A 71,854-nucleotide genomic window follows, 5' to 3' on the forward strand; every position below is an offset into this window, starting at 1 on the left:
CGTCGTCGAGGAAGGCGACGGCCGTTCCCTTGGCGAGGTGCTGAATTTCGTTCGTGAAATTCGTCAGAAAAACTGTCGCACAGCCGTCATTCAGTTCAACAAGACCGCGCGCGATAGCCACACCCTTCTCGAGCAATAGCGAAGGGTGACTGTCCGCAATACCATCGTAGTCGTGAAACGAGTCGTTCCTCAATAACACCAGCACACTGGACCGTGGTGGCAGCATTACGTCTTCGACTATACGCAGAGCGTTGACTCCTGGGCCTTCTGTGTTACTGTGCGCCACGGCTTGCTTCGTCGAAAATGTGACTCGCGCCTCGTGTAGATCGATCACAGCACCGTTTGCCTGTAGAAAGTCGAGGCCCAGGATCAAATCTCTCGAACACTCGCTCAACACGTCGAATTCACCCACGTAGACGAAACCGCGGATGCCGACTCTGGCTGTGCACCTTCCGGCCGGGCTAATGAGGTGACCTCCAGCCGTGCGAATTCTAGGGCCCAACCATGGTGTCAAAACGTTGCTCAATTCCTGGGCGAGGGTGTGGCTCATCACGGAATAGTCAGCCCCAGTATCAAATAAAGCGATGGTGTCACTTCCGTCAATCGTCACACGCAAATCAGAAGTTGCGCGTCGGATGCAGTCGCTACCCTGCCCCGGTGAGGAATCAGCGTATCGGTATATCGGCGGCGGAGGATCTTCAGTTTTCCCGACAGCAGCGGCCTTGCCTCCGGAGACCGCTGGAATTAGTTTTCCCGGTGTGGACTGGGAGAACGCCGCTCAGGGTAGACGGCGTCTCGGCGAGGGCTTGGGGAACGGTAACGCAGCGGAGATGACGACCTAGGATCGTAGCGACCGTATGTCCCAGGCCTCTGACGGGCCGACAGATGAGCTTCAATTTCGAATGGTCGTTCGTCATTCCGGGGGCAAGGGTCGTCGGGCGCGAAACCACGCAGACCCACTCGGCGGTACGGGCATGCCCTGTAAAGATGTCCCGCCTCACCACAGTGGTAGCAAAGGGGCCGCCGGTCCGGTGCACGCCACACTTCACACTTCCGTGGCCGCTGATAAGCTGGTCGAGCAGGCACACGGGAAAGACCAGACTGCTGCGCTGCGTGAGTCGCGGTATTCACGTCGTAGCCTGGCGTTGGGGCCCGGCGGAGGACCGATGCATAGGTTGGTCTGACCTCAGTCTGTCTTGGGATCTCAGGCAGTTGTTGCTGCTGTGCTGCTAGGCGCACATCGTCCCGGACGACTTCAGACAGCGATGTAACAGACGGCGCGCTGGGAGGCAGCTGGAGGGCTTGTAATTCCTCCCTGACGATCGACATGATTAGGTCCCGCAAAACTGCCGCATCACTCCCTAGCGGCATCGAAGAAACAGCGGGCCCAAGCGTGCTTACATCCCGATTGTATTTCCGGGCTCGTTGCAGGAGCGTCGTCTCCATGGTAGTCGCTTCCGTGAGGAATTCGGCAAGAGTACGCGGTGGACTGCGCACAAGACCGGCGAAAAGTTCCTGCTTGACCCCGCGCATGAGGTGGCGAAGCTTCGTCTCCTCCGCCATGGATTGGTCAGCACGCTTGAAGAAGCGCGTCATGTCCTCTACATACATGCGGACGCTTTCGTTAGTCCGCTGGTTACGGGAGCGAAGCGCAGCTTCAGCTTTCTCCCGGCGGTCTGCGTTGGGGAATGTAGCTATGAGATTTTGGCGAAATGTCTTTCTCGTGGTTCTCGTACCATGTCCTAGCGGAGTCCTCGAGCGCAAAATACACATTATGGAGCTTACGGTCGTCGCTCCAACCGTTGTAGCGGGCGACCCGCTCGAAGGTGTCCAGACAGTCTTCCGCATCTTCGTACACGTCGCCGTGAAAAGATGGCGGTGTTCGCGGCGTGTGGTAGAGGATGGGCGCCGGGAACCTACTGTCTGTGGCCATTTCCGGTGGGACCGTCGGTCGAGGCTGCGTCTTCCTCGTCGGGTTGTCAAGAGGCCCGAACTCAGGTGTCTCACCGCGGAGGAGGCGGCTTGGGCGCTCATGGACCGGTGTGAGTGCCGTCTTTATCTCGTAGGCGTACGCAGGTCGGGAAGCGCACCCAGCACTTCTCCATGTGTAACAGTTGTTACACTGAAAAGGAACTGCAGCATCTGAACGAGGGCACCAGAGAAACGGACCTACACTTCAGCGTCGTCTACTTCTAGAAGCTGCGATCTCTTTCTTCTTCTACTTCCAATCCTCGTGTCAATATTATGAGTGGAAGTACACGCCTTGTCATACATTCATGCATTTGAGGTGATATTTTTGGGTGACAATGCCGAAATAAATCTCCCCCGCCTCCTCGCATTCTGTTGCCTCCTGATTGCGACGTTACGTACGTGTTTCAGACGATCAAAAACGTCAAAGGAACTAAAGCGCGGCAAGAAGCCGCACAAATGCCAAAATTTTGGTTAGACGCCTTGATTAAGAAAGTAGCTCTAGTGATATCAAAATTCTAAATGCATGCAGCAGGAGTTTTAACGTGTGCGTAACTCGAAAATGTAGCTTTAAATGCACGCCACTACGACTGACGTGGAACGTGGCACAGGATGTTGACTTGACGGTCCGGGCTGCTTCAATCCACTTCTCGGTCATGCAGACTACCCGAAAACTTCGATCGATCAAAAAAATTGAGCCTCCGAGTCATGGGGCCAAAGCTAAGTTAATCTAGTATTCTCTGCACGGACACACAACATTAAGACGGCTTTCATGATACATTGGAACTGCAGATTACTTTTAAATGACTGTAATGACATAAAAGACATTTTAAACAAAATTCCTCTTGTTGCTTTTTATGTGCTGCAAGAAATCAATTTTGGTCCTCAGCACACAAAGGACCTAAAGAGGTGCACTGTATTCTGCCGTGAATGAGAGGTGGCGAGAAAACTCTCGGGAGGAGAATCTATCATTGTGCAACCTGGAGTAGCAGCTGAAGCCGTAGCAACCACTGTGTGTGCTTAAAAAACCATTACACTTCGTTATATATATCTGAAAACACACCTCAAAGCAACACAACATGAATTAGAGAACATTTTAGAAGAGCTACCGGAGTCATACTTGGTAGTTGGAGATTTTAATGCGCAATCTTGTTTTTGGGGCAGTGAGAAAACCGATAGCAGAGGTCAGGCCATTGATGATTTTGTACTATCCAGCAATATTTGTTCCTTGAACAGCGGTTAAGGTTATTATTGCTCTCCTAGTTAAGGAAAAATGAGTGCTTTATATTTTTCTTTTAACTCTCCATTGGTTTTTAGAGATTTTAAATGGGATGTTTTAGACAACACTTATGGAAGCAAAAATCTTGCTGAAAACTGCCTCTAATGCCCACCATCAGTCATCCCCACAAAACCACGGCGTTGGAAGCTTTATGTAGCAGACTGGCAACTTTACAGAAAAGAAGCCACTTTAGAAAACTTGTTTTAGAAAATCTTAATGCTAACGATATAAATGAAAAGTTCACAAATTTTATTCTTGCTGCCGCACACTTGGCTATCCCTCAGTCTTCAGGAGTAGTACGACAGAACCATAAAGTGTGGGGGACACGAGATTGCACAGAAGCAAAAAAATAACAATAAAAGCTTGGGGCATCTTTCGCAGATACCCCACGCAGGAGAACCTTATAAACTTTAAAAACGCAGGAGCTAAAGCTCGGTACGTACGTCGCAATGCCGAAAAAGCATCTTGGAAGAGCTTCAGTTCTTCGATAAACAGCCAGGTCTCATAGAAAAAAATGAGCGAGGCACAACACAAACTAGATGGTGACTACTCCCTGTTCACGATTCCTCTTCTGATAGCCCCTTGTGTACAGACAAATATAAAAGACCAAACAGATATATTAGGTGAGCCTTTTTTCACTGTATCTAGTTCCTATCACTACACAGATTCATTTTTAAAATATAAAAGCACAGCCGAAAAACAGTCTGCCGACCACGGGCAGTGCTTACGAAGCACGCTTTTTGAGTAGTACTCCATAATACAGCCACGACGTGCTAACTAGCAGGCTGGTTAACTAATATTGAATAGCTAACTTTTTAACTGTTACTTTTAAGCTCCTTAAATATTCAGAGGCGTGTAGCCAACCGTAAGTATTATCCATATAATTTTTTTAGAATTTCGAAAAGGGGATTACCTTCGGCGCTGTGGCCCGCCAAATTTGGGTTATTTCGATGAGTGGCGTGTACTGGAGAGAAAACGCAAGCATTTTGGTGCGATGTAGGCAAAATATGATGGGTCACATCGAAGAGGCTAACCGCGCTTTCTTAATTCTAAAAACTGATAGTGATATTAACGATGGTGGGCTAGACACCCCTCAATATTTAAGAAGCCCAACAGATCTAGTTAAAAAAGTTAACTATTCAATATTAGTTAACCAGCCTGCTAGCAAGAACGCCTTAACTGTAATATGATGTACTTCACCACTGACAATTCTATTACGAAAAACGCGCTCTTCTAACTCAAGAAGCCTATTTTTAAAAAATTGAGTAAAGTCTTAGGTGGAACACCATGTATATAGCTTTCATAGATTATGTGAAAGCGTTTTTCTCAGTTGAAACTTCCTCAGCCATGCAGTCATTTCGGAATTGGAGTGTAGATGAGCCTTATGTAAAAATACTAAATAACTAAATAAATGAACAAAAGAAGCTGAAGATACGTAAACCAGCAACCAAACTCATTACGGAACAAAAAGACAGAAGCAGAAGTCAAAGATGAAAGTGTAATCATGAATCGGCAACGCGGGGAATTGAATACCAATTTTATGGAAAGGAATAACTTGAGCTCAGGGGGCTGTGATAGTTTTGAAAAAGCTGACGTATTCTACTGTTATGAAGTTCACTGTCCTTGATAATATACAAAGGCTAGCGCGCAATCAAGAATGTATACCTTCGCGCAGTTGATCTCTGAATAAAATCGTGGCACCTCAACAACGAAGGCCATAGTGCGTCAAGACCAGGGTGATCCAGGCAAAAGAACACAGTCAAAAACAACTTCTATAAAAACTAGTCGTTTAATGAGGCTCAAGATATGTATTCTTTTGAAGAAAATTTTAAGAAACCAGTGATTTTCTGTGTTTACGCTGGGTTATACGGTTTAAATTTGTTACCAAACCAAAAATTCCGGCTCGAAAAATAGATGCATTTGCGTTTATTCGTCTGATCGATCGCAAGGTCTCTCCCAAGACAGCGCAGCTAGCATGATCAGTCTTTTTCATGCATCCATAAAGAAACTGTTGTAAGCTTTATATAATGTCGTGATGTCTACGTATTCCCTTTTTGATGACAATCTTCTTTTTATATTTTGTCAAGGTCAGGTTGCACAGTATAGCTACCTTGTACCCTGGAGCAAGCCTTGGCTTGGTTTCATAAAAGGGAAAAGATTGCAAAATCAGTATTAGGAGGTGCTCTTCATGCGAAAAACAGCAGGCGGAGTTACAGACGGCTCATCTTGAAAGGCACCTACATATAGTTTGTGTTTCGGGTACAGACATGTTTCGAATGGCCGAAGAAGGTTCTAAGTCACAGAAAAGCCCGCACACCAAAGGAAAACCTGCCATTCTCAAATGGCCATTCATTTGAGTCGCTTGATGCGTTCGGAAGCCGGATTTCATGATAGTGAACTGGATCTGAAAGTATTAGTGTTCTCCTGTGGTAGTCATCCTTTCCTTTGCTGGAGGAAGAAAAATCTATGTACTAACGGCAGTTTGATACTTTGGGGCTCTTCTAACTTTTAAGCGTGTAGTTCTTTAGTCGATTTGTCCAAAACTACGAAAGAAGACATACGCTGTCCAGTGACGCAATCGTTCATTCCCCGGGGAGAGGGGGGTGAGCTCGAGCTATCCATCCTCAACCTCCCGACATTCGGTACCTGAGACTGTAGCTGTGGCTTGGCTTTTATAATGCGTTCAATTATGCGTGTCATGGTTCAGTTCTCGACGGATCAAGGGATCGCGAAGACGCGAGACGGAGGCCGATGGCCTGCTTCGTTCTGCGTGGTTGAGTTCCGCTTTCGTGCTCTGTTTTTGTTCCTTTTCCTAATTTGTATTTATGAGCTTCTTGCGCTGAGCTGCAGTTCCACTGCCATAACGTGATGGGCGCGCTAGCCATCGCGTTACGTGTAGGGTTCGGGGCGCTGCGGAAGCGTTATGGCGGTTTTGAGAATACCGCCAGCACACGCGCGCGCGGCTGCACTCGCGGCTGCGGGAGCGTAAGGATGTCGAGATGGATGGTGAGGGTGTGGATATTGCTGCCGTGGCGGAACAGCCGTCAATGAGACGGTCAATAGTGGGGGTCAGCCGTTGGAGAGCGTCCTCTACTTTAGAGATAGGAGCGTCAAAGACATCGAATTCATCATCACTGTCGGAGGTGGAGGGTGGGGGAGCTCTGAGCTTAGTCATTTGGGCTGGTCGGTGTCCATGTTGGAGTCATTTTTGTGATCGGTGTTCGGAACGCGAGCCATCTGCTGCGGCTGCAGTTTTTGGTATGCCTGTGCGGGCAACAGGCAGTAAATTTTGGCATTGGCCTGCGCCAACTGGAGCTGTAGTTGTTTGACCATGTCTTCCAGTTCCCTTACCTGCGGGTTTGGCCAGTTGTCTTGTAGTTGGTGGAGGAGTGTTCCATCCCACCTGCTTGGCTGGCAGGCTCTCCGACCTTGTCTGGGAGTTATCCCGGGAATCCCGTGAGCGTGATGAGGAGCGGTTACGGCTGTTGTGGCTGGAGCTGCTGCTTCGCAGTGGCGGGAAAGGGTGATCTCTTTGGCGGTCATTGTTGGTTGCGGCGACCTCGGGAGCGGTACTGGCCGCCATGTGATAAGGCTACGGAGTCACTGTCAGTATCCGTGAAGATTGGGATGATTTGGGCAGTTTGGTGGCCAAGAAACGGTATTTGCAGATCCTGCTGCCGGTGGGATGTGGGCCTTTGCACAAAATGCACGTGGCTTGACAGGAGGGTGGTTTGCCGGCTCGTCGGGGCTCAAGGGCCACGGCCGCAGCGGCGGAAAGTGAGTTGGCATGATTGAAGGCACACGTTCACTCTGCGGCCAGCTGGTAACAGGGGTAACACGCCTACAGGCTCCCCTCGTAAGGGAACACCTCGAAGGTAAAGCCCATGTACAGCATGAATCGGGGAAGCTTGGTGTCAGCGAAAGTGACGACAAAGTGTCGTGTCTGACCAATACGGCGCGCAGAAACGATGGGGAGTTCGGGGTTGCGAGCCCGAAAGGTGAAAGAAGGATAAAGGGATAAAGGAGAGAATTAAAGAAAAAAGTAATGCCGTAGTGGAGGGCTCTGGAATAATTTTGACCAGCTGAGTATCTTTAACGTGCATTGACATCGCACAGCACAGGGGCGCATTTGCGTGTCATATATGAAATTGTTTTTTATGCAAAGGAAATAGCGTGGTATCTGTCTCCAATATCGGCGGGCACCTGAGCCGCGCCGTAAAATAAGGGATAAAGGAGGGACTCAGGGAAGGAAGAAAGAGGTGCCATAGTGGAGCGCTCCGGAATAATTTTGACCACCTGTTGATCTTCAACGTGCACTGATATCGCACATCACACGGGCGCCATAGCGTTTAAGCTTCATCGAAACGCAGCTGCTGCTTCCGGGTTCAATCCCGGGAACTCCGGATCAGTACCCGAGCGCCCAAACCCCTCAGCCACCACCAGGATATGTTTCCCTTCCTTAAATTGTCCGGGCAAGACGTCGCGCAGAATGGACAGCGGCGTTCCTTGGATCCCTTGGCAACGCTGCAACATGCGGCAGCGTCCTTCTCTTAAAGACGAAGCTTAAGCGTCCTCCAATTTTTTGTAGCCGGAGCTGCAATGGGCAACTAGATGAGCATTTCGCGGTACATGGGAGAGGAAAGTTGTGCGCATGCGCCGTTACCATAGCAACCGGAGACGAGCAAAGTGCGGCGCGCGCTTCACCGTCGCCGCGGCAGCGCGCTCGCTCGACCCTCGACGCCGAGCGTAACGTCAGGCGGATGAGCAGTTGTGCGCATGCGCCGATACCATGGTAACCAGACAGACCCCACAGCTGCGCCGCGTTCTCCGTCGCCGCCTCGCCGCACGCCGCTCTATCACCCCAACAGCGCGTCGCATGCGGAGCACTGCGCAGAAAAGGCGGAGGTATAATGGGCGCCTGTATCACATCATTTGATAGGCATGCAGAGAAGGAGATTCCGCCGCTGCTAAACGGCGGTATAGAAGAGAGAAGATTAACTCTTCCGATCCTGAAGTTGTCGCCTGGCAGTTGGCTACTCAACAGAAAGAATGAGTGTCAGAAAGCGAATAGAGCAGCGGAGACGCCCGAACAGAGAGAGGGATGCCTTCCCAAACGGGGATGCCAGACTGCCGAGCGTAATATACGGCGCATAGCCGCCGAGATAGAACCTATGGAAGGCGTCGGTCAACGGGAACCAACAGAAGAGGATGTGAAGTCCCGTCGCGTGACTGATCACGCCATTCGAATTTCCGAAAAACAAGCTCAGCCAGGGAAAGGTACCTCTCGCTACGTATTACTGGCATAGCCGAGCTAAGCCATTGCCATTTTTGTAACTTGTGCTACACTAGGCTAGTAGTCGTGCATTTTGCGGTACAGGAGAGACACCAGTTGTGCGCATGTGCTACTATGGTACGGAGGAATGTTGTGGCCATGCGCCGTTACCATGGCTACTTGGGAGGAGGAGTGGGTGCGCCGCGCGCTTTGTCGCTTCCCTCCCTCCTTTATCCTTCTCTTTACGGCGCGGTTCCGGTGTCCACCGAGACATGTGGGACGGTTACTGTTCTCTCTGCGCTCGCGGCGCCATCTGGCGTGACACCACACCGCCGGCTCACCGCCGCCGCCGTTGGTTATGGCGTCACACCGTGTTCTTCACCCACACCGCGCGTCGTCGCATGCGCAGCATTGCATATAAAAAACGGATATGTAATCGGCAGCTGTTTCGCAACGCTTGATATGGATGCACAGAAGGAGAGTCCAGCCGCTGCTAAACGGAGGTATAGACAAGAGAACATTAACTGTTTCGATCCTGAGGTTGTCGCCTCGCATTTGGCTACTCAACAAAGAAAGAATGAGCGTCAGAAGGCGGAGAGAGCAGCGGAGACGCCCGAACAGAGATAGGAACGTCTTGCCAAACGGAGACGCCAGACTGCCGAGCGTAATAGACGCCGCATAGACGCCGAGATGAGCCTATGGAAGGCATCAGTCAACAGCGGCCAACCGAAGAGGATGTGTAGGCCCATCGGGTGGCTGATCATACCATTCGAATTTCCGAAAGTGCATCTGCAACCCGGACACTTCAATCGGACATGTCTCTCGTTAAATATACAGTGCCAACAACAATCGCAGCTAGGGCAACGTACCTTATGCTACGTATATCCTACCATAGCGGAGCTAGGCCACTGTCAATTATTTTTCACTTTCTTTCCCTAACGGGTGCGGTTCAGGGGGCCACCGAGATATGTGAGACAGGCGTCATTTTTCATGGTTTGACCTCTACCTACATTCAAGGTGACACTCGCGGCCACGTTGACCTCTAGCTAAATTCGAGGTCAAACTTGCGGCCCCGCCGACGGCTCGAAAAGCTGGCGTGGTGAAGTTTTTTGCTTCAAAACCTTCCAAGCCTGTCGCGTTGGCTCTGGTGCTTGTGAAAACCGCACATATACCGTCGCGACAAACTATGCATCCCGGTCGGCATCGGCGGCCATCAACGTTTATCGCACTCTGCAAGCATTAACCCCCCACATGAACAAGAAGCACTGTAGAGGCAGAGTGATTTTTCCATACTCTCCGTTGAGGAAAAAAGAAACAAACCTACATCATCAACAGATCTCAAGCTGTCTGCCGCAATTACGGCATGTGCAGAATATACGCCCGCGCACAACATACCCTCCAAAGCAGAGCACGGGTGCTCTGTGCGACGTCACTGCACGTTAAAGATCCCCAGGTAGTCGAAATTATTCCGGGGTTCTCGACTTTGTTACCTCTTTCTTCCTTTCTTCTTCCACTTCCTCCTTTATTTATTCCCCTACGACGCGGTTCAGGTGCCCGCCGATATGTGAGACAGATACTGCGCCATTTACTTTCCACAAAACCAATTATTATTATTAATTATTGTAACAGTAGAATAGCGCCGTATAGGGAACGTGCAAGGAGGCGGATGTGGTCGCCTAGAGTGGGCCAAAGGGAGTGAGGAAAGGTGAGAAGGCGAAAGTATCGTCTTGGTCAGCTCTCATTTCCTGGGAAGCCGGTCCGCACTGTTATCGACGCCCAGGACCGGCTCTACAACGGCCGTCGTGGTTGGTGCCTGATTGACGCCTGACAGAGGCCCAAATCCACGGGTTTATTTAATCTACTCGTCACGGTCATCGTTGTATCATGGCTATTATGGTGGGCCTTAAGTGAGACGACGGAGACGTGTAGCGTGTAAGCTGCGCACACATGCTTGTTCCACCAAAGGCAGCTAATTACTGACGTTTCTTAGTGCGCTGTAACCTGTGCTCTTCATTAAACAATATATGTGGAGGTGTGCCAGCTATTCTGTATTATTTCATCATCACCATCGTCGTCGGTTCAACCAGCACACTTACTTTAGGTGTGCAGTCCTGCGCCAGTTTTTCTTCCATCGCATCGCTCTAGTTCTCTCTCTCCCTTCCTTTTTAACGCGACAGCGTTAAGGAGCTCGTATCGCATAAAAGCCGGTGTCGTCGGCGGCGTTGGCCGTGAGCGAAAAATTGCACATCTTGGTGGACGCCTGAACCGCGTCGTAAGGGAAGGGATTTGCCTTCCCTTACCGCGCGGTATGGGTGTCCAGCGAGAATTTTGAGACAGGCGTCAATTCCTTTCCTTAAAATCAATTCTCATTTCATTTTCCTTCCCTTACGGCGCGGCTCGGGTGTCCACCGAGATATGTGGGACAGGCGTCATTTCGTTAAATTGTCCAACGGGCCACGCGTCGCACCGAAGGGGCGATGGCGTTGACAACTCGCGGTTATGTGTGTCGTTTTGTTGTTACTTTGGATATGCATTGATAAATAAGATAAATTAATTAAAAGCTATACGCAAATTGAGTAAGTTCATGTTACCTGTGTGTAGTTGAGTCGTTTTAAGCTACTACACAGATGACTTTAGGGAGAGCGTAAGAACCGGAGCAAGCCTCTGAAATGTTCAGAAGGAAGGCCTGATCCGAGGAGCTTAAGCAAGCCGGTTTTAGCAACTGTACAGCGTTTGCAGAGTTTCTAGCTGTGTTCTGTTGGCATTTTAGGTTTGGTTTGGATTATAGGGGTTTAACGTCCCAAAGCAACTCAGGCTATGAGAGACGCCGTAGTGATGGGCCCCGGAGATTTCGACCACCTGGGGTTCTTTAACGTGCACTGACGTCGCACAGTACACGCGCCTGTAGAATTTCGCCTGCATCGAAATTCGACCGCCGCGGCCGGGATCGAACCCGCGTCTTTCGGGCCGGCAGCTGAGCGCCATAACCACTCAGCCACCGCGGCGGCTAGGCATTTTAGGTTTCATTCTCATGTGTTTAGCGCTTTTATACACACCCCTGTTACACGGACGCGGCTAAAGTCCTTTCAACTCCCTTCAACCAAGGACGTCTTCATCTCGAGGGAGATGCGCGCCGTGTCACACAGCGGTCCTTTAGCAAAGGAAGTTTAAGGAAGTTCCTAACGAGAGGAGATGAAAGATCTCTCTTGCAGAATGAATTAATTAAAAGACTAGAGCATAAAACTGGGATGCAGACAGAGAAGACCTGTCGTCCTGTCTCCTCTGTATGCGTCCCAGTTTAATGCGCTAGTCTTTTAATTATTTTGACATACCAACTAGCCCAGCTTTCCGCATTGATAGCATTGCAGACTGAAGGCAGTACTCTTGCTCCGAGCGTGCTTGAATTTCGAGTCAAGAAATCACCCTCATTTTTATTAATTTCATTTTTACCCGCAAATATAACTGTTTTATTGCATATAATATAGTAATTGAGCACTGACAAAGATATTTGAGTTGAGCAGCTACATTCCACTCTCGAACCGTGCGTTCTCGGAATGTCCGCTGCGTTTGCTCCAACTGCGCGTTTTTTTCCTCTCTAAGATAGATGACCTTTTTTAAGATGCAATACATAAATAATTATATTTTTTAAGAAACGACAAGTAACAAAAACTGTTTAGCAATATATAACGCGTGTCTTTCATGACTGCGCACGAGGTGAGCAGCGCATAATGCGCCCCTAGCGGCAGCTTTCAAAAGCTCGCTCATAGGCCGTGTGACATGGAGCTAACTCCTTTGAGTTGAAAGTCCCTTGCGGTCCTTTAAGAGAAAGAAGTTTCAAGGAGATCCGAGTTTCCTGTGTGACACCCCTCTTGTCCTTTTTTTTTCATTCGCGGTTTTTGTGGCGTGCCCTTCCGTCAAGATTTTTCATTTTTCTTCGGCGATATGTTCGTGATGCGTTAAGGTTTTAGCTTGTTTTCTTCCCGTCTTTTACCTCATGTTTTTTCTATGTAGTCATCAGCGACAGGGATGTTCACCGTGCTGCGGTAGAGCTTAGTGCACTCGTCATGTTGTTTGCCTTGTGCGATATCATGATTTGCTGCTTCGCACATCGCGCCCATGAGCGTCACTGTTTTTTTATTGTTCACAGTTTGGGGCATGTTGCTTTGTATAAATTCCGCATAGTGGCAGCCAAACAATAAAATTGTAAGTTAGCGCTTGTGTGTTTGTGTGCGTGCTCTCCTGCTGTCCTAGTCACTTGATGCTGCGCCATTATTCCCTTTAGCATGTCTGACCAACTTGCCCAATCTTGAAATTCCTGTTGTGGAAGCCAGTGTTTTATATTATGGGCAGGAGTGCATACATTTGTCATAAGTGCTTCAACTATGTGGTTTGTTGTATGCGGATGATACATGCCAGAGATCCCTTTTCTAGTAGTGCCTGTTTCGTTTTGTCCTGATTAAGCTGTTTTACTGTTTTGTGCCCACCGGTTGCCACTTTGAAATCGCTCTGTTAACTGCCAAAGGAAATATTCCTGTGTAAAGTAGCAGGCACGGCTTACCACCACCCCTGCTTTCAAAGAGTGCTTTTGGCAGTGAATAAGGAGGATGGAAACTGGCCAACAGAGGCATTCACTGTAAATAAGCTTGCTAGGCCCACACCAAGATGGTATCTTGAACGAGGAGACTGCTGGTTCGTGCCATTGACAAGAAACCTTTTAAGCACACGTTTAAGCACTCAAGACTGGTGTGTGAATATCTGCACATAATGAAAGCAGCCTTTTGCAGCAGGGATTTAAGGAGGTGTGCAATTACTGCAATTATAGGCGCTGTTCCTATGAACGTCCTGTCGACATCCTGCAGTTAAGACTGGTGAAACCATGGGATATCGTGCGGACGTCCGTCGTCTCGGTAGCTCTGCGGGATGTCCCGTGGCTGCTTGAAAAGAAGTACGTCTGATTGTCTGGTTCTGAAGTCCATGGGACCTTCTCAGGACTGCCAATTTCTCTTAGCCAGCTGTCCCTCGGACAACGGACGTACATCCGTGGGACATTTGCGGACCTCTACAGATGTCCGACGGATGTTTGACGAGCTTTTCATGTTCCAAAGGGTATATATGTGTCAGCGCACGACGTGACCATAAGCAAAGCTGCACTGGGTGTATTTATGTAATTGTGTAATGGAACTCCAGTGATTCATGTTCACTAAGGGAAAACCTTTGACAAGTGCAATGAATTTCCTCTCGAATTGGAATTTTTCGCGGTGCGCTGCTCTTGCCAGGCAAAAAAAAAATTACAAGAGAGCCACCTTCGGCAGTACTAAAGGGCGCCACCGCAGGGAGCGCCACGAAACTATCCACCCCGTCGCTCATCGCGCCCGCTGCCTAACAAAACGGGCAAAAAATAGATGCCATGCGCGCCCAGCAGAAAAGTCCCTGTGTGCCAAATGGGCGTACAGCATACCAACTGTAACACTTTCACTGGAATTGAAACAAGGGAATGCACAAAAAGAACATTTAGGTTCAGAGCTTCAGCTGGGTGCTTCTTTGAGTGCGACTTCTTGGCAAAGTACTGATATCCGTCCTGTCTTTAGTTAATGCTGAACGCACAGTTTTTGAGAAGAGGCACGCATAGCTATAAGAATCCATCAGTTTTAGCCGGCACATCTCACCGTGATTGTCTTTGCAGTTCAGTAGTTTTTACGAACAGAGAACTGAAATTGCATGATACACAAACGTTGTGAATGGTTTCGGAAGAGTTGGATTCTCTTTCAATGTTTCTTCAGGAAATTCCCTTTTACAGCCAAAGACAGCAAAATCTCTATTTGGATGTTGCGGAAACGTCCATCGGCTCTTAAGAAAAGGTTCGATCTCTTGCTAATCATGCTCGCCATGCTCCCCTCTCGTAATACTTTCGGCTGCAACTACTGAGGGCAGTCATCGAAAAAGGAGAGTACAAAACAAGGGACTCCGGAACATTTTTCAGTGGGGGCAAGACTTCGAGCTTACTTTATTATATTTATTAAATGCTCAATTACATAATAAATTTCACATTATTTTTAAATTAATTTTCAATGTTCAAAGATTGATGCAAATGGTCCCTTTTTGGTGACGACACTCCAGATGTCAAGAAGACAACTTAAAGCTTTCTAAATTAAGAGTTTAATGGGCTTACCCGCGCACACTAAGAACTGAATGACTCGGCGGCGGCGACAGCCACAAGCGTGTTCGGTGGCCATCGAACTGATTGCTTGCAGTACTTGGCCGCGCTCAATTTAAAGCTGGCAAGGAAACTTCGAGATAAAGAACCAAGGCAACTATGCAACAATTTCGAAAATTGTGGAAGCGTTTGGATGTTGCCACGATCAATAGAGACAAGTCTGATCACATCTCGCATTACAAAACAAAATGAGAAAGCAGCCTGCCGGCGGATTTGAGTGCAAACGAACATACGGTGCAAAGACTCACGGCAATATAAAACGAATTGAAATGGGAAGCTTTATAGGCGGAAAGCTTTACGCATAAGGAGTGATTAATTGCATTAAAATAGTTTGTGCCTAATTTGAATTCTGCTAATCATGATCATGTACAGGGGTCTGACACTCGACTTCTGTTGGAACATGAATGGTTTAGGCTACTCATATACGAAATGCTTTATATCTGGCTACGAAGCCAAGTAGCTCTGCCCTACTGGGATTTACAATAAAAGAGTCCTAGAATTGAAATGTTTGAATTGTCAGAAATCTAGTCCCAGTGCAAGCAGTTCGAGAAGGGGGGTGCTGCCCCCTCTGGAAAAATATTGGGATAGTGACCGCCCTCCTTGCCCCCCCCCTCCCCCTGTTCCGGGGTCCCTGGAGATGTGCAAATCCTTGTGTGCAACTATTATTCACTGCTGCAGCCAAGTCGGTTTGCTGTTTTCGCTGAACTAGCTGTGGTTGATGAAGCTTCCCTTCAGACTTTTCTCAACCGCTTGATTAGTGAGTCATTGAATTTATGTGCAGCCGGCTAAGGTTGCCTCATTAGAGCAGCATAAAGTGATGGCATGAGAAAGGGCGATTATGCTGCGCTTGCTGTAAACACTGTAATTGTGCAGTTCCGTAAGACGCGCACTGACGCTGAGGCCTTTGTTGTTTCTTGTTTTTGTAAATGATTTGCCGAGTGAACTGTGCTCCCGTGTTAGGCTGTACGCTGATGACTGTGTTCTTTACCGTTCTATCACGTGCGCAAATGATACCATTCTGTTGCAGTCTGACCTTGACAAGGTATGTGCGTGGTGTGACAAATGGAAGATGACTCTCAACACCAGTAAATGTTACCTCATGCAGTTCACAAACAAAAAAAAGAAGATATGGGGCAACTATAATCTAAATCAATCTGTTCTACAGACAAAGGACAGAGTAAAGTATCTCGGTATCACATTTACAGCGAAGTTGGATTGGACCGCACACGTCGACGCGATAACTGCCAGGGCTTCCTGCGTTCTCAACCTTTTTAAAAGAAACTTTAAACATACGACTCCACGCCTAAAAGAAACATTGTACTTTACGAATGTCAGGCCAATTCTCGAATATGGATGCGTATGTTGGGACCCGTTCACAAATATTTTAAAGGACAAGCTAGAACGAGTTCAGAAGCGGGCAGCAAGGTTCGTAACTGGGAATTACAACTTTAAGGTAAGAGGTTCTGAACTTCGGGAAGCTCTTGGTTGGAAGTTATTATCCCACCGAAGAAAAGTTTTTAGAATAAAGTTTTTGTACGACATTTACAATAATAAAACAGGAATTAATAAAAGCCTCTATTTAAGGCAACCTCACTACGTTTCGAGTAGAAAGGAGAATACCATGAAAATTAGAGGGTATAACTGCCGGATCAATACATTTAAATATTCATTTTTTCCCAACACAATAAGTGACTGGAATCTGCTGCCTAATGAAGTGTTTCAGAGCGAGAATTTCCAGGCAGCAATTGACCTTGCAATATTCTGATTATGCTGCTGTCAGTGTTGGTTCTGTGTCTCGGGTGCAATCAGAATGCTTTTATCTTTTTGGAAGTTCTTATTATTTTTCTGTAACTTTTATTTCTGTTTTGTTCTCTTGTGCTGTATTGAATTTTACTGTTAATGTACTTACCCCCCCCCCCCCTACAATAATGCCTCTCAAGGCGCTGTAGGTAACTTGAATAAATAAATAAATAAGATAATGCAATTTGGACTTGACTACGATTCTCTGGAATAATAAGCTGAAAGTATGACTGGCAGCCCACAGCAGAATTACGTGTGTATAGTACATGCAGTATGAATGTATCGAGGCAAACAGGCATCATTACGCCATGTTTGCATTAAGTGCATAAAGTGTCAGGTTGAACGGTAGCTGAGTGTTTATTCAGTTACACCCTCTTTGCCTGGCGGCCAGCGTCAGTTCACTGGTTTGGGTGTTGCTGCAATTCATTGGTTTGGGTGTCACGAGGTGCAGCAGCACCCCGCACCCTCTTGCCTTGGCGGGCTGCCTCCATAAGAAGCTGCGCAGGTGCTTCCGCACAGCAGCCACTCGGTGGTCCTTCGGCAGTTCCGGCACAGGATGTTGATCGACGAAATAAGCCAGGCAATCTGAAAAATTAAGAAAATATCCGTTTTACTCAATGCAGTGGAGGGAATGGCCAAAAGGATTTTGGAGCTGGGTTTTTAGCGGGGGAAAATTCAATTTGGAGCATCTACATCATGCTTTGTACAAGAAGCACAAAAGTTTAATACAGGACATTTCAATCAACTTGTAGCATTGCAGCATGGTTTTACAAAAATGACATGCTGCAGAGATTTGAACAGTGCAGCGTAGCCGTCGTATTGCCCACATGCGCATGCACTTTTTAAATTTGCCCAAATTAACAGTGTTAAAAAATGCACAAAATTCGGTACAGGTAAAGCACAAATTTTTTGTGCGAAAGTTGCAGGAAATGTCTTCACTTCAGCCTCTACAATATCAATTTAGCCCGCATGGTTTTCTTTTAAGACGTAAAAGACAGATTGAAAAATTAGTGCGCAACTGCACTCAATAATCGCTGTGTTTTCGGGTGCATGCCGATTGAAGGGTCGGTATGGGAAAGAAAGCAAGGATGAATAAACAGGCCACAGGTTATAGGGTAGTTCAGGATGAGAGCGATCTACTTCATTGAGCCAGAGATTGAACCACACTTGAGGTGACCAGATACTAAATTTTAGTTTGTTTTCTTATGTCAAATGATACATTAGACAGAATACAGAGTTCACCATGTGCAATTTTTCTAGGACCACTAAATAATTTATAATTTTATTTCCTCTTGATGAACTTATAGTTTCATGAGCCGTATAATGGCTGTGATGCATTGGGAGTGTTTGGTTCACGTGAGGGAAGAAAAACTACAATATAACTGCTGATAAGTTCTTTGTTGTGATTCCAGTTCTTCAATAAGATTGGCCTGTGTTGCACTTATTTAAAAATATGCAACAGCAATTATGTTGCAGTTCTTTTTTGCCTCACATGATCTAAACACTGGACGTGTCACAGTCATTGTTTAGATGATGAAACTGCAACAGCATCAAGAAAAATCAATTGTAAATTATTTAGCAGTCGTAGGTGAAATTATGCGAACGAAGTACTGTAATGTGTAAAAATCATTTCAACGAATACACATGCAACTGAAATTAGGCGTCCATGGTCTTTTAAGAAGACGATGATGCACAAGGAGTTTGTCTGCACTGTCCCCATATCAAGGCACAGCATAGGTTCCTTGCAGCCATGCTTGTAGCACACCATGGCCACAACTGTCGTGATAAAGCGTTCGGTTGCGCCTGTTGGTCATCATGTCGCTAGGAACACCACGATTCTCCGCTGAGGAATCCGGCATTGCCGTGTGCTTGTAACATACTTCTACGATTCCTCAAGTGCCTGAGACAAAGAAACTGCTTGAGCTTGCTCACACCATAACATTAATTCAAGCTCGCATGGCAGAAGACAAACTAGCGATCAAGGATGCACATGTGCATGTGAGATCACAGGGATCTGGTCACCATACGCTGACCCAAGGAAAATGCCACCCTGCCATCATTAGAAGTAGCTCAATTTAGAATCCTATTTATATGAACCAACAGTACAAACAAACCAGAAGCTCGGATGCTGAGGGCATTGTTACACCGTGCATAAATGAGGTGTGTGGGGTCAAGCAATCAGCTGGAGCGTGTCCTGAACGTTTCATATGGTCCACATTGAACATGCGCACAATGACGCTGCACAGAAGCTTGAGAAATCTAGCAGGATCCAACTTTAGCACTGCTCGAGCCTGCTCAAAGCAATTCTTCTTTGCATGCGCATTCGCCATTTTCACTTAATACAGTGTTGGCAAGGCCAGAAGCAGACGTGCAGCACACCAAGTACTATCGGGGACAAAAGTGGTATACTCCACGCAGTGTGAGCCGCAGCAATGGAAAACTTCAGCGTAACGCCATCTACAGGCGGCATCTGGTATCCAGACAGCCAGTGGGAGCTCTTTATTATCTGCAGGCATGTCGCTTGACTCATTTCAATGTTTCGTGCTTCAGTTCACCAAAATGCTGAGCTGCGCCGCAGCAGTAGCAATAAAGACACAAAATCAAGAGGGCCATCAGATTGCTACTGCTGTGGCGCCGCTCGGCATTTTGGCGAGCTGAAGCACGAAACATTGAAACGAATCAAACAACATGCCTGCAGATAATAAAGGGCTCCTGCTGGCTGTCTGGATCCCAGATGCTGCCTGTAGATGGCGTTACGATGCAGTTTTTCATTGCTCCGGCTCCCACTGCATGGAGTATACCACTTTTGTCCCCGATAGTACATATAAATAGAAGGCAGTAAAATGCTAAAAGCAAAACGGGCCAGCACTGGATTCTGCCGGTCACTTTTCTCATCGCATGTGGGTAAGAAAGAACCAGGGCCATGTCTCTCTATACAAGTGGTAGTCTCTGCCTCTTCGCATTCTTCACAGCTCTTAATTGCTGGAAAAGCACTTTGGCGCAGCCTAACAACAATTTCATCAAGAACCACAAATGTGTAGCAGCATGTAGCAGGTTTAAGACAATGGTGCAGCATCCCACAACTACTTGTTGAAAAGTTAGTCCAATCTGTAAGTGAATAGAAAAGTAGGGAGTAGCCTCTATTTACTTACTCTTCATCACTTCCACCTTCTCTGGTGTGGCAGGTAGCTTTCTGGCTGCAGTCGCGATGGAGCGGCACTGTTGCCCAGTAAGGCTGCGCTCAGAAGCCTCACTTAATGTCCACAAATGCCGTGCCACCTCAAGGCAACACTTTGCGTCGCTTGTGTTCTTCATTACATATATCCACTTTGCAGCAGGCATCCATAGCTGTGGTCCTATTAGCACCTGCACCATTCCATTACACAAAAGTAGCAATAAGCACTGCGAGCACAGTTCAAGACCAAGGTTTGGTTCATGGGGTTCAACGTCCCAAAGCGACTCGGGCTGAGGGACACCATAGTGGAGAGCTCCAAAAATTTCTACCACCCAGGGTTCTTTAACGTGCACTCACATCGCATAGTACAGCGGCATCTAGCATTTTGCCTCGATCAAAATGCGACCGCCGCTGCTAGGATCGAACCCACTTCATTCACGTCAGCAGCCCAGCACCATAACCACCGAGTCACCATAGCAATTTCAGACCTAACACAACAGGAAAGATGGACTTGGGCAGAACTTAAAATGCAGGAAACAAGAAATGGTCAATGGTCATAGGTGGTATAAAGCAAACTCGAAGAAAGCAAGGAAAATGTGATGAAAAGCATTAGAAAAAGCCTTTGTTCTCCAGTGGACGTAATCTGGCTGATGATGAGATCGCATCTGTCAAGAGCACACGTCCCCATTTCGAGCACAGTAGGAAAAGCTTAACAGTCATCAATGCACTTCAATTACATGTGACAAGGTGCAGGAATGGCACCCAGATATTTACAGTATAATGGCTTGGAGGGGGAATGTGGTTTATATTTTTGGTATATCTACGTCTCTATGGCACTGCCGGTCAGATAAATGAAAAGAAAATGGGGTGACAGGAGCTTCACATATTTTTTTAACAAGCAGAGTTTATTGCACGAGTTAAATTGTTTCAGGTCATCATCATCATAAACATCAGTCTGACTACACCCACTGCAGGGCAAAGGCCTCTCCCATGTCTTTCCAATTACCCCGTCCTTTGTCAGCTGCACCCACCCTATGCCTTCAAACTTCCTATCATCCGCCCACCTCACCTTCTGCCGCCCCCTCCTACGCTTGCCTTATCTTGGCGTCCACTCCGTTGCCCTTAAGGACCAGCGGTTATCTTGCCTTCACGTTACATGCCCTGCCCAAGCCCATTTCTTCCTCTTGATTTCGCCTAGGATGTCATTAACATGCGTTCCCTGACCCTCTCTTCCCGCTTCCGGTCTCTTAACATTACACCTAACATTTCCCTTTCCATGGCTCGCTGTGCTGTTGTTGACTTAAGCTGAACACTTTTTGTTAGCCTCCACGTTTCTGCCCCGTAGGTGAGTACCAGTAATATACAGCTGTTGTACACTTTTCTCTTGAGGGATATTGGTACCCTGGTATTCATGATCTGAAAGAACCTGCCATATACGCTCCACCCCATTCTTATCCTAGTTATTTCCCTCATGATCCGGATCAGCTGCCACTACCTGCCCTAAGTATTCCTTTACCACTTCCAGCACCTCGTGGCCAATTTTCAACTGCTGTTCCCTCGCTACTGTTGAACAATACTTTGGATTTCTGCATGTTAATTTTTAGACCCACCGTGCTGCTCTGTCTATCTAACTCATTGATCATGATTTGCAGTTCATCTCCTGAGTGACTCAACAAGGCATTGTCATCAGCGAATCGCAGATTATTTAGGTATTCTCCATTAACTCTTATCCCCAACTGTGCCCAATTCAGGCCTCGGAATACCTCCTGTAACCATGCGGTGAATACCATCATCGAGATTGCGTCTCCTTGCCTGATGCTCTTACTTATTGGAATTTTATGGACTATGGTAGCTGTACAGTTCTTATATATATATCTTCCAGTATTTTGACATACGGCTCATCTACACCCTGATTCTGCAATGCCTGTATGACTGCTGAGGTTTCCACTGAGTCGAATGCTTTCTCATAATCAATGAAGGCTATATACAGGGGTTGGTTATATTCTGCGCATTTCTCTATCATCTGAATGATAGTGTGAATATGATCTATTGTGGAATATCCTTTACGAAAGCCTGCCTGATCATTTGGTTGATTGAAGTCTAAGGTTGCCCTGACTCTATCAGCGATTACCTTAGTAAATACCTTGTAGGCAAAGGACAGTAAGCTGATCGGTCTGTAATTTTTCAAGTCCTTGACATCTCCTTTCTTATGAATTAAGATAATGTTTACGTTCTTCCAAGCTTCTGGTATGGTCGAGGTCATAAGGCATTGCGTATACAAGGTGGCTAGATTTTATAACAGAGTCTCCCCTCAGTCTTTCAGCAGATCTGCTGTTACCTGGTCCTCACCAGCTGCTTTTCCCCTTTGCACTGCTCTTAAGGCTTTCTTTATTTCCTCTTTCATTACTGGCTGGGCGTCCCACTGCTGTGTGCAAGTCTCTATCATTAACTTTCTGATTACATTTGCTACTGTATATATTTGTGTAGAACTCATTAGCTGCTTTAACTATCTTATCCATATTGCTAATGACATTGCCCTCCTTGTCTCTTAACGCATACATCTGGTTTTTACCTAGGCCTTATTTCCTCTTAACAGCTTTTAGGCTACCTCTGTTATTTAGAGCATGCTCGATTCTCTCCATATTAAACTTCCTTATGTCGGCTACCTTGCGCTTATTTATTAACTTCGATAGCTCTGCTAGTCCTATTTTGTCCGTAGGGTTAGACGCCCTCATGCATTGACATTTCTTAATCAGATCTTTCATCTCCTGAGATAGCTTGCTGGTATCCTGTTGAACCATCCCACCACATACTTCTACTGTGCACTCTGTAATGATTGCTGTCAGTTTATCGTTCATTGTATCAACAATAAGATCGTCTTCCTCAGTTAAAGCTGATTATCTGTTCAGCAGGGATATCCTGAATTCCTATATTTTCCCTCTTACCGCTAGCTCGTTAATGGACTTCCTCTTCACTAGCTTCTTCCATTCCCCCTTCAAGTCTAAGCTAATTCGGGACCTTACCATTCTGTGGTCGCTACAACGCACCTTTCCGATGACCTCCACATTCAGCACGATACCAGGGTGAGCACATATTATGAAGTCAATTTCATTTTTAACCTCACCTTCAGGTACTTGTCAAAAAATGAAAAAAAATAGGCGGTGGCTTAGCCCTGGTTACACCTGGAGTGAAGCGATAGCTTAGCTGGCCGAGAGGAACTTGGTCACGTGACCAACCATGTGATCAGCCATGGCGCTGCGCCCCCAGCAGCTGCTCCGCACGTGACCAACCACGTGACAGTGTGGCGACGCAGCCACAGAGTGCCACAGGGTGGCAGCACCGCCACACTGAAGCCTTGAAATGCTACCGTAATGCAGCTATTGCTAAAAAAAACTGCAGTGACGAATACAAGGTTTATGAGCCGCTGCAACCTGAAACGGCATTCCTATTATCTTCAGCAATTCTTATTTAAAGTTTTTTCCATCAGGCTACATAAAGCTATGGAGTAAAAAGAATGCGAGCTTATTCTGTGCACTGTCCTGTTGTTTTCTTTCCTTGTCCTCGTCTTTTGTGCTATTTTCGCTTAAGTATGTATCACCAACTCGCCCGTCTTGCCATCGTGTTGCAGCGAAGCTCATTGAGAGAGCCAACATTTTGATGCTGACTCGGCCATTTCTGTAGGGTCAAATGGGTGGGAGCAAGAGACACGTTTAACCTCCTTTTGACCCACTGCCATCCCCACAGTGAGTGACATGAGCTAGGGCAAGAACAATGTGTGTTTATGGGGCAGTGGTGTGCAGACCGTATGACGTCACGAAGGCCATGTACGTACACCGAGGAAAGGAGCCTTGGGACTGGTAAATAGGTATTTCCAGGTGTCTCTTGTGTGTCCCAGGATTCTATAAGTTGTAGCTTGAATAGGATGGGTTGGGTATGCTCAAAGTTTATACGTAACCAAAGTCCTCAGAATGCTCTGCAATTGGAGTGCGCTCTCAAAGTTTCAGGCACCATACTTGAGCTGGTGAACCCTTTGTCCACAATTCTTCCTTTCGCTAATGTGGCTGGTGGTGCAGTAAGCATGAGGGATTTTGTAGGCAACACTGTGGTCATTCCATCAATGTGCGGTTTTTTGGCTGAGGCATGAAGCGCCCAAGGTTTGATGATGGTTTGCGACACACCTATTCCCTGCTTACAAAAGAGCGAGTAAGCATTTCACTTGTGAATTTCACATATGGGATGGCGATGTGGACTGCTTTGGTGGCTTGGGTTGTGTTCCGTCATTTTGGTTTGTTGTTGGAAGACTTGTCAGACAATCTTTTTCGCACAGCAATTGTGGCAGAGATTAGTCATGATGTTTCCCTCCTCCAGCTTCACTCGATGTATGAGAAGCAGATTGTCTTGGCTTTGGAAAGGACAGTGGAGCCCTCAGTTGCTTTGTGGGCTGTACGGTGATTTGAAAAGAAATTTAAGTAGTGCCCATGTGGGTGGGTTTTTTTGTGGACAGAAAAAGGCAGTTGAGGTCTTTTTTGCACCACTAGCATGACAAGAAACAGGAGGCCGTTTTGAACTTGAGGGCTGGTTAATGGGGTTGAAGTACACCAGAAATTCTTCCAACATGGACTTCAGAATGGTAAAACAATTGTCCATTAATGACAGGAATACCTAAGGTCCATTCATGAATGACTGCAGCGCCTGTTGCTTAATCACTTCCAATGCCAGGTTCGCAGCCGTGACCGTGATCGGCGCTCCAATTGCCGTATCGTAAGTTCGCCTTAAGAATTATCCTGTAAACTAGAAGTACGCACCACCCAAGCAGAAATCCAGGAGCTGGCATAACTCAGCTATGCTAAGGCAATTTCGTCAACCACCTATCTGCCAAAAGGACCTGCCTCAGCGCAGTTTAGTTGTGCACACTGCTGGAGTTTGGGGTGGGGTGGCACGTACTTCTCAATTAAAAATTCTTCAGGCAAACCAGCAACACAGCATTGAAAGCACCATTCACGGTGATGGCTGCAAGCCTGGCATTGGAGCTGATTTAGCAATGAACACTGCAGTAATTCACCAATGTATCCAAGGTATCCTTCAGCGCATGGATGACTGTTTTACCATCCTGAAGAAGTCCATAGTGGAAGTTTCTGGCGCACTTCAAGCCTGTGAGCCGGCCGTCAAGTTCGCCCTGGAATGTGTGACAAGCAACGGCATTTCTCACCGTGCTAGTGAACTGATAAGGGCCTCAACTGCCACTTTCTCTAGAAATGCTTACAAACACAAAACAAGCACATACCACAGCCCCCATTGTGTAGTGTTTTCTTGTCCTCGTCTCGTAGTGCTGGGTCAATATTTCTAAGCAATGAACCAATGAGCCCAGACAAGAATCCTCATTTCTGCCACTTTCAGGCTCGAGAAAACCTACCCGCACTGGTTGCCGCTTCAATTTCACTTGAAATCACCCTACAGCCCACAAAGCAACCATGGTCTCTCCTCTTTTCAAGCACCAAGACAATCTGCTTCTCAAACATCAAGCACAAGCTGGAGCGGGAAAGCATTACGACTGCTCTCTGCCACAACGGGTATACATGAACTTTATCAGACAGCATGTCCGACAGTTTAACCTCAAACCAAAAGAACAGAACTTTGAACAAGCTACAAAAACAACCTGCACCACCATCCTGTATGACAAAGGCACAAATAAAGCGGCCTGGCTCCACCTTAACCAGGAAATACTGATGCATCACCAACTTCTGTCAAGCACTGGACACTTCACGCCTTTGCCGAGAGATTGTGCGAACGAACGAGCACCCAGCACCATCTACTAAATCTCTGAACTTAATGTTCCACCAGCTACATCGGAAAAAGGAAGAATTTTGCACAAAGGCTTTGCCAGCAGATGAATGATGGAAACTCATTAATGAAAGTACAGTGTAATCGTAGAGCATCATGAGCAATGTAACCATCGCACCGATTGAGCACGCCAGGGCAAAAGACACCTAGAAATATGAATCTGCCCCAAGGCTCTCTTACACCAGCATATGCACATGGCCCTTGCAACAATACATAATCTGCACCCTGTCACCCTGCAAATATGGCCGGTTCTTACACCAGCTCAAATCACTTGTAGAGTCATGGAAAAAATTTTGCGGGGTGCCTCAGCGGCATTTTGAAGCTGCCTTTGCACGACTAGGCGGCGCAGTGGCCGCGTCCTATATTCGTCCGCTTGCCTGTCTCAGCTCGTTTCTCATGAGCAGCTGCTTTTGCTTAGCTTGGCAGCGGGCGGCCGCTTTCCCTCGTCAATCTCCATATGGCCACTATACTCGCTGTGCGGCCCGGCGACTGCAATGGCGGAACGCATTCGTGGCGGTGTCTTTTTCCTTTCGCTAATCATTTGAACTTCTGGCCTGTGGTGGAGGACGGCTGTGCGCTATAGCCCGCTGCCTGTAAAAACCACTTTTTGACACCCCGCAACGGCGAGCGTTAGCATGCGTCGTAACCACTTCATAAATAATGTACTGCCATAAAGTGTAAGGAAACGATTCTTAGGCAAGAAATTTATTGCAGCAAAATATAAAACCGAGGACAAAAAGAGAAGAAAGTCCAGGCGGCGCTGAAAAAGACCACTTTCTAATACTAGCAAAATCCTCCGTTTGCAGCAACCACGCTTAAGCCAATAGAGAATGTGCGGGCCATTATGAACACCAACCTAATGAGGCCCTATATTGGGAATGCCAACGCGGACGTTTTGTGGGCAGCCATCAAGACTGTGTGGGACAGGCTTCGCGATGATACAGTTGTCATCCATTCCCTCTATGAGTGCGCCGTGCCTTTAGGCAAGCGCGACTGCTGCACACTCAGGATTCTCCAGGTATTAGAAAGTGGTAGTTTCCAGTGATACCTGGACTGTTTTTGTCTTTTCGTCCTCGGTTCTATATTTCGCTGCAATAAATTTCTTGCCTAAGAATTGTTTTCTTACACTTTATGGCAGTACATTATTTAGTAAGTGGTTACGACGCATGCTAACGCTCGCCGTTGAGGGTACTCAAGAAGTGGTTTTGACAGGCAGCAGGCAGTAGCACACAGCCATCCTCCACCTTAGGCCAGACGTTACAAACAAATAGCGAAAGGAAAAAAGACAGCACTTGATTTCTCTTAAAAAACGTGGAATAAATGCGACGGCCGCCGTGAATGTACGCTGCCCTCGCAGTCGCTGGGCCGCGCGTGTACAGTGACCACATGGCGCCGAAAAGCGGCCGCCCGCAGCCAAGCTACAAAAAGCAGCTGCTCATATGAAATGAGCTATCAGACAGTCAAGCAGACTAATATAGGATGCGCATGTGCCTAGTCGTCGGTCAGCGCAGCCTCGACGCAGCCAGTGCGCTGCCTAGTTGTGCAAAGGCAGTGTCAAAACGCCGCTCCGGCATCTAGCAAAATTTTGTCCATGACTGTACAGTGGTGATGCCAGTGGGCCAAAATAAGATTAAAAGCGTGCCCTGCGCCGACCTAGTCAACCCTGAAAAATGCCTCGTCAGCTCTCTCCTGAGACTGGTCAGAGCATCTCAGTCTGTTCTAATTTACCCCCAAATCAGGCAGATATCTGCCAAGTTTCGTGTTCCGAAGTTCATCAACAGCTGTTAATTGCCAGAAAAATACCATGTGCTCAACAGAGGCACTCATTAAAAATTTAATTTTATAATTGTTTGCAACACATGTAAGCTTTAAAAACATCAGCAGCCATGGTGGCTATGACATCCGGATGCCGAGCAAAGGACGAGAGGTTGAACCCTGGCCACTGGGGCCACATATCAACAGCGATGAAATGCAAAAGCAACTGTGTTACATCACGTGTGGAGAACCGTCCCAGGCAGTCTAAATTTATCTCGAGTTCTTCACTACGGCATCTCTCATAGCTCGTGTCACCTTGAGACATTAAGCCCCATGTATCATACCACTAAATAAAGTACTGTCCTACATCACCTGTCCATCCACAGCTTCAAACAGGGCTACAGGCTTCTCAATCATCTCCTTGTGGCCTTCTTCAAGAGGCAGGTCAGCAGTCTCATTTCCATGACTGTCCCCTGCAAAATTGTGCACACTAAGACATGATTTTAATTCACGGTGTATTTGCGGGCGCAAACTTTACAAAGACACCGAAGACAGACGCAGGACAAGTGCTATCTTCCTTCCTTCTGCGTCTTTGCACTTTGCACCCACAAATATGTCATGAACAGCCTCCAACTAGCCCAGCTTTCTATTCTGTTGATATATTTATTTACTCATAACTGTTGTCATAGTTCATAGCTCAGGAACACGCTGTTCTAGCAGAGTATGTTCACAAGGACATAGAATGAGAAATAATCCTTATTCCAGAAGGTTAACAACTAATACACATGCTCCAGGCTGAAGATACTAGACATGCAATGTTCCAAGGTCTGAGACAGATCTACATGTAGATTACTAGGCAATCCATGCAATATCAGTAAGTGAAAACAGAGCAAAGAACCAGTAGTTCTTAATGTTTAAGAGCAAATATACAGAAATACTTCCATGGCAACTTAATGCCTAGCATACCATTTATGATATGGTACATTTTCCTTGTCCTAAGCAATCAAGAAGGGTTAGAATGGAAGTCTTGCTTATTTAGCATCATATTTTCCCTGTCTGAATGTCATACCTACAGCAGCTCAACCTTCGAAAGGATTTCTCTAGTGGTTTTCGCTTTAAATCTATGTGGAGGTAGTGTTGAGTGTTTAGTCATGAAAATTCGATATGCATTGAAAAAGATCTGCTTTATTCTACGTACAGGTAACGTTTCAAAAAATTAGGTCATAAAATATGTTTTGTTCTGTTACAGCACCTGCAGAGCAACCATCCTTAAGACTGCGATGTGACAAGGAAGTATTTGTCTATCACATGGTACAACATGTAGTTATGGGTGATTTTTCCCCTTTACAGCACAGGAAGTACATTCACAGGACATATGCAGTGCTTGAATTTAGACATATGGACACAATATGCATGAAAGGAAGTAATAAATGTAGTTCTGTTCTTCATATTGCTGCAATCAAATCTTTTATTTAACAAAATGATTTTAAAATGAAATGACAAAAAGAAAAAGCCGAAATATTTATTGCGAGGCAGATTCGAAGCTGCGCACCCCAGATTCACTGTTGCCTTCTCCAAAGTTGTGCCCGAGACCCCTCAGCCACAACACAAGCACGGAGTCTACTCGCGACAGGTATTTGAACCAGCGACCTATGTTAGGCGTGTTAACGCTCGATATTCGATCGCTGCCTCAGCGTCGGTTTATTTTTCATATGAAGTAGGAGAAAAGCAATTTTAGCAGCAGGCAACCTCAAAGCATTCAAAAGCATGCTCTATGCGCACTGCTATGTTCAGCAGCAAGCAATCTCAAGCCATCCAGAACATCTTTCATATGTACTGTCATGTTCAGAAGGAAGCAGCCTCAAAGCACCCAAAACCATGCTTCAAACTGCTACGTTTAGCCCCCTCCACATCTCTGTCAAGCGTACCAGGTGCATTACACCACGAGGTGGCGTTACCACCTGCAAGGACAAAAGATATGCGAACATAGCTCCGCCAGCTTCCAGATGTGCAGGAAGCCCCATCCAAGAATACAACTAAGAAACATACCTGCGCTACTGGGTGCATCACACAACATTTCTTTTGGAAGGCCACTGTCTGCAAGAAAGCCATGATAAGCTGTAATATCACTGTATTTCAACATAAAGAAATGAAGAGGCATAAAAGCCTTACCCGCATCCAAAGAGGAAGCCATTACAACCTCCGCAATGACCGTGCCTTCTGGTTGAGTTGTAGCTCGTGCAACCTCTTTAAGAAAGTCAGAAATTAAAACGATTATAATTTTAATGAGACATGATTGCACGCAATAGTAAAATGTCAAGCGCTTTCACCCCTGTGCATAGACACCAAATATGCTTGAGCATCGCAAAGACTTCAACACTACGCCATTGCTGTAACTGTGCAATGTCTGCAGCCTATCACCAACTGGCGATGAGAGCAAGAAGTGCCAGAAAGAGGGTACAGCGGGTGACCAGACAGCAACATAAGTGTGTTGTTTACTTGATCAGAGGTACACGCTAATTATTCTTTAAGAAGTACTTGCAACTGGGCTTGTTGGTGCATATTTGTGAAAGACATAAGAGCGCAAACTGGCAACACGGACGAGGAAGGGAACAGGACGAGCGCTGTACTTTCAACAGGGTTTATTCAGGGAAGAGTGTATATATAGCCTCTGACCTTATTCATGTTCTTAATCTCAATTGACAAACATCTACCTTTCAGAGATATGCCTCAAGAAACATCATTTCACTGTGCCGGATAATAACCGAGGTATCACTGATGCAATTGTCACCTCGTTTCTTGATATAAAAGGCTTCCACGAGCTCACGTTCGGTCTTATCTCGGCTTTTCAGTAGCACTTTGCATTCAGGCAGTCGGGGCTTGCAGACTATACGTTTCTCTTTCGAGCATGCTTGACAGTGGTCTGGAAGATGGGCTCCTTTCTTATTCAATGAATTCTTGTGTTCAAGCAGGCGCTCATTAAGACACCGGCCGGTCTGTCCAACGTACACCTTCCCGCATGTAAGCAGGAACTCGTACACCACTCCTTTCTTGCAGCCAACAAGTGGCGTTCGGTGTTTGATGGCGCACTCTTGCATTTCCTTTCTCCCAATACGTGAGCACATTCCGGCTGGTTTTCGCGGCGCTGAAAATACCACGTTGACGCCGTACTTATTGCCCACCTTCTTCAGATTATGAGAGGTGTGGTGTACGTAGGATACAACTTCCGGCCTTTCCAGCCTTTTTTCTTGAGGTTTGTTGTTCTCATTGCTGCCCTTCAGCTTTTTCAGCAAGGTCTGCGTCACGGAGAGAACCCTGGGAGCCGGGAAGCCTGCATTCTGCAACCTGGACACTTGAGATGCAAAGCTGGCGTGCATGGCATGGTGGCAGGACTTCTTTAGTGCGGACGCCAGGCTCTGGGAAGCGATAGCCCTCTTAACGGTCTTAGAATGGTTTGAATGAAATGGTAACAAAGCTTTCATGGCGCGTGGACAGTATCGCCAGCAAATATGTGAAGGGTGAAAGGTTAGGGTGAGGTCTAAAAACTGTAATTGGTTATTACTGCTAGGCAGTTCGTGAGTGAAGGTGAGGCCCATGCTGTTTCGACCAAACGTACCTAAAACATCAGCTACTGCTTCGTCAAATCTAAAATCGCTATCTGCCAACAAGACCAGGTAATCGTCTACAAATCTAAAAACGTGGACTATACAATCCCTGTCAAGTGCTTCACTCAAGGAGCGGTCAATTTCAGATAAAAATATATTACAAAGTACCGGGTTACACACGAGCCAATGCAAATGCCCTTTTTTGTAGATACATTTGGTCATTGAAGTCAATAAAAGTGGCCTTCACATAAAACTCAAGTAATGACATGAAGATGTCCCCATTCAAACAGGAAGCGTTTTGAAAAGCCGTGGCACCATTCCTATCAATGCAATCACGCACTGCAGCAAAGAGATGTCGATGCGAAACCGAGTAGAAAAGATCTTCTACATCAATGGAAAAACCAGACCTAATTTTCCTATTAGTCTGAAGGAAGGCTATCACATCATGAGAGTTCTTAGTTCCAAACGGGTCTTCTATTTCCAGAGTCTTCAGGTTCTTGAGCAAAAATTGACTGATTTGTCGTTGCCAAGTATCCTTTTCACTTACTATTGTCCGGAAAGGTATTTCCGGCTTGTGAGTTTTCGCCGAGAACAAGACCGAAAGGCACTTCTTTTCACACTTCCGGATGGCACTAGCTAGTTTGTGCAGGTGCAGTTCCTCACAAAACGACACTGCACCTTTCTTCATTTGCTTCGTTTTCACTTCCACGGACCTGAAGTTCTTCTTGACAGCTTCTATTGCCTTTTTGTTGTACAAACCGGACGGTATTATAACAAAACCGCCTTCTTTGACAGCCTGCACAAGCTGCAGATCATTCGCTCTAAAAAACGAAACGACCTTCGCCGTGGGATCAGCTCGATGGCTGTGAGGGTTTGGATCTCTGACTGACCTCGTGAGGGTGTCAACGCCGTCCAAGAGGCACCTTTCCTGGTTTTCTTTCGTTGCTTTGTTGGCCAGTCGTCGGTTAAGGGCTAGCCATTCGTGTGGCTTGAGTTTGGCTTGTACGCTGAATTTTGGGCCTTCCTTCAGGACTGCCGCTATTCCTTCCAGGAGTTCAGCTCCTCCCAGGACTAATACAACATGGCGTCCGGGATCCTTGGTCTCGCCCTTCTTCAGTTGTTCTAAGTGTCTCGATACATGATTCATGGTGCACTTCTACCAAAGCTCTGTTGTCTGGGCTGCGAGCTTCTTGCTTTCTCGATGTCTGATGGCCGCCAGCCACTCTTGGTCTTGGGCGTAGTATGCTGCCCTTAGAAGATCTTGAAGCAGCCTCACTTGGTACCACAGTTCGGACCGGAGTATCTTGAAGACGTGTTTGGCGTGGCCTACGGTGGGTCTAAAAGGACCGAAGAGGCCAGTGACTTCACTAGGCACGAGTCCTTTTCGCAGGAAGAATCCAAGTAGCCTGGCCCGGCACGTTGAGGCAACGATGTTTGCGATGAGCAGGGGAACATGGGAAGGCGAGGGTTGAACACAAAACAGAGAGCCCGATGTAGAAGAAATATGACTAAGAAGTACTTGCAACTGGGCTTGTTGGTGCATATTCGTGAAAGACATAAGAGCGCAAACTGGCAACACGGACGAGGAAGGGAACAGGACGAGCGCTGCACTTTCAACAGGGTTTATTCAGGGAAGAGTGTATATATAGCCTCTGACCTTATTCATGTTCTTAATCTCAATTGACAAACATCTACCTTTCTCAGATATGCCTGAAGAAACATCATTTCACTGTGCCAGATAATAACCGAGGTATCACTGATGCAATTGTCACCTCGTTTGATGTAGATGTTTGTCAATTGAGATTAAGAACATGACTAAGGTCAGAGGCTATATATACACTCTTCCCTGAATAAACCCTGTTGAAAGTGCAGCGCTCGTCCTGTACCCTTCCTCGTCCGTGTTGCCAGTTTGCGCTCTTATGTCTTTCACGAATATGCACCAACAAGCCCAGTTGCAAGTACTTCTTAGTCATATTTCTTCTACATCGGGCTCTCTGTTTTGTGTTCAACCCTCGCCTTCCCATGTTCCTCTGCTCATCGCAAACATCGTTGCCCCAACGTGCCGGGCCAGGCTACTTGGATTCTTCCTGCGAAAAGGACTCGTGCCTAGTGAAGTCACTGGCCTCTTCGGTCCTTTTAGACCCACCGTAGGCCACGCCAAACACGTCTGCAAGATACTCCGGTCCGAACTGTGGTACCAAGTGAGGCTGCTTCAAGATCTTCTAAGGGCAGCATACTACGCCCAAGACCAAGAGTGGCTGGCGGCCATCAGACATCGAGAAAGCAAGAAGCTCGCAGCCCAGACAACAGAGCTTTGGTAGAAGTGCACCATGAATCATGTATCGAGACACTTAGAACAACTGAAGAAGGGGGAGACCAAGGATCCCGGACGCCATGTTGTGTTAGTCCTGGGAGGAGCTGAACTCCTGGAAGGAATAGCGGCAGTCCTTAAGGAAGGCCCAAAATTCAGCGTACAAGCCAAACTCAAGCCACACGAATGGCTAGCCCTTAACCGACGACTGGCCAACAAAGCAACGAAAGAAAACCAGGAAAGGTGCCTCTTGGACGGCGTTGACACCCTCACGAGGTCAGTCAGAGATCCAAACCCTCACAGCCATCGAGCTGATCCCACGGCGAAGGTCGTTTCGTTTTTTAGAGCGAATGATTTGCAGCTTGTGCAGGCTGACAAAGAACGCGGTTTTGTTATAATACCGTCCGGTTTGTACAACAAAAAGGCAATAGAAGCCGTCAAGAACTTCAGGTCCGTGGAAGTGAAAACGAAGCAAATGAAGAAAGGTGCAGTGTCGTTTTGTGAGCAACTGCACCTGATTAAACTAGCTAGTGCCATCAGGAAGTGTGAAAAGAACTGCCTTTCGGTCTTTTTCTCGGCGAAAACTCACAAGCCGGAAATACCTTTCCGGACAATAGTAAGCGCAAAGGATACTTGGCAACGACAAATCAGTCAATTTTTGCTCAAGAACCTGAAGACTCTGGAAATAGAAGACCCGTTTGGAACTAAGAACTCTGATGATGTGATAGCCTTCCTTCAGACTAATAGGAAAATTAGGTCTGGTTTTTCCATTGATGTAGATCTTTTCTACTCGGTTTTGCATCGACATCTCTTTGCTGCAGTGCGTGATTGCATTGATAGGAATGGAGCCACGGCTTTTCAAATCTCTTCTGGTTTGAATGTGGACAACTTCATGTCATTACTTGAGTTTTATCTGAAGGCCAATTTTATTGATTTCAATGACCAAATGTATCTACAAAAAAGGGCATTTGCATTGGTTCGTGTGTCGCCCCGGCACTTTGTAATATATTTTTATCTGAAATTGACCGCTCCTTGAGTGAAGCACTTGACAGGGATTGTATAGTCCACGTTTTTAGATTTGTAGACGATTACCTGGTCTTGTTGGCAGATAGCGATTTTAGTTTTGACGAAGCAGTAGCTGATGTTTTAGGTACGTTTGGTCGAAACAGCATGGGCCTCACCTTCACTCACGAACTGCCTAGCAGTAATAACCAATTACAGTTTTTAGACCTCGCCCTAACCTTTCACCCTTCACATGTTTGCTGGCGATACTGTGCACGCGCCAAGAAAGATTTGTTACAATTTCATTCAAACCATTCTAAGACCGTTAAGAGGGCTATCGCTTCCTAGTGCCTAGCGTCCGCACTAAAGAAGTCCTGCCACCATGCCATGCACGCCAGCTTTGCATCTCAAGTGTCCAGGTTGCAGAATGTAGGCTTCCTGGCTCCCAGGGTTCTCTCCGTGACGCAGACCTTGCTGAAAAAGCTGAAGGGCAGCAATGAGAACAACAAACCTCAAGAAAAAAGGCTGGAAAGGCCGGAAGTTGTACCCTACGTACACCACACCTCTCATAATCTCAAGAAGGTGGGCAATAAGTACGGCGTCAACGTGGTATTTTCAGCGCCGTGAAAACTAGCCGGAATGTGCTCACGTATTGGGAGATAGGAAATGCAAGAGTGCGCCATCAGACACCAAACGCCACTTTTTGGCTGCAAGAAAGGAGTGGTGTACGAGTTCCCGCTTACATGCGGGAAGGTGTACGTTGGACAGACCGGCCGGTGTCCTAATGAGCGCCTGCTTGAACACAAGAATTCATTGAATAAGAAAGGAGCCCATCTTCCAGACCACTGCCAAGCATGCTCGAAAGATAAACGTATAGTCTGCAAGCCACGACGGCCTGAATGCAAAGTGCTACTGAAAAGCCGAGATAAGACCGAACGTGAGCTCGCGGAAGCCTTTTATATCAAGAAACGAGGTGACAATTGCATCAGTGATACCTCGGTTATTATCCGGCACAGTGAAATGATGTTTCTTGAGGCATATCTGTGAAAGGTAGATGTTTGTAAATTGAGATTAAGAACATGATTAAGGTCAGAGGCTATATATACACTCTTCCCTGAATAAACCCTGTTGAAAGTGCAGCGCTCGTCCTGTTCCCTTCCTCGTCCGTGTTGCCAGTTTGCGCTCTTATGTCTTTCATTATTCTTTCTTCCTAAAGACATGGAAATGAATGCACTGGTGGCATAGTGTGGTCATTGAGCTGTCTACAGCTGAAAATTTTCCCATTATTAGTCGACAGATACTCAGCAGAAGTAAAAGCATGTAGTGAAGCTGCAATTTGGTGCATATTCTGTCACCACCAGTGATAATCTGTTGTACGCTAGTACACTTCACTGCTAGGGATTAATTCTCAAGTACCACGGCTAATCAAAACACAGCCTTTGTTGGTCACGGCTATGGTTCTACCCTTCTCATTCAGTTTTCTGTTGCCCAAGTGCTGCTCTCTGCTCTGGGCACAAAGAAAGGAAAGAGGAAGAGAAGAGTAGAAGACAGAAACACGGTGACTTAAGCTGATTGCTCCAAATGATATTATGTGCCGGCAAATTAGTGCGAGGCGAGAGTCTCCGTGCGTGTAGATTGCTTGCTTAGCACCTCCTTAATTTGCAGCCGTGAACAAGGCTGCTGTGTGAAAGTCTAAATGTCTTTGTCATCTTGACTACACCTGTTTTGGTCGGCGCTTCTTTAATTCTTTACTTCTCACATGTATTCGCCCGACCAGATGAGACTTCATCAAACCTTAGATTTCATCAAGTGGCCGAGTCTTCTTTGCCGGCGCTGATCACGTCACCATAAACCAGTAATCTGCACTTGATGCCGAAAAGCTGAGCCAAGCAAATGCCAATATGCTATTTGTACACTAAAAAAAAGCTCACCAATCTTATCCAGAAGGGCACTTGTAAGGCGCTGGTTTAATTCATTGGCTTCGCGTAGTTCCTTCCGGAGCCTTTTCAGTTCTTTTTCTTTGCGATGTAAAGCATCTTGAAGCTCCGCTGTTTTTTGCCGAACTTCCTCATTCTGCTGAAACACCATACATTTAGGACGATAGTTATAGCAAACCAATACAGGCAATCAAAAAAAGATGAACTGAAAGGCTTCTCAACTGTTTATAGAAAGCCAGACATGAAAAAAGTGCATGAATGTACACCAGCACATGCGCAGTTGTACATGGCATTCAGATGCCTAAAAGATAAAACCTATCAAAAAGGATGCGAACAGACCTGCATTTCAGCACCAAAGAGCACAATTTATCATTTATGCAGTTGACCATCACCTTTCTCTTGCAAAAGGTCTCTGAGCTTGAGACCTGCCTAGTCCATTTTTGCGCACAGGATGATACATCACAATAGCAGTTCAGAAGTATACGCCACAGAGAGCACAGCAAAATTTGCACTTCTACTATCTGGTTCTGAGTGCACTTCCCAGTCTGTCGTCCAATCTGGCCTTTTGAGATTAGTTTCAAGTTTAGAAAATTTCATGGATATCATGCACTGCAGAACTCACAAACCATTTTGCGTGTTTCTTTTGGCATCTCAGCTTTTGTCCCTTCAAAACACATAAGGACACAGCTCTGTACGCTTGCTTAAGGCTGGTAGAACTGGTACATTATACTGACTGTCACCTTTTGAGACTGGGTAAAACTGTAAATGTACAACTCCGGCCTGACATTACCCTTCACAGCCCTTACTGCTGTGTTACCCGCGTCCGTCTTTGGCTTAACATGTGCTTCTGCCATTGCCAATTCAAGAAAGCCAGCTGCAGACAGCCAAACCAATTGCCTATCAACACAGATCATCTGTCTCATGGACGACAAACAGGGAAAGATCAGCACAGGCAACAAAGAAGCAAGGCATGGTCAAACATAACTGCACCTTTAGACTGACATGGGAGAACACAGGGACGACACAGACACTGTTGCGCAAATTATCAACTGAGGTTTATTGCGGTGTGCCCACATATAAGTGTGCCCACATATATAAGCAATCGTATCGTCGTCAGAAAGACTTTGCCCCAGCAGATCGGTTTATGTTTGGTATCTCTTGTCTTAGATTTTCTTTTCCTGTTTGGTAAGCAAAACTTATGGGTCACTAAGACACATCCCTTCTTTTCCTCATTCCAAGCAGTAGGCTTCGCACAGCTCCCTGGCTGTCTTATCTTTGGATTTCAGCAGAACTGTAGCCTGTTGGAAGTGGGGTTTGCAGCTAGCGCATCTGGCGCAACCTGCCGCCAGATTTCCAGGCGAGTTAATCTGCCGGCAGTTGAGGTTATCCTCTCTGAGTCTTTCATTTTATCATCTGCCCGTCTGGCGCACTTATGCTCGGCCGCAAGATAGCGGTATCTTGTAAACCACTCCTTCACAGCACTCGATGAACCTGTTTGTGTGCCTGACGCCACAAGACTCCTCTTCTCTAGGACTGCTTTCTTCATTTACCTTTGCGCACATTCCTTTTAGTTTTCTTGGTGCGGAAAAAACTCCTTGCACTTCATTAGACGTCGTAGGCACGATACGCTCTATCGCTGAGAGAGCTGATTCAGGAGAAAAGAGTGCATGCATCAGAGAAGGCTTGGAATGCGTAAAAGCAAGCATGCAATAGGACTGTAGAGTGGTTCCAAAGAAAACGGTTGATTTCTTTCGTAAGAATGGATTGAAGCTGGTGTCTGACAAGACAGGCTTGTTTTCCATAATAGAAGCAGGCAACTATTACACAAAAGCACAAGAAGCGGTCTCTCAAAATTTCACCAGACAAACAAAACTCACCGAAAGAAGGCTTATTAAAGAATGCCAGAACCATGCCGCAAAGCTATGCGAAAAATCTGGGCTAGAAAAACTTGCAAGAGAAGTGAAGAAAGGTAGGAAGCTAACTGTTAGACCATTCTTCACGATAAAAACAAACCAGGCGCCCCGTTCCGAACAAAAAGTAGAAGATAAGGGAACCTGGCAAAGGAAGATAGCTGGATACCTGCAGATCCATCTGAACAAGCTTCCTCTGAAAGATTCGTTCCTAATCAGAAATTCGAATGAGGTCATCGAATACCTCAAGACAGAGCCTAGTGTGACATGCTTCTCCATTGACGTCGTGGACCTATTCTACAGCGTTCCCCGGGACCAAGTGCTAAAATGCATTGAAATGTGCTTAGAAGAATTTGATTCTGTCAAGTTTATGAACGAGTGTGGCATCAGAACTTAAGGTTTCCTCGCCCTTTTGAAGGCATATCTCACGTCATTGTGTGTTGAGCTGAAATGAGAGGTCTTCTCTCAAAATGACGGGATATGTATTGGATCCACAATAGCCCCCGTTCTATGGGCCCTATTCCTTGCCAGAGGGGACAAGAGACTTGAAGAAGCCTTGTTGGCTCTGCTTGGTTCTACAAAGTGCTTTCGCTGCATCGATGCCTTTTGGTCTGCGCTGACAACACTCTGGCCGTATCGAACCTTGTAGGAAAAACTCTGGAACAATTCAAGTTAGCCCACTGAGGGTTAACCTTCACTCATAAAGTCCCCACAAATGGCAACCTGCAGTTCCTTGATCTGGCCTTGTCTCTGGAAACCCACTTTTGTGTGCAGTATGCAACACGCAGCGAAAAAGGCCTACTGCCATATGACTCAGCCCACTCAAAGCTGATCAAGCGAAACATGGCAATGTCTTGCTTCGAGCAGGCCATAAAAAGTCCTGCAGCCACAAGATGCGAAGTAGGCTGAACAACCAGGCAGCAAGACTGGAAAAAGCCGGTTACCCTAAATCACTGCTTGCATCAGTATCAGAAAAAGTGCTTAAAAGACTTGTGAAAGCAACGGACCAAGGCAAAAAGCAAGAAAACAAAAGGCCTGTGGTTCTACCGTACATTCATGCACTTTCTCGCAATTTGAAATAAGTTGCCGAAAGGCATGAAGTGCAAGTAGTTTTTTCCGCACCAAGAAAACTAATAGGAATGTGCGCGAAGGTAAATGAAGAAAGCGGTCCTGGAGAAGAGGAGTCTTGTGGTGTCAGGCACACAAATAGGTTTGCCGAGTGCTGTGAAGGAGTGGTTTACAAGATACCGCTATCTTGCGGCCGAGCATATGTGCGCCAGACGGGCAGATGTTTAAATGAAAGACTCAGAGAGCATAACCGCAACTGCCGGCAGATTAGCTCACCTGGAAATCTGGCGGCACATTGCGCCACATGTGATAGTTGCAAACACTACTTCCAACAGACTACAGTTCTGCTGAAATACAGATAATAGAACCAGGGAGCTGTGGGAAGCCTACTACTTGGAATCAGGAAAAGAAGGAACGTGTGTTAGTGACCCATCAGTTTTGCTTACCAAACAGGAAAAGCAATTCTAAGACAAGAGATAACAAACAAAAACCGATCTGCTGGGCCAAAGTTTCCGACGCTTGCCGATACGATAGCAAAGTTGCTGGTTCAAATGTGTTTTTATGTTTTAACATGTTAAACTTATATATGTGTGCACACCGCAATAAACCTCAGTTGATAATTTGCGCACCAGTGTCTGTGTCGTTCCTCTGTTCTCCCATGTCACTCTAAAAGCGCAATATGTTTGACCATGCTAACTACCAACTAGCCCAATTTGAAACCCTCTTAAAGCAGCAATTACCGTGAAGGGTAGTGTCAGGCTAAAGCTGCACATTCACAGCATTACCGAAAGCCTCAGAAAGGTAAACAAAAATAAGTCATGGGGCTTAATGTCCCAGAGCGACACATGGGCTATGAGGCACACCATAGTGGAGGGCCTCAGATTAATTTAGACCATCTGGGGTTCATTATTGTACACAGATGTCGCAAAATATATAGGCATTTTTGTATTTCACCTCCATCAAAATAGCAAAATTGCAGTCAATGCGGCATCAAACTAGCAATCTTGAGATTACCAGCCAAACACCAGAGCCAAGAGTAGTGGGAAACCTCAAAAAGCTATCAGAATGTACATTTTTTCAACCTCAAGCAAGCTTGCACAGCTCTGTCTTCACATCTCACCTAGATGCCTGAAGAAACAAATAAACCGATTTGGGAATTCTGTAGACATGCAGCAAATTGTACAAAGGGACATTGCCTGAACAACAGACTCAGGAAGCACACTCAAAAGCTGAAGGTAACTGTAAATTTTGCTCTTCACTGCAAGGCTGGAAGCTCATGAAAACCTTTTATACAAGGAAGGTGCGGGTCAATTGCACAACCACTAAGCTCCGCAATGGAGACTTTTTGCACTGTTTTCAGTAAGCCCTCTCTTTCAGACCTCTGGATGAATCAACTGTTCATGCATGCACAAGCATGTATGTATTCAGTGTCTGATTTTCCAATGAAACAGTTTTATTTGCATTCTCTCTGTCCTCGTTAACCATATCTATGAACCTAAGTATAAAATACACGCTATTAAAAGAGTTTATTCGAAAGAACACATTTACTATGCAGGATAGACATAAGCTCAGCAATAATACAGTATTGACAGGGGGGAGAACCCCCACTGGCACAGGAGCGCATTGTATGATAAAAACGACATGTCTTTGGGTGGCAGTGTGGTGACAACAACCTCCCTAGGCAGGACAACGGGCAGCTTTTGCTTGGCTAGCACAAATGCGCATCACTTTGGCAGACAGTCTACATCAGCAGTATTTCCGAGTGTGTTTTGGCTTGGGATAAAGGCATGGAAAGCAACAGGGTGCATGAGCTAATACAACTCAGCCGCAGCGGCGCAAGCCAGGCAGTACAGCAGTCTCAATGCAGTGCACCAAGTCGCTGTTATCTGGTCCGCTCTAGGCTCTGACACCAAATGGTGGGGGGTGGCGGCTGCACATTCCAAATCCCTCCCCAATGAGCTCCCCCGTGTGAATACCACTTAAAGCACGGCAGTACAGTCGTGCCTCGTTAATACGACCCCTGCGACTCAAATTATGGACAAGTTTTCTGGGGACCAAACTTTCCCAATACACTTATGCCTCGTTAATATGAAAATTCGCTGTCCGGACAATTAACTGAGAGAGTATGCACAGGGCCCATGTATTTTTGTCGCATTAACATGAACAGTGATGAAAAAATAATCTCTACTGCTCCAAACGGATGTCTGAATTTCTACATTCTGAATGCTGAATGCATTCTGAATGAATGAGTAATGCAGTGGAAAACTCCAGATTCACTGCCTGAGGTCCTTTTCTTTCCAGGTTTTATTCTTTACAGAGCAACGTTGCGAAGTCGATGCCCCTTACCATTTGCCATATTGCAGGAATGGGTGCAAAGAAAACTCCTGGCAGTTTCTGCTGCATAGCAGCTACCAGCTGGCTGAGTCATGGGGTCGTGGAAAGTTAGCATTTGTATTAGGAGTTAGGTCACCTGGCCACGATATGCCATGAAGCGTATCACACATAGATCACTAGGCGCATAAAACTGCCCCACAATATTTCGTGCATAATGGTGACCAGGATTATGGCCTTCGTGTTCCCAAAATTGTGTCTATTTCAACTTCACTGACCACCACTGTGTACCGAAGCAGACCCTAATTATAGCGCGTTATTTTTCTAAATAAATTTTCTTGGTGATTCGTTATTACTGACTACTCGCTTTGTGGACAGTTTTGCTCAGGAACCAAAGTGTCCATATTAATGAGCCACAACTGTACTCAATCAAAAGGCTCATACCTCCAATTCGGTGCCACACTGCTCTATTATGGCCTCATTTACGAGGTCAACAGCCTCCGTTCTGTACTTCTTTTTGCCTTTGCTACTAGGCATCTCCTGCGAAGGAAAAAGGAAATGAATCAACATGTAATATTTTCCAAGCAATTGTGCTGCTTATCATGCCAAAGGTACTTTTAAAAACCATAATCAAGTTCAATGTGTGCAGTAACACAATGCTGCTTAGTGTACAGATATTAGCTTTACACCACGTGAAACTACTCACCCTTCTCTTGCCGACTGGTTCCTTGCTGCATTGCAAGTCGACATCTATCACTCTCGGAAAGGAGTCCCGAAAGCTTTTAAGCTTCGAATGCATGAGCTCGAGATCATCTGGAGGAAAACCACAAAGCACACCAGTTTGCAATAGCAGAAATAAAAATGATAGAAAACAGCACCACAGTATGTACATTAAAAAGCAGGTCCTATTGTGCAAAGCAACCTCTGTCTACTACCACAGATTAACGAATGAACCTGACCCCACGGTCAGGTTGGTAATTTTTCTGAACTCCATAAACGAAAAGCTGCTTCTATTCTACCAGCAGCTCGCAGAACTTTCAGGGTTCTATAGTGAAATTCCTTTGCCACTCACCTCCAAATGGTTACTTAGGGCAACACAAGTTCAACTTCGCTACTTTTTCCTGGCCCCAACCCTCCTGGTACTGTTCATTTTGTCCCCATCAGAGTCAAGTACTTGCCAATGATACAGCTTGAGCACTGTAAGCTCGATAGCAGTTTGCTATTTTTGTGGCCCCTCTCGGTTAGCAAGAACACTGAGTCTAAAGCAAAAGATCTCGATCCAAGATGCCTGAAACAGTTAACAGCAGAAGCAATGCATGATAGTTTGCACCAAGGACAGCAAAATAGAGCACGCAAATTTCTGTTGAGATGGCACAAAAGGATAAACTAAGCTCCGTAGTAGTGCACAGACCACACTCAGGTGCTCTGAAGTGTCGAGCTCGATCATTGGTGAACTCGCCTACAGTGCTTTTCGCAGGTTCCTTAGATTTCTTACACTTTGTTATTAAAGCTTCCAGTGGAGCACGTACACATTTCTTACACTTTGTTATTAAAGCTCCCAGTGGAGCACGTACACATAGTTCATTTTTGATAGGCCAAATTTTAATACCCCAATGTTATCGCGCTGGAACGCTAGATGATATTTGTCACACATTAATGAAGGTTACCTAAAAAAATATCGCCCAGAATACGTCCATTGCTTCCGGTCGCATGGTATCTAAGCATCATTCAAGTTTAGCGCTAACAATATGGTGCATGCTGCAGTAGTGCTTTAAATCGAAAAATGTACCAGGGCACCTGTTGTTTAAGGTGATACATATGTATGCTATAGAAAAGGAAGTATCTATTCTTCCTGTAGCGTGGTCAACTTACCAACTGAAATTGTCCCCGCACTCACCCCTGATTGGGTACAGGGAACCAGGACCCTTCAGCACGAAAACTGATGTTTCGTGCTTTCGTGGTTGTCGTTCAGAAAAGTAAGCGCTCTAGACGGGCCGTTCCGCACAACAGTTATAATTTTCGGCGAAAGAGACTATAGACTGCTTCTTGGGTCTCGAGCGCCTGCAGACGACAGCCTTTGCTTTTTGAGATAGACCATGTGAGCCGAATAATACCTAGCATTCGAGGAGTGGAATTTTTAGCATTGAACGTCGAAATAAGTGCAGTTTGCTGGGTGCGTACTCACGGAAAAAATAATTATAAAGAGCATAAAGACTAAATGAGGAAGGTCAACAACGTGTGCCATTTTACCCTTGCACACGGGCAGCGTTCACCGTGGTTACGCAAAACCAGTTTCGAGGGTTCAGTTCGCGAGCGTCAGACCTGCATTCTCGCTCGACGTGAGGACCTCTACGAAGCTGTCCTTGTCATCTATGGCGCTACTGTTCATCATTACGTCCGCTTTCGGCTGTTTCGAGCCGCACTGATTTTTAGGCTTAGTACTGTTGGCGCGCGCGGAGACGGGGACAGAGCCGGCGGGTATTCTCGTTCCCCTTCAGTACCACAGCAGATGTGTTCAGTAGTCGAGAACAGACGCAAGATATAACAAAGGGACTACTGTCCAGCTGCAACCGATCATTGGCAAAAGCCGTGCAAGTCCGTACTTCTGCGGGCAGCGGCTAAAATGTACTGTGCTGGGAGGATCGGAACTTTGAAAAGCGAATAAAACATGTACTCACGACGCCCCTCGTAGCCAGTCAGAAGCGAGTGCCGGGAGAACTTCAGCCCAGAAATTCTCCGGACTGCCGGCAGAATGAAAACTGCCAAAAGAAAAGTGTTTATATCGTGCACACTTACCTGCCAATGCGTGAACAAAGGCCGAGTAGTAGCCGAAAATGCTCCGGTCTTCGGAGCACCAAAATGCATTGACTTGTTTTCTACGGTCGAAATCATCGAGGCTTTCAGGCTCAAAGAGCTTGATTAAATTAACCGGCAATATGGCCCGAGCTTTGTCCTCGTACTTAACGTACGCAAGCATCCTAAAACGTCGTTCACGAGCAGGACGCAATGGCATGATCGGACGCTATTTCCCGGCTGGATTGCGATTCGGCTACAGCTTTGTCGCGAAACGACTCTCGTGCGGCATAGCATGGCGCTGGCAGCGCTGGCGTGAAGTTCTCTTCATGAAAATTGCTTTCTTGTTAAGGCACCGAAAAAATATTGCATTATATTGTTTCAAAGTATGAAAATAAATACAAAACAGATTTCATGATTTCAATCCCTACGACTGCTCAGTATTCCCTCTTAGGATGCGCAATCGTCAGAAGCTGGATTTAGTATTGGTTTTTTTGTGGGTAAATTTTAAACGCTACAGTTTGAGTTCATAAGTGTAATTTGTAAGAGGTTTTTTTTTCAATCAAAGGTCTAAAGCTCCTATTCGCTTTCGTACTGTTCTAACAGTGGGACCTAAATTACTGTAAGCATACTTTATCACGTTATCTTGGAGTGACGTGTGTGTAGGGGTAGTTTATGCTAACAATTAATGCACCCGTCGCACTCTCAAGATGACTGCTACCGCCGCTCCAGCGATGAACCGCGTTTAAATTGGCAGCCGCTCCTATAGCTATATAACGCCCGGCGCGACACTGAATTTCATAGCACCATGTGTCCCACCGCCGTACCGAGGCTTTAGCCGCCGCTATCATCTTTCCATCGCAACGCACCGAACGCCTGGCAGTTATGCCTCAGCCTTCGACCTGCGACCGAGATAGCCCTTTTGAGCGGATGTTGTTCGGATCACGAGTTTTGTGTGTCGACAACGCGCTAATGTACACCAAGATAACATATGTGAGCGACGGGGCTCCCGCTCACTTCAAGAATAAATGTTAGTTTCATGAGCTACAACGCAGTGAACGTCAAAAGACGAAATGGATGTTTTCGACCACTGGGCACGGCAAAAATGCTTGCGACGGCGTTGGTGGGCTTGTGAAACATCGAGCATCACACCGCAACTTGCGGAAGACTGCAAGTGAGGCCATACAAACAGCCAGCTGCTTCGTAGACGCAATTCAAGAAACGCGCGCTCAAGAACATCACCATTCTGGAGCTCCCACAGAGGGAGCGTGCCGACTTTCGCGAAACGAAGAAGGTTGAATGGAAAACGGCAAAGAAAGTGCCTGGAGTTCAGACGCTCCATATGTGGAAGCACGTTCAAACAAATGAAGGCAGTGCATCCTACGTGGCTTCCACCGTTGCTTCGGAATGGAAGAGACTCTGATATGGGTTGTGCTTCGTGCTGGATACCGACATCAACTGCTGCCGTTTATTTCTTGTTACGATTTTCTGAATTGCAATCTGCACACAAAGCGGGATCCCATTTGTAAATTCCGTCCCTATTAAAACTCCTCCTGAATAAAAACTTTGCAGATAAATTGTTCCTCTCAGATGACGACGTTCTGTCTCCTGACAGTGCGCTGTAGAACCATTGAACATAGAGGTAAACAGATGCAGGTACAGAAACGTCGGCTTCAGAAACACATTAATGTTAATTTTTATATATAAAAATTGTGCTAAGAACCGAGAAATGATCTAATATTTTTTAAAGAATCAGTTACATACCAATGTTCCTTACGATGATAAATTAGAGAATACAAAAAAAAAACGTTTCACCGCCATAAGCCAGTTCTTGAGACATCAGTTCAAATAGCGAATTTATTCCCATTTTGACGCATTAAGAACGCCGCTATACATGCGAGTAGAAGCTTTACAAACAATCAGGATGGTTCGCATATTGTGGTAAATAAAATGAAACTACGTTCAGTGAGTGCTAAATCAAATTTCTGACAGTTGATTACTATTTCTAAGAGGCAGTAATAAGCAATTCTAGGTAACAAAAACAAGAACTCAGTTTTGTATTTATTTTCATACTTTAAAACAAAATAATGCAACACTTTCTGGTGCCTTAAAATTATGAAGTATTGAGTATATTAAGGGAACTTTAATAAAATTCGATGATGATTTTTTTAAAAATCCAATTAAGTCAAAGTTGTAAGTTTTCTGACGATTTTGAACTGCGGCCAAATTTGAGGCCATATTGAAAAATATAGGTCAATTGTAGAGCTACAAAACTTGCCTGAAGTGAATAAACGTAACTGAAAAATACAGACAAAAAGATTCAGTCGGGAGATCTTTAGGCATCTTGCCCTAAGGCTGCCCTGAAAATTGCCTTTTTGGCACCGCATGGCTCCGGAAGCGAAGTTTGAGATTTTTTACTTAGAAGATTGACGTAGCAAGAAAACGTTATTTTATTTCTTCGTATAGTACAAGTTGTAATGAGGTACTGAAAAAATACTTATGCGCGGAAACAATTTATTGTGCATGCAGTGATGCTCCAAACTTGCATCTTTGCGAAGTGGAAAAAACGACATTCTCCACCTCTTGTGTGACATAAAATTTTTTTCCGAGAAAAATACGAAATTACCTCGATTACCGTTCTTGCCAGAACATGCCCATATATATATATATATAAGCGACGCGGGTCCGGGAAGGCAAAGGCCAGCAGGGTTGTTGAAAGTTTTTACTCCATTAAACATAACTGAAAAGTAATCACTGGAACTATATTTCATTTTTCGACACATTTGTCGTCATTATCCATGCAAACAATTGTTTTGCTTTGAAATGAGCTGTTGGATTCCGTGGTCGTAGAATTAAAGGAGTATAGACAGCTAAATATTGGGTGCGTTTTTTCTTACTTGTAATGATGTGTAAGGCATTATTATACATAGATTACCACATATTATTCTCCTACGAGCGATAAATAATTTATAATCACATTTTTCTCGTGCTGTTTCGGTTTCGTTTTCTCGCCCGGCTCGAGCAGCGCTAACGAGCGCAGCTGCCCAGTCGAAGTGGCCTTCTTTTACGACGTAGTTACGCGCGGCTATCGCATCCAGCGACTACCGGTCTAATCTCCGATGCACGCGGATTCCAAACGGCAGTCTGAATGCCACGCGCGAAGAAAACATGCACCCGGAGCAGGAGTTTGCGGCGGCGCACCGCAGCAACGCGGCGCAGCTGTGCGCCAGTGCGCAAAACCATATATATTATATATCTGCAGCCATCTGTTCCGTTCACAAAGCCACGCCCTACATTTTAACTTTCTCCTGTTCTGTTTAGAAGCGAAATAAATTCGAAACCAACCCATGGAATCCAAAATCGACCTATATAATGATGCGGAGAGAATCCGAAGCCGACCTATTGGCCGGTTTCGGATTCTCTCCGCTTCAGCATCTCTACACTGCGCCTAAGCTGGTTTGCAGCTTACCCGCCTTTTTCCGTGCGTGAGGTTGGTCGCGCTGCATCGTCTGATCTTCGTGTGCCCTGCGTGCTGTGGTTAGACAATGTCGGAAAGTCGCCCCGCAAAGCGTCGCAAGCAGTATTTGGAGCGCGACAACTACTTCGCGGTACCAGCAACAAGCTTTAACAGGCGACGGGAGGCACATGCCGCTTATGCCGCTGCGAGTTCGACTGCGTCAACCACAGAAGCAAATCACTGCGTAAATGCTGACCGTCCAGAAACCGAAGAGAGTGCAACGCAGCTTCCATTTCCAGAGGAAGACGGCTCGAATTACTGCGACAGTGTAAATGAAAAAACTGACGTGGATTCGGATACAGATCTCGAGGACAGTGGCGGCCAACAGCCATCTGTTGCAGGGGATGGCGAAGACAGCTGGGAAGACACCGATCCTGCATCCAGCTGTGCAGATTTCTTGAGAGATGATGCTTCGTCGTACGGCAGCTATAGCAGTGACGACGGCGCGGAAGATGTACGCTCCGAGAACAACGACAGTCATGCTCCTCCTTTATTTGATGAAAAACTGCCTCACTCACAAGTCACGAAAGCTGGCGCAGTTGCAGCCGTCATGGCATATGCCATTGCTCATGGCCTTACATGGACAGCCCTAGGCGACCTCACTAAACTCATTAACTTCCTTTTCGGCTGTAATATCTTGCCACAGAGTGAGTACCTGTTTCGAAAATTGTGGGCAAAAGAAACAGAGCAAGTGCTACAATACCACTATGTCTGTGACACCTGCAGCATAGTAATGGAGTAAAATGACAACGCAGCAAAATGCCCGGTATGTAAGTGCACAGACAGCCTGAAATCTTTGAGAGAGCGAGGTTCATTTTTTGTTATAATGGATATGCACAAGCAACTCAGCTTTTTAATCGTGCAGACAAAAGATGAACTTGAAGCAAATTTGACAAAACTTCGACAGCCTGCACCATCAAACAACATCGCACGAGCCATCATTAGTGACATCACAAATGCTGGTTGTTATGGCAGACTGCAAAAGTCAAGAAACCTGGGAAGAGATGACTTGACATTAACCATAAACACTGACGGGAGCCCAGTCTTTAAATCATCTAAAACTTCTGTGTGGCCGCTTCAGTTTATAGTTGATGAGCTTCCTCCAGGCTTGCGCTTCAAGCATCCGATTCTTGCTGGACTTTGGTTTGGAAAGTCGCATTCAAACATGCAACTTTTCCTTGGCAAGTTTGCTTGCGAAGTCAACAGTGTAAGACCAGTGAACTGGACATACAAATCGAAGCACGCATCCAAGCCTTACGTGCTTTGCTGCTCCGTAGATGCACCGGCAAGGGCATCTGTACTGAACATGACGCTCTTCAATGGCTACTTTGGCTGCCCATGGTGCCTTATTAGAGGTGTGCACGTTGAAGGTAATCAAAATATTTTAGTCCCTGCCAAAAAAAATCATATCTTTCTAATGAAATAGTGCATATGCAGAGAGATGAGATAAAGAGGAAGAGGGAGGGGGCAGGGAGCAAATTTTGGTTTATCGCACAATCTCTCACTCACTTCTAGGGAGCATGCGGTATGTGACCGACGAACCAGTCGAAACAAGAAGATCAGAAATGCTTGCCTCAGATATGAAGCTGGCAGTTCGCTTCAAGGACAATGTCAACGGTGTAAAAGAACCATCTGCATTACTCAGCCTGAAAGGTATGAAAGCTTGTTTTGGTCCAACACTTTGTCGAACAGTGTTAATTGGGTACAGTAAAACTCATTTATTCGATCCCTGTTAATGTGGGCGGAAATGCATATAATTCAGAATGCCGGCTCAGCCCAGGTTTAACATTTACCTACGGGGGATGCTCGCTAATTCGCACTCTATGGGTCTCGCACTCCTATATCATTACCCCTATATTATCATGACAGGCAGCAGCTTTGAAAACATTCTTTTAAGGCAGAAGTCATATTACGACGTTTTGATCTACATGCATTACCATCCTTTCATTTGCCTTTAATTGAGGACGTTATTATCAGCTAGCTATAGCACAGCAGAGGTGACGTTTTGAGTTCTGTCACAAAACGACTGCATATTCCTGGCTGTTTATGGTCCCAGTTTTTATTGTGGGGCAACACAACATTGGTGCGTTAAAAAATGTCTTTACTAATGCTTAGCATGCCATGCTTTTTTGTTTAGGCCTCGACCTCGTCAATGGCCAGAGCGTCGAGTACATGCACTGTGTTCTCCAAGGGGTCACAAAGCAACTGACTGAAAATATCCTGTCATCTTCAAACTGTGATCAGCGCTTCTATATAGGTAATGTATCATTATCACTTAACATAGGTTATTTAGATGCTATTTCTATGAGAGTATATAAGTTCAAATATATCATTACACTGATTTTTGACCAACAATATGCCTTTCAGTACATAATTCGGTGACTATAATATAACTGACAGTCCACAATTATTGCTGCGGTAGTTATTGATAAGGTTTATTTTTATGCTCCAGTTTCCCCAGTAATTGCTTAAAATAAAGTTGTGATTTTTGATCTTAAATTGGCTTAGATTTCAAGCTGACAGAACTGCGCTTTTTGCTTGAAATGTATTTGTTTTCATCTCGCATAATGGATATTGTATGTCTCAATCATTAGTTTGAGTTGATTAAAGATGGTTAATCACCATTGTGAACTTTTTACACAGGTGCACCTTCAACTGTGGCTCTCATAGACACAAGGCTTCTTGCAATAAAGCCTCCACATTGCATCGCAAGACTACCACGACCACTCAGGGAACGAGGCTATTGGAAAGCCTCTGAATGGAGGCAGTGGCTTTTGTTTTATGCCCTTCCATGCCTTGAAGGCATCCTTCGACCGGAGTACTGGAAGCATCTGTCAAAGCTGTCAGAGGCCATCCACATTCTCCTTCGTGAAGAGCTGTCTCCATCTGAAATCGATAGAGCAGGTAATTATCTGCATTCCCCAAGAGTACTAGTTAATTCTGCATGGCAGCTGCTATAGTCTTGTAGCCAAGGCTGGAATTGTTTGGTTTATAATTTTTCCGTAATTTGGCAGACTTTTTCGTTGTTTATTTCTGGTGGAAAAATTAGCACTTTTTTATTATTCATGTGGTACCCTCGTGCACACTCAAAAGTCACAAATAATTTGTCTTCAATATCAGTGTGACATGGTCCTTTCAGTATCTTGTTTACATTGGAACCGTTGAAGATTTTGTGCATTTGGCTGCTCCCAAATAGCAAATTTAAATCAAATCCAGCATTCCACTGTATTTTTCAACCCATTACAGTAAACATGTGTTCATAATCTCCTGACTTTTCAATCAGCAACTCGCATCTCCTTTGAATAGCTTGATTCTCAATGGCGTGAACAATTTCTAACGAATTGTTCTGAAGTGGTTAAATTAAATGATAATATTTCCAGCCTAACCCTTGTCAAGTCGGGCATCCATCAGGGCTCGGTAATAGGTTCGCTTCTATTTTTAATATATATTAATGATATAGCACTAAATATTAATTCGACAGTTTGCCTTTTTTGCCGATGACTGTGTAATTTACAGAGATATAGCTAGTCCTAACAACATCATAACTTTGCAATCTGCCCTGAATAAGCTACCAAGAGTGTTGCGGCAAATGGCAGATGCAAATAAATAGAGAAATTGAATATATTACATCTAAGGCACAAAAAAACTTGGCTTTCTGAAGCGGCACTTATGTCTAGCCAACAGGGACCCCAGGCTTCAAGCATCCAATTCTCTTGTGCGCTATTCACTGGAATATGCGTCATTCATTTGGCATCTCTTCTAAATCACCCTCACCAATATACTTGAAGCTATTCAGAATAAAGCCGCATGATTCATCTTGTCATCATACTCGAGATTTCAAAGCATTTCATCTTTGAAGGAAGAGCTCAACATGCCGCCACTCGCAATGCGCAGAAAATTTGCCAGGTTTTCCTTTTTTCACACTCTATCACAGCAGTACATCATTTGCACACTCGCATATTTTGCCACCACCTCATATATCAAGTCGCACTGATCATGTCTACAAAGTTAACCCCATTTTCGCTCAGAGGGCAAAGTACAATTCGAATCTTCAACCTTGTCATTAACAAAAGACCTTATTTCAGTCAAAATTGCCAACTTATCTGGAATCACAGCGCGTTCAGTAGCAAGGTTTGCTTTTTTATATCACTTATTCGCAAACCAGTATGTTCTCTTTCTTTGTTATTTGTGCAATTTTTGTAACAGTGTTTACGTTATGTTGTTTCCCATCTTTCCGTGTTGACCACCTGAAGTGTTTTTTTTCTTTGAAAATTGTGCTATGATTTATGTCCCCCCCCCCCCTATGTAATGCCCCCAGCGGGCCCTCAGGGTATTCGAATAAATAAATAAATAAAATAAAACAGGCTTTTAAGCAATGAGCCAATGTTTTGAAACATCCAGCAACCTCATTCAGTGTTGTGAATTGAATTGACAAGAAAGGAAATCAATTCCTTTTTCATAAGTGGCAGCTACAGTTTACACACTCAGTAAATGAAACAGACACTTAAGCTTACTTTCTTTGAAGACATGAGTCATCAATGCAAGAAAGCTACTGGTTTTTTAGCCAAAACACCCGTGCATGCTAATTAGACCATTAATTTCGCATGGTGATGTCCATGGTGCTGAAATGCTTTACTGGAAAGGTATTAAGGTAGTAGCAGTAAAAACATTAATTTTATCACAGTTTGTCACTGACCCCGTGATCAGAATTCAATCTGAATTTCTGTTTTGTACGTGACTGGCTCCATCTATTTTTTTGCTGCTGTAACATGTAATACATATGGGTTGTTTAACTTTTGTTACCACTGGAAAAATAACTGTTTTTGATAGGCCCGAGCTATACGATTTCTCCTGCAAAATTTTAGACATATATAAAGGAGAAATTTAGATGAAAATGAAAGAAATATTCTGCGCCTTTTAGACACAAAACTTGGTGTGAATATCGCAAAAAAATTTTCAAGTACACAAAAAGTTGAAAATTATGAAAAAAATTGTATTGAGAAGACAATATCTCTAAGAAAAAATAATAAATATATTCTAGGACTTACAATATGTTTACACTTCGTAAACTAGCCACCAAAAGTTTGATTTTATAACTAAGAAAATTTTGAGGTTTTTTCCTGACACTAAATGAAAAAAGGCCGTTTTTGAAGTCCTCTTCATAAATTATTCACACTGAGCAAAAAATATTTTGAACTAAATTGTAATGTTCAAAATATAGCTTGATAAATGTCCTTTTAATATAATTTCAGCTGGCTTACGATATTTTAGAGATGACGAAACATATTAGCAGAAACATGAAAAGTATATCCGCCATGCCATTTGTGATGGTATACTCACATGAAAATTATAAAAGATAATACGGTGAAACCTAGGTAAAGATGTGAAATGTATGGTTCTACTTAGCTAAAATTTGTGTTGTAAAATAACTCCACAAAATCACGATGGTAAAGTAAAATTTAGTCAGCGAGAAGGACAGCAACTGGGAGATACCTTTTACATATTTTCAGCACTGTTTCGAAGCCTCTCGCGGCGATTGCAGAGGCCGCAATAAAACCAAGCGGAAAACGTCAGTTAGGTGGGCTTCCCCACAAAGCACTGCAGCATGCTGTGGTGGCAGATAAAACGCCGGCTAGGGTGCGTTGCAGTACAGCGGTGCATGTCCAGTAAAAAATCGGACGTCAGGACGATGGCTATATAGCCATAGTCACCACCACAGCTGCTGAAAAGATGCAACATTTCCGACCATGTTCCGACGCTAGTTCTGAGTCACTATCTACGGGTGCGAGAGGCGCTTATAGGTGCTAAAGCGCCTTGTTACCATCTGTTCTCGCCGCTCTATGTTCTGTGGCACTGTTGGCAAAAGCTATCGATAAAGCCTGAACCGTGGAACTAACGCTTGCTGCGTCACCATTAGTGTCATGTAGTGAGGCAAAGCCTGCCACCTGCAATCCGATTGGGCACAGCCGTGTGGCGCTCGGCATTTCGATATATATATATATATATATATATATATATATATATATATATATATATATATATATATATATATATATATATATATATATATATATATATATATATATATATATATTTAAGAGAAGTGGGCACTTCTACAAAGACACTTTTATTTATCAACGTTTCGACCGCGGTGCGGTCTTCTGAAGTCCTGAAGAAGACAGTCCTGAAGAAGACCGCACCGCGGTCGAAACGTTGATAAATAAAAGTGTCTTTGTAGAAGTGCCCACTTCTCTTAAATCTTTATTCTGCGGAGCCAACGCAACCTACGTTCGTAATATATATATATATATATATATATATATATATATATATATATATATATATATATATATATATATATAATATCCCTTTACTTGAGACCGAGTAGTAACACGTTCGGAACAATTACTCGTCGCCGCCGTGTACAATTGGCCCAAATCTATAGCTGCAGTGATTTCATCCGAGCGCGAAGTGCTTTGTGCACGCCCCTGTTAGAGTTCCAAACAAAATCAAAATTGAGTAACCATGCGTTCAGCATGACGGTTTTGATCACCAACACCTGCCCATCGCCGTTTGCGATGCCCCTGCAGCAATGAGCAGACATCCCACCCATTGCTGTCATTATCACCGCTATGGGTTGCTGCATGCCCAACATCATTTCTTTCGTGGACACCAAACTTCCCACCGTTTTCTGCTCCCATTATCATTTGTCCGACATGCCCGGTAAGCCTCCCAACAAATGTCCGACATCGCCACCACGTCCCGGTTTGACCGTCATGATCCCCGACATACGCGATATTATTGACAGCATGCCCATTATTAGTGCGACCATAAACCATGTAGGATTTTCCGACAGGGCTGTCTGTTCTTTCTGTGTGGTTTGTGTAAAAATTAGTGCTGTTTTTACATTCGTTATACAGTGAGAGGCCACAGAAGAGAAGCTGTCAAGTCCAATTATTGTTTCTCATCTTTCAGGTGCATTCATAGCTACACTATATATCACCATTCATATTCTTTTCATCAAGTGAAATAAGACGTATTTGCAAGACCAGTCTCTGAGGAGTGCCATGCGACGCCGGCATTGCTGCAGAAGCTTGACATGGTTATCCTTCTACTATGATTGTCTTTGAGGAGTGCCATGGGAGATGGATACTAGAGGAAAAAAGAATAAAAACATTGTTCTCATGCTGTAATATCACCTTAGAATGCTACCCTGTAGCCCATTACTTCATATTGGCATTTTTTAAAGTCTGGCTGCATGGAAGGGGGTCTCTAGTGACTCGAGAACAGGTGGGGTGGGAACTAGAGAGGGAGAAAGAGAAAGCGGCTGAGCTGAGGATATGCCAGTGTGCTCGTTGTTGCTGTGTAGCCTTGGAGCTGAGCGGCCAGCTCTGGACTCAATCGTGGTATGAGGGTTCGGGTTTCCCTTTTTCTTCCACCCTGTGTGTTGTGCTGTCAACGTTGCATTTTTTGCGTCTTGGCTATAAGAAAACGTGTTAATGATTCTTGCTAAAGATCACCACGAAATTTTAGAAATGACAGGAGAAATGTTCCAACCACCACTAACAAGAAAAAGAAAATTGGTTGCTTGCTTCGGATTCATACGCTCCCTACATTCTAGTACAGGGAGTCTCAGATTCCTCGCTAGTTTTGTAAGGGTTCCGAGGCCAGCCGAGACCCTATGTATTTAAGCACTGCTTCTTTCTGAGCATGAAACTGGCACTATCTGATGATGACCTATTGAGAAGAGACACACACGCTATTTTGAATAGGGGAATGCCAATACATGCCATCAACGTTCTGGTCCAAAGCAGACATTGCAACACACTGATCTCAATGCAGAGGTGAAAAAAAAAACAGATCTGAGAAAACTCGACACATACTTGTGCTCTGCAATGTACGCTGAACGGGCACAGACAAGAACAGCCCCAAATCTGGACAGTGGAGACATCTCCGATGAAGCTCTTTTCAGACCTCTTCACTACTGAAGAGAAGGCACTTCACCTGCATAACATCATAATTTCCAGCTGTGTATTTTGCACCCACAATGCCTGGCACTTCCTGATAATTATTTGTATTGCTGGCATTTCACACAACCACAAAAAAATGTTTAAACAGCCAAACTTTAAATACATAACGCCACTTGCTCACACTAGTTTTTATAAGCTCTGTACTACTTAGGTTATTCAAAACCACTTAATTTGAAAGGGCTACAAAGCGCTCTTTTTCAAGGGCTACTTCTTCGTCAACATTTAGCAAGGATTTTTATTTACGGCCGCCTGCAACTAAAAAAACTTTACAGCTGCAGGCAACGTTACCAATGTTACAAAAGTGATCGGGCAAGCAGCTCCCCGTTTGTTGGGGTATCGCAGTGAAGCGCTGCTTCAATTCACTCAGTCGCTTGCATGCCTTGACGCGTCACACCTCTCCCACTCTGAGCTTGACAGCTGGTGTAATCGGCTCGTAGAGGTGTGTTCTAACCTTAAGACGCCACATCATCATCATCAGCCTTACTACACCCACTGCAGGGCAAAGGCCTCTCCCATGTCTTCCCAATTAACCCTATCCTTTGCCAGCTGCATCCACCCTTTGCCTGCAAACTTCTTAATCTCATCCGCCCACATAATCTTCTGCCGCCCCCTGATACGCTTACTTTCTCTTGGAATCTACTCCGTTACCCTTACGGACGAGCGGTTATCTTGCCTTCGCATTACATACCCTGCCTAAGCCCATTTCTTTCTCTTGATTTCGACTAGAATGTCATTAACCCGTGTTTGTTCTCTCACCCACTCTGCCCGCTTTGGGTCTCTTAACGTTACACCTATCATTTTTCTTTCCATGGCTCGCTGCGTTGTCCTTAACTTAAGCTGAACTCTTTTCGTTAGCCTCCACGTTTCTGCCCCGTAGGTGAGTACCGGTAAGATTAAGCTGTTGTACACTTTACTCTTGAGGGAAATTGGTAAACTGCCACTCATGATCTGCGAGAATTTGACATATGCGCTCCACCCCATTCTTATCCTTCTAGTTATCTCCCTCTCATGATCCGGATCAGCTGTCACTACCTGCCCTAAGTAGACATATTCCGTCACATTTTCTAGACTCTCGCTGCCAATTGTGAACTGTTGTTCCTTTGCTAGGCCGTTGAACATTACCTTGGTTTTCTGCATGTTAATTTTTAGACCCATGGATCTGCTCTGCCTGTCTAACTCATTGATCATGATTTGCAGTTCACCTCCTGAGTGACTCAGCAAGGGAATGTCATCAGCGAATCGCAGATTATTTAGGTATTCTTCGTTTATTCTTATTCCCAACTGTTCCCAATTCAGGCCTCGAAATACCTCCTGCAATAATGCGGTGAACAGCATTGGCGGGATCGTGTCTCCTTACCTGACGCCCTTCCTTATTGAAATTTTATTGCTGTCTTTATGGAGGACTATAGTAGCTGTGCTGTTGCTATATATATCTTCCAGTATTTTGACATAAGGCTCTTCTACCCCCTCATTACGCAATGCCTGTATGACTGCTGAGGTTTCCACTCAGTCGAATGCTATCTCGTAATCAATGAAAGCTATATATAGAGGTTGGTTATACTCTGCGCATTTCTCTATCACATGATTAATAGTGTGAATATGATCTATTGTGAAATATCCTTTACGAAAGCCTGCCTGATCATTTGGTTGATTAAAGTCTAACATTGCCCTGACTTTATTAGCGATTACGTTAGTAAATACTTTGTAGGAAACGAAAAGTAAGCTGATCGGCCTGTAATTTTTCAAGTCCTTGGCGTCTCCCTTCTTATGAATTAAGATAATGTTTGCATTCTTCCAATCTTCTGGTACAGTCGGGGTCATAAGGCATTGCGTATAGAGTGTGGCTAGATTTTTTAGCACGTTGTCCCCTCCATCCTTCAACAGATCTGCTGTTACCTGATCCTCCCCAGCTGCTTTTCCCCTTTTCATTGCTTCTAAGGCTTTCTTTACTTCATCTTTCGTTACTGGCGGGATGATGCATTGCTGTGTACTGCTGTCTTTCTCATTAACGCTCTGATTACATTGGCTACTGTACAGGTCTGTGTAGAACTCTTCGGCTACGTTAACTATCTTATCCATATTGCTAATGACATCGCCCTGCTTGTCTCTTAATGCATACATCTGGTTTTTACCTATGCCTAGTTTCCTCTTCACTGCTTTTAGTCTATCTCCGTTCTTTAGAGCATGCTCGATTCTCTCCATATTGAACTTCCTTATGTCGGCTACCTTGCGCCTATTTATTAACTTTGATAGCTCTGTTAGTTCTATTCTATCGGTAGGGTTAGACGCCCTCATGCTTTGGCGCTTCTTAATCACATCTTTCGTCACCTGAGATAGCTTCCCAGTATCCTTTCTAACTGCCCTACCGCCTATTTCTACTGAATGAACATCAAGATCGTCTTCCTCAGTTAAAGCCGAATATCTGTTTTGCAGCGCAATCCTAAACTCCTGTTCTTTCCCTCTTACGGCTAACTCGTTAATGGTCTTCTTCTTCACTAGCTTCTTCCGATCTCTCTTCAAGTCTAAGCTAATTCTACACCTTACCATTCTGTGGTCGTTACAACGCACCTTTCCGAGGACGGCCACATCCTGAATGATGCCAGGTTTAGCGCATAGTATGAAGTCGGTTTCATTTTTAGTGTCACCATTGGGGGTCTTACAGGTCCACTTCCTTTTTTCTCGTTTGCGGAAGAAGGTATTCATGATCCGTAAATTATTTCTCTCCGCGAATTCGACTAATAACTCTTCCCTGCTATTTCTAGAGCCTATCCCATAGTCACCTACCGCGTGGTCGTCAGCCTGCTTTTTGCCCACCTTCGCATTGAAGTCGCCCATCAGTACAGTGTACTGCGACTTTACTTTATTAATTGCCGATTCTACGTCCTCATAGAAACTTTCAACGGTCTGGTCATCATGGCTGGATGTGGGTGCGTAGGCCTGCACCACTTTCAGCTTGTACCTCCTATTCAGCCTAATTAGTATAGCTGCTACCCTCTCGTTAATACTATAGAACTGTACGTTGCCAGCTATATCTTTATTAATGAGGAATCCCACACCTAGTTCTCGTCTATCCTCTAATCCGCGATAGCACAGTATGCGTCCGTCCTTTAGTACTGTATACGCCTCACCTGTCCTCCTAATTTCGCTAAGCCCTATCACATCCCATTTAATTCCCGCTAGTTCCTCGAACAGCACTGTTAGGCTAGCCTCACTAGATAGTGTTCTAGCGTTAAACGTTGCCAGGCCGCCACGGACAGGCCGCCATTGGAATCTGAAGACGCCATATCAATTCTCGTCGCTTCAATTCACTCAGTCGCTTGCATGCCTTAACGCGTCACACCCCTCCCACTCTGAGCTTGACAGCTGGTGTAATCGGCTCGTAGGGGTGTGTTCTAACCTTAACACGCCACATCAGATCACTATAAAGACGCACATACGCGTAGCGAATAACAGAACGCTAAACAGACCGAGCGGCGCACGCTATCGGCAGTCCGCAACGGGCCGATACAGGCGTCAAAAACACGCGTGCAGGCAGTGCACGATCACGTCCCACGTCCAATAAAGAACAGGAAGTCGGGCAACCACCTTAACGAAAGCCCAAAACATAATCACGCGCCTTGCTGGGCGGTATACGATTGCCACATTTACATTTAGGACTCCTACGCGTGCGTGCCATTCAGCAAACACATCTATGCATACACCTCGGCGCTCGCGTCGCAACGCATACACTGTGAACACTGACAGATCAGCAGTTTGATGATTCGATGTGGAATGCACTTTGCTGCCGCGGAAGCAACCAGTGACTCACGCGCAATGCCGAAGGGATACGAAGAGGACAGAGCTGACAGAGCCTCGTCCATTCCGCTTCTTCTCGCCATTGCGCTCGCTCATTTATTTTCGCGGTCGCAAATTGCACGCACTCTGCGTTACACTATGGGTCTCACCTGGAAACGAAGACTCTACGCATTCCAGTAACCGCTTTTTTCTCTTGCTTCGCGGCTGAAATGGTTGAAGTTGAACGTGTTGTGGAAACGAAGACTCGACGCATTCCAGTAACCGCTTTATTCTCTTGCTTCGCGGTTGCTACGGTTGAAGCCGAACGTGTTGTCAATATGAAACGGTTCCATGCTTCTCGGCGTGGTAACTTTTCACAATGTACGCGAACGGCTGCATAAACACGCGGCGCAAGCTACGATAAGTAGGAAATCCAAACGGAAGTTTGAAGGAACGATTTTGAAATCAGACACAAACAGCACACGAACAGCAGCAGCACGGAGTACGGCACGGCGCGGCGTAAAGCCAAGCCTGATATCACTCCGGAATGCATCGAGGGAGAGGAGGGGAGGAGGGTGTGCTGCGTCCTGCCACGTGACCTGGCAGCAGCGCGCTGGATTTGAACGGCGTTGGGAAGCACGCTAGGCGCTGGCGCGTGGCTATTAGCGTCATGGTAAATACATACTGCGAACTGTTACAAAATTGCAGTTAGACTAAGGCGCTCCGCGCTTCCGTGCATCATTGCCGTGCAGTTTTCATGTCAAAAGCAGGCGACAATGTTTCAGCTCATTGCAGAACAACTTTACAAATTGCTTTCTTAGCTTTTCTCTTTTCTTTCTGGTCTTTTGTCGACCGGATTAACGAGCTTTCACTGCACATTTTTTAGCACAGCACCAAATTTTTCGTAAACCACAATTCGCCTTATGATACAAAGATATGATCTGCAGAACAAGTCTGCTTTACTCAACGTCAAAAAAAAAAGTTAATCTCAAAGGTGCTACTGCAGATTTCAACAAAATGTGTATTAATGCAAAATCGCATTAAATCGAACATCAAGGGACCATAAAAAGTTCAAATTATCAAATGACCCCCAACAAAACTGACAAGAACCATTTGTACCAGAGTATAGGTCGGAAGAGGGGACCGCCTCAGTTATTGCTGGCAGCTGAAGTTCGTCTACTTATACGCTTTGCCATTTTGAAGCGCATATAACCTAAATTACATGCTTAATTGCATATTCTATGCAGAATATATTTAGCTTGAACGCGGGAATGCAAGCTATTTGCCCACATTCGTCTCGCTTCTTCAACGGGCTGAGTGGCAGCCCATATACTGAGCATATATATATATATATGCCCGCACTTCTCCCATGCGCCCATGCTCCATCGCTGTGGTACCCATGCAGCCCTTTTACATGTAATGTAGGATATGCAGCCAGGCTAATATAAGTGGAACTACATGTCCATAGGTGTCGCCGGGCAACGGTCGGTAACATCACGCGTGATGTTTCTGCACTGCAAACTCCAGAATACTCGACGCAGGACTTACGAAGGCTACAGGCTGAAATATACTCCTGTTTCCACACACAGTGTCGTCAGAGTGATGCACGGCAAGCCCCCATCGCGGTTGCCCGCAATTCACCGTCGTATAGCCCAGGTTCACGCACACACATTTTGCCACTGCATAGTCCACACATAGCCCTTTTCTACCAGATATGTAGGCGGGGAAGGTGTTTGAATGGCTGATATATGCCCATTAGCCGCCCACGTATTTTCTACGCAGTGCCTTTGTAGGCTGTAGGCAGGAATATTGTATGTTTGCCCACACGCAGCTAGCCTCCTTGGATCCTTGAGGGTGCTGCAGGGGCCGCCTCTGTTGGGTTTGCCCGCACTTAACCATCATGTAGCCCCATATTTTATGCACACGAAGTGCATGCAGCCCATGCTTAGCCCTTTCATACCCTGGTTAGGATTAAGGCGGGGAAGATGCGGAAATGACAAACGTGCCCACGCCTAGCCCATGCGGGACCAACGTAGGCGTTGCTCAGACAGCCCAAACTGCATGCCTACAACGCTTCGCCGCTGTGCAGCCCAAAGTTTAGCCCCTGTATTTTCCACAGGACCCATGCAGGGCGAAGGAGGGAATACTATCTCTCTGCCCACACAAAACCACCGTGGCTCCCTTAAGGCACTGCACGGGCAGCCCCAAGAGGGGCTGCCCACAATTCGCCATGATAGAGCCCACACTGTTGGCCGCATGTATCTGTGGTGGGACCCAGGTGGGCTGGCCGCTCTTTTAAGACCATGCGTAGCTGACGAGGGGCCCACTCAGGCATGAAATGGGCAGCCCAAAACTTTTTGCCAGCACTGCGCCCACGAGGGACCCATGTAGGTTTATTGCGGGCAGCCACCAGCCCTCATTGCCCATGTAGGACCCGCATGGGCCCGCCACCTTGTGCTACTGGGGACAGTTTGTATAAAGAGCAGGTGTAACTTAAGAAGAGAATTACATATTGAAAGGCTGCATTCGCTGCTTAAAATTCTTAAAGGCTTCCTGGTTGAAAGAAACTTTTTTATAATACAGCGCTTAATATGTGTGACTAATATTTTTCAAAGGCAAGTATTTGAAGAATTTTCGGACATCTTACCGTGGAGTGCTGTGATACAGCGACGTTCGCTCGTGATAGCGCCCTAATCCAGCCATTCTGTGCTTCTTCATCCCGAGGAGACTTGAAAACCTGATTTTCGGGGCTCGATTTGTAATTTCTCCGGCAATTGGTCAGGCAGTACGTGTTAAACATATCCTGGCATGAGTGTGATCCACAGCCCGCTCCTGTGAAGACACTAGCACATCATCTCGGCAGAGACACAACCGCTAAACAGCGCAAGGTGTAGACTATACATGCACTGTCAGGGTCCAGAAAAAAAGTGCTTTCGGATGCATGTCCAGGCAAGCCAGGCTATCAAGGAAGTCTCACGTTTTTCCAGAACAGATGACATGACCGTTGCTCTCGTCCACGCTCGGACTTGTCTAATAGATGGGGTTGACCAATGTATAACTTTCTAGCGTCATTTTTAACACAAGCGCGCCGCTTCGTAGCTTCAGAACGTGCTGTACGGAGCTTCTCTTTAGGCCACTTTCGCGTCGCGTATTTCGAGGGGGGGGGGGGTAGAAACAGTCTACTGCCTTAAGTTCCCCAGGTGGTGCTGATCAGTCGCGCTATCAGCGCGCAAGGAGATGGGGGTAGGTGGGGGGGGGGGGGGTAAGGCCTCCGCACAAGGCCTCCGCCGCCATGCGCAGCTTGCCGGCACATCTACTACTTGCGCCATCTGCCGGCAGTGGCGGCGGCAGGCCGCGTAACTGAACGGGAAGGGGTACAAAAAATCGTAAAACGTGAACAAAAGCACCTACAAAAAATGATTCAGTGGTTTGTATAATGAATAGTTAGCTTAGAAATGTGCCCAAATTTCAGATCCGTGCTGTTAATACACGAGCTTCCCAGCGCGTTTGAATATTATACGATGGTGCCTGCAGGTTTGCTCATTTTTCCAGACTTTGAAACTCAATAGCGCAGTAACGCGGACAGATATCGAAAATGCTTCCCGGTTTTATGTACCCTGACATATGCTGCTTAAAATGATGTGCAACGATCTGGCATAGCTTTGATAAAGAATCTTCCTGAGACCTTTTAATCTGAAACCTGATATTGCCTAAAATATGAAAGATGGCGCCCGGTAGCGAGCTAAGCTGCAGGAATGGTTCCGACTGATGAATTTGCGTCCATTTTGATGCCTACCCTTTTATCGGGTGACTTACGCCTTGTACAAAAGAACACATGTCAGAGCTCGAACCCAGTGTCTCTACCATAGTTTTAAATAAAGAAGGTTATTACAATGAACATTAAAGCAGCTACCTAAAGTACTCGCGGGTGTTCATATACGCTTGTCGTGGAGCAACTTTGCAAATTTCAGCGTTGTGTTAAAATTAAAAAGTTTGCGCATGTGATCACGAATATAATATGCCTTGAGAGCTGCCTCTTTTGAATTTTAGCTATTGTTAATTTCAAAGTGCATAGCGTCATTCAATAAGCCGGCGTCAAAAAGTAATCGGGGATATAAGTGTCTGAGTTTATTCTTTTAATCTTTATGGTGACTGTAGTTTGCACATACGGTTCTAACCTGATTTCGGAACATTTTGTTTTTATGTACTGATTTTATTAAATGCGCTCATTTCAAAACCTTCAATATATATTAGTATGAATGAACAATTTCAGTCATTAATTTCACTATTCGTACTTTTATTACAATACCTATTGGCGATTTCTTTTCGGTGTTCTTTCATTCAGACTGCTGTAATATGCGTGCATGATGTATTGCCAGGACCTTATCTGTAGGATACAACTGCAGAAATTAGGCTTCGCTTTTGACGTGCAAAACTGCAAGCTCCCAACTTTTCGCTTTATGGGTATAAATTGCTGACTTTAATCTTGTCCACTTCTGTCCGACGAAAAAGCGCTTTTATGTGGACCTCCTCAAGGAAGCAGCTCACAATGTTCGATGTAAATGGCAAATATGGTGGCTGTAGCATTTTCTACGCTGCCAGTCGCTACGCTGCTGCGTCGGCCGATTTTTATGGTATCGCAGTTAATTGGCCCGCACCTTTCAGGGTGACATCGCAGGGGGCCGCCAGGTTCAAGAGGATTAACCACGGATTAACAGGATTTACCATGATATCATATCTATCGGTTGATGCCGCTGGCTTGAGAGCCTCCTTTGAGAAGCGTTTGCATATATCCCGTGAGGCTGTGCTGTATTCATTTTAAGAAATAAATTATTCTATTTTACCAGTATAAGAGGTGATTTGCGTTACCTCAAGCAGCTTGCTTTTACGATTCATCTTCATCCTCAAATTGCAATGAAAACGCGTAAAAAGTTATTCGCGATAAGCAAGTCAAAGGATGTCAAGGAACATAAGTTAGAGGGCGAAGTAAAATAAAGATAAACGAGGTGTGCTGTCGACGTCGGTACTACATTTAGAATGTTAAAATAATGAAGACTAGAAGTGCCCCCACCAATGCATTCGTTAGGACGGGCAGCAAAAATCAAAGAGAAACTCTTCCTAAAATACAGTGAAAGAGAGCGAGAGGGGAGGGGCGGCAGCGTCTTGCACAGGGCGCCGAGTAATGTAGTTCCGGCGCAGAACCCAGCCGCTATGCCCACATTTCAGCGGACGCGAAATGTAACGACGCCCGGGCTATTTACCCACTGGGGTCGAATTACTTCGAAGAGGCTCCAGTGCGCTGTCCCTCATAGCCCGTACTAGAACGAATTTGTATTATTTCATTCTAGCTTTTCCCAGTTCGCAGGTTACTCTGCCTCTAATAGCTTTTATTTTTGCGGTAGCGTGAAACACTAATTATACTTTACTGAACAATACTATCGCATACTTTGGTAAATCAAGCAACTACAAGCAAAGAAAAAAAGCTGTAGTTGCAGGGTATGGACGAATGTGGTTCAGCATCCCGATGGTGCTGTATTTATAATATGCCAGCCGGATAGCACCCCAGCGAACAAGCCGGCATAAAGACAGTGTCAAGGATCCGGGACCACGCGGCACGCTCACGTTCTTTTCCTTTCGTTAAAAGACGCCTGCCGGAAATTTAACTTCAACGCAGAATTGAATTTCTGGAACAGTGCTTTAACTTTTGACGATACAGGTTGTTCTGTAAACCAAAGCTTTCCTCACTTTGCTTACACCAGGGTTAGACAGCGTCAAGGATCTGTGATCACGTGCAACGCTCACGTTTTTTCCCCCTGTTGTCACAAGAGGCCTGTCGAAAACTAAGCATCATGAGAGAATTGCATATCTGGAATTGTGCTTTACCTTATGCCGAAGCAGACTGTTGTGTAAACCAAAGCTTTTGTCACTTTCTCTACAGTAAGGAGAGACCTATCCTTGGTGTAAAGAGGGTGACGTCCAAGGGAAAAGGCCCGATAGGCAACGTCGCCAACTTTTTCTTCTAAACTGGCTTTGCACGTGACGAGCACCTGCTGCCCATACCGGTCACAAGTGGCATGCTTTGCGAGCCAGACCAGACACACCTGCGCGGGTGACGTACGCAGGGAGAGGCCTATTGAAAGTTGAGTTTTCCCAGCACACAAAGGCGGCTCTGAAGGTACCTAAGAAAGGAAGGAGTGTTGGGTATTCTATGCCGCAATTGTTATATGGTGTGGGGGCGACCGGTTGCGGGAGGGAGGGGAAGAGTCTCTTGAAAGAGCCTGACGACGTCTAGTGCTGTCGTATGTCATACAACGCATTTAATTGTAATCTTTTGCTCGTTTCTTGAAGTACAGGGCAGATAAAAGTACGAGTCAGGCAGGTTTGACAATTGTATTTCTCGGAATCTCGCTCAGCGCGTGTGTTCTGAGAAAGCTCATAAGTGGATTGGAAAAATATCAAGCTGGGACTGAAATTTTGGTCCTTAGGAAAAGAAGCGGATTCATTACGCGAGTAAATGTGGTAAATAGTTTGCTTTTTTTGTCATTTCTAGAAGATTGCGGAAAGCTTTATTTTCACAGGAACGTTGTTATAAACTTCAGAACAAACACCACTCACGTCGAGAAAAGTGCAGCCTGCACTTAAACAAAGGAGGTATATTTTTATAGCAAAACAGTAATTAGAAAATGTCGTGCGGTTATTGAATGAACTTTACATCCTTACGATTTAGTTTACGGTTTGTATTTTTTCTTTTATAAAAGCTAGTATAATAGAACAAGGAAGCGCAAACAACGGTACAATAATTTGTTTCATACATACGCAAAAGAACCAAGAAACAATCCTTCTCGTGCTCTGTGCTGCTTGTTGCGAGAGCCGTGGTGGTGGTTTCTATACATCGGCGGGATTGCTCTCACTGGTCTGTCGGCAATTGCTCCATGTGAGCCCCTTAATTTAAACTTTGTGTTTCTACCACCATACACTTCCTCGTGTATGTGCGAAGCGCCTACGCGCCCAGCGCCGCTCTGCGACAGGCGTCGAAAAGAGGCATGCACCTCCATGCTCCTGGTGCTGGCTCGTTCCCCCTCTCGAGCCGACAGAAAGATTTTTCAAGGCGTGAAGAAAGGGGGTTTGGGAGGCGCTGAAATGCAAACTTAAACCGCGAAGGCAACTGGGGGGAACCTAGAAGAGCTCCTCCAAGCTATCATAAAAAGAGTCACCGAGAGCTCCGTGGTCCTCCCATTGTTGTAAACCGGACCCTGCTTCCGACACGCGCACACGCGCCCCAGCGCAGGTGTAGACAGGGTCCAGCCTAGTCTAGGGGGCGTTGCTCCAGCACTACGCCCGTGCGCGTAGGCGCTTCACCCGTACGCCTAGGATGTGTTCATCGAGGGTAAAAGCATGCAGGAAAATATTTGGCAGTTGCTTCGCTCAGCTATACCAGGATATATGTAGCCACAGCTGCACTTTTCTCCTTGTTACGCATGCTGTCGAGCTTGTTATTGCGATTAAAATGTTAAGCATTGAAGGAGTATTCAGTGAAACACACTGTTTATTTATTCAATTGTTTTGAAAGAGATAAGCAGCGCCCGATGATCGCTAAAGTAACACGCAGTTGTCTCAATGCTGCCTACACAGTATTGATACCCCGTGGAGACTGACACCCGAACCGCGGCCGTAAGGCAAGTAAAAAGAAATGGAAATTGGTTCTAAGGAAAGAAAATTACACTTGTCTCGCAGAGGTCACGGTGGCATCGCATGCGTAGGTCATGAAAGTGGGTTCAGCCGCGGTGGCTGAGTGGCGAGAGCGCTCAGCAACTGATCGGGAGTTCCCGGGCTCGAACCCGACCGCGGTGGCCGCGTTAAAGGCGCCCGTGTGCTTTGCGACATCAGTGCACGTTAAACATCCGTAGGTGTCGAAGTTACTCCGGAGACCTCCACAACGGCTCCTCTTTTTTCCTTTCTTTTTTCACTCCCTTTTTTATCCCTTCCCTTACGGCGCGGTTCAAGTGTCCGGCGATATGTGAGACGGATACGGCGCTATTTCCTTTTCCCCAGAGCCAAAAGTTTCATAAAACGCCGGTGAACTTTGATGCGTTAGGTGGAACGGAAGGTGTGATCCATGTGACACCTGCCGTGGAGGCCTGCACCCGATCCACGGCCGTAAGAGAAGTGAAATGGAAATTGGTTTTGAAGGAACAGAACTTACTCATGTCTCGCCTGCCTCACATATCATGGTGGACACTCGAACCGCGCCGTAAGCGAAGGAAAATGAAGTAATGCGCCGCGTACGTGCTGCTCCTCTCTGGTTTCGCGCATACGCACTATGGGCCTGGCAGGCTCACGGCGAAATGCTCGACTGGGTAGCGTTGTGTAGCTCTCGCTACAATGAAATTGAAGAAGATGCATCTGCAGTATCTAAAACACATCAAGAAAGGCCTTCAGAAAGTTAACAACGGATATCACACTCTCAGGGAGAGCATTCCAGTCTGTAACCATCCTCGGAAAAATAAATAAATTTAGAAGCGTTAGTTTTCGTGAAATGTGGGGCTAATCTATTATTGTGGTGATGAGGAGTTCGAAGCGTTTCTGAAAAATGTACATAGCAATACGCCGATAAAAGAGCTGGTTCACTGATCTTCCGGAAAGACAGGCGACAGCAATTACAGAACAAAGACGGCATCTTGCAACTGCCCAAATGGTTGTTGATATAAACATTTTGGACGCTTCCCATTGCGTTCGCCCAAAAAGTTCTTCAGCATCCGATATCCCTGCTATCGGCGTCCTTAATTGTTTTTATTCCTCTTTTTATTAATTTCAATTCGGCTCCTAATCACGAGTCTAAAGTTCACTAAGGTTGCACTTTGGGCTAGTTGGTATGACAGCGAAAAGATGCGGCGCTGGAGAGATATGGCACACTGTGTATGACTGCATCCTGTTTCTCCCGGGATGTATCTCTTCTCTACCTGATAACTCGTCAAAAACAAACACGACAGCATTCTCGCATCCTTCTCAAATGCCGCTGTCTTGTCAGCGTTTTCAATCGACACAGCGTCCTCACCTGCCCCTCCCACAACAAGCCCTTCAAGCATCGTGCCTTTTTGGTCCCCTCTTTGTCCTCTCGCTGGGAGCCTTTCTGTATATCTACTACTGAAAATGCGTTCACCAGGCGCACAGAAGGCTTCACGTCGCATTGATAGTTTTCTTTCGCCCACAAAAGCCCTTCCGGCTCCCCCCTCCTCCCACAGTGTGGAAGTTAATCCGAACAATGGTTAACCCAACCACCCAACCCCGCCACTGTGTGCCCTCCCGTCTGCCTGCGTGGGTCTATGCTAGGCAGGATAGGTAAAAAAGAGGAATGAGTTGTTCAGGGTCATGCGGCCTGTTGTGGCAGTTTGCCGAACTAAACTACCATGTCTCGGAAAGCTGGGCTTGTGGTGTTCCGTCAAAGGTCAAAGTTTGAGGCTTCCCCGATACATAAGGTTTTGCAGCTTTGCTTGTGAAGAAGCGCTTCTGCGCCAAAAGAATAGATAGGCTTGGGCAGGGTGACCGGTTAGATAACCGATGGTCGTTAAGGGTAACCGACCGGTTTTCAACAGGATGAAAGCGTTGCAGGGGCCGCAGAAAGTTAGATGGGCGGATGGGATTAAGTGGTGGTTGCGGGCGGCTCAGGACAAGCTCAGTTGTAGAGATAGAAGAATGGCCTTTGTACTGCAGTGGCCTTACTCTGGCTGATGATGAGACGAAGACGTTGTTCAATCTACGGTCGCCTCAGCTCTGTTTCTTCACATAATTCTGCCTAGTTTTCTTAGTTTTATTTGAATATTCGAGGACGACAGCATCTTCAAGGCGGTACTGTCCCTATGAGAAGAACACGACTGCCCCGCGCCGGCAAGCCTAAGGGCCGTTGTACGATCGTTTCGGAGCGCCTTCCGCCTCGTCCGCTTTGCGAGCGGGCCTGGCGGATCCGCCTCGTTCGGCGAACGGATGGAAAGTTGGTCAACTTCAACTTTCTGGCGGACGAGCGCATCCGGCCGTGGACCGGATTGCAGCTATTGGCTGCTTTTCCGGTGACGTCAGTGACGTCCGAGCCCCTCCTCCCTCCGCCTCGGTTCTGCTCTGCCGGGGCAAGATGGCCATCCGTCGACTGAACTGGGCAGCGCGGCCTTGGCAGTGGCAGCGATGTCGCGAAGCGTAGTATAATGGACACATCTTGATATTACCAGTGTTCAGAGCGACTGCAAACTTCGCCGCGTTCAGCAGTGGCAAGCGATAGTTCCACTAGTTGAATTCTGTAATCATCTACGTTGACGGAGTTGACAGAGCGCCTCTTCAAACCGATGCAAGACCTGTGCAGTGGCGGTGTCACGAAGTGTTTATTTCGAGCTGTTTGTGGGTTTTGCATGCGTTTGTAATTCCTGCTGCGGCTCTGCAAACCGACACAAGACCTGTGCAGTGCAATGGAGGTGTCACGAAGTGTTTATTTCGAGCTTCAACACGCACACCATGGCGATGCCGAAGCGCAGCCTACTGGCCTAGGTGCAGGTCGCCGAGGAACGGAAAAAAGTACCATGTGACCACGAAAAGGGGTTATTATTTGGGGGAAGGGGGTGCGCTCGTACGGGAAGTAGGTAGGGAAGGGGGGGAAGCGCAGTGTGCAGGGATGTCGGGGTTTGGAGAGGGGGGCAGGAACAGAGGCAAGGGAGAAGGTAGTCGGGCGCATACCGATCTGTCCCTGAGATGCGGGAGCCCGTTTCGGCGCGTGGAGCGATGCTGGCGGTGCGCTCGCGCCGGCTAGGTTGCCATCAGCCGGAGAAGGCTATTGGACAGACGGATATGCCGGGCGCGCCTATCGGCATGCTGGGACCATCCGCCTCGCTCGCAAGCGCCAAAGTGATCGTAAACCTTTCCGCCTCACGTCCGCCTGGCGGCCGAAAACTGGCGGACCGCTCGCGAAGCGGACGTGGCGGAAGGCGCTTCGAAACGATCGTATAACGGCCCTAAAGGGACCTCGCCAATCAAAGGAGGCTGACTCGGAAGATGCGGCCACGGCTGCCCAGGCTGTGGAGCGACCAGAACGTGGAGACGACCACCCGTCCAGCCAGACCTCATCGCTTAGTGAGGATGAGTCAACGATCGTGGACAGTGGAGTCAGTGGCCGATATGGCTGACGTGGACAACGAGGGCTTTAAGTTGGTGAGCCATCGCAAGCAACGAACGGTCGTGATCCCGGTAGTGGTTGAGCCCACAGAGAAAGGGGCTGATTTAAGAGAGAAGAATCCCATCTTACTTTTCGCGGCCATTCAATTACTGCTGGGATCAGCTGCGATTCGTAGTCTGTTCACCATGCACGGGGCTCTTCAGCTTGGCGTCTCGACGGAAGAGCAGGTTGACAAGCTCCTGTAGAGCTCTCAGATTTTTGGCATCAAAGTTAACGTGCAGTTGCCCCATTCCTACATAAAGAACACCTGTGTTATTAAGGATGTACCAAAGTGGTATTCAGACCGCGACCTACTTGATTAACTGAAACCACAAGCTGTACTGCACGTGCAACGGCTTGTGCGTCGTGTGGAGTCTCCAGGAAAAGAATGGGCTGCAAAACCTACCAACTCGATCGTGTTGACATTCGGTCCAAACTCAGAGCGCCCCGAAAAAAATAGATCTAGGACTCACAAAACACGCAGTTGCAGATTTCACTGAAGCTCTTTCACGGTGTTTTAGATGCCAACGGTTTGGGCACGTGGACAAAGGTTGCACAAAGGATCGACGCTGTAAGCGGTACCGGTGCGGAGGCGACCACGACTTTAAAAACTGCAAGGCCGATTTTGTTTGCTTCAATTTCGATAGTGATCATCTAGCGAGTTTCAGAGGCTGCCCCTTCAGTGTGAGCGCTCTGCACAGTCGAATATGCTTTATTGCTGGTCCCAAAACCAAAACCGGCTGAGACGGCTGTCCCAGGATTAGACGAGTGCCCACTGTTGGAGTCTGATGTTGTTGCGTTACCCACCAGTGTCCCTAAGAGGCCTGAGTCCAGCAAGATGCCAAGGTCTTGTGTGCGCGAGCCGATTGTTCGACCTCCAGCAAAAACTTTCTATGTTCCTGAGCGGCCGGATCACAGCCAGAGTCGACGGCTAGGGGGCTCTCATATGCACAAGTGACAAAAAACCAGCTACTGCGGCCAAGAGTGTGTCCCCGTCGGGATCTTTTGTCGATGTTGCAAGTGCGTTGCACAAAGTAAGGAGCTCAAAAATCAAGGTATGTCTGACCTTCATAATTTT

The 71,854-nt window shown here is 46.0% G+C and overlaps 2 protein-coding genes across 5 annotated transcripts; one reads left to right on the top strand and one right to left on the bottom strand.

Moving 5' to 3' along the window:
- Window positions 1–16,866: 16,866 nt before the first annotated feature.
- LOC144116310 (uncharacterized) lies at window positions 16,867–60,101 on the bottom strand. 4 transcript variants are annotated; one of them, XM_077651049.1, is made up of 10 exons: window positions 59,753–60,101; window positions 55,662–55,782; window positions 42,175–42,281; window positions 41,913–42,008; window positions 36,154–36,298; window positions 29,477–29,551; window positions 29,354–29,401; window positions 27,677–27,777; window positions 19,686–19,899; window positions 16,867–17,118 (listed from the first exon to the last, which is right to left on the bottom strand). In XM_077651049.1, exons 3-10 carry the CDS (start codon window positions 42,265–42,267, stop codon window positions 16,895–16,897), a joined length of 996 nt encoding a protein of 331 aa, XP_077507175.1. In that variant the 5' UTR covers window positions 42,268–42,281; window positions 55,662–55,782; window positions 59,753–60,101; the 3' UTR covers window positions 16,867–16,894. The 4 variants fall into 4 exon arrangements, with proteins under 4 accessions (XP_077507175.1, XP_077507176.1, XP_077507173.1 ...); XM_077651050.1 differs by lacking the exons at window positions 55,662–55,782; window positions 59,753–60,101 and adding an exon at window positions 42,541–46,295; XM_077651047.1 differs by lacking the exons at window positions 55,662–55,782; window positions 59,753–60,101 and having other exon boundaries at window positions 42,175–46,295.
- Window positions 46,341–52,035, top strand: LOC144116311 (uncharacterized). The gene is made up of 4 exons (XM_077651051.1): window positions 46,341–49,148; window positions 49,294–49,431; window positions 49,916–50,035; window positions 50,422–52,035. The coding sequence occupies exons 1-4, from the start codon at window positions 48,605–48,607 to the stop codon at window positions 50,736–50,738; spliced, it is 1,119 nt and encodes a 372-aa protein (XP_077507177.1). The 5' UTR covers window positions 46,341–48,604; the 3' UTR covers window positions 50,739–52,035.
- Window positions 60,102–71,854: the final 11,753 nt, after the last annotated feature.

The sequence above is a fragment of the Amblyomma americanum genome, chromosome 1 (genome assembly GCF_052857255.1).
Source record: "Amblyomma americanum isolate KBUSLIRL-KWMA chromosome 1, ASM5285725v1, whole genome shotgun sequence".
NCBI lineage: Eukaryota > Metazoa > Arthropoda > Arachnida > Ixodida > Ixodidae > Amblyomma > Amblyomma americanum.

Coding starts and splice junctions, on each gene's coding strand:
- LOC144116310 (XM_077651047.1), bottom strand. CDS start 42,360: ATGTACATACTGTGGTGCTGTTTTCTATCATTTTTATTTCTGCTATTG. Junction 29,552..36,153: donor TGCCCTTCTGGATAAGATTG/GTGAGCTTTTTT, acceptor ACTTTCTTAAAG/AGGTTGCACGAGCTACAACT. Junction 29,402..29,476: donor GGCTTCCTCTTTGGATGCGG/GTAAGGCTTTTA, acceptor GCTTTCTTGCAG/ACAGTGGCCTTCCAAAAGAA.
- LOC144116311 (XM_077651051.1), top strand. CDS start 48,605: ATGGATATGCACAAGCAACTCAGCTTTTTAATCGTGCAGACAAAAGAT. Junction 49,432..49,915: donor TGCATTACTCAGCCTGAAAG/GTATGAAAGCTT, acceptor TTTTTTGTTTAG/GCCTCGACCTCGTCAATGGC. Junction 50,036..50,421: donor TGATCAGCGCTTCTATATAG/GTAATGTATCAT, acceptor CTTTTTACACAG/GTGCACCTTCAACTGTGGCT.